Consider the following 72,089-nt stretch of genomic DNA (forward strand, 5'->3'; position numbering starts at 1 on the left):
ACTTGATTACCTATATAGCCAAAAATAAGAGTATGTTTTCAAATAAACATGGGTCGAGAGATGCTTCCTAAGGGATCTACGCTCCCTAAATGGGGGCCTCAAAAAATTAATTTTTTTAAATATTTTCGAAACGGGTTCAAGGAAAATTATAAATTTTGACATAATTGACGCTCATTAAAAGATCATCATAAAATTTTAATCGTCGGCTAAAATTTGCCTCTATTTTTTTACTTGTCGAAATTTTCAAGTTCAAGTTTTCATGCCAACATATGATAGATATTCATATCCTTTATAAAAGAGGTACTCTTTAGTTCTTTGGATAAAATGCTCCATTTCCAAGAAAAACGAATTTAAGCAATTTATTACGTTACCTTAATAAAATTCAAAAAATTTGTTTTGAGTGGCTAAAATGGGCACATGTACCATTATGAATTTTCATATGTCATCATATCAATATACATTGTAATAAACAACGTGAAAAGTGCTTTGAAAACTTTGTTATGGGCCGTCCCGAGCAAGAGGAGGGGGAGAATCGGTTCAAATTTTTGCATGCATTTGTTGCTATAAAATTTGATTGATCTGAGTTTTCTATGAAAAAATGGTGATGTTGTTTTGATCTGAATTTGAAAATTTGGGCAAACAAAAGAATAGTGGCAAATTTTAGCCGACGACCCCCCCCCAATTGAGATGATTAAAATTTTTGAAAAATTTTATGATAATCTATTTCGACTTTTAAGAGCATTCATGGTATCAACATTCATAACTTTCCTTCAACCCATTTCGAAAATATTAAAAAAAAATTTTTTTTTGAGGCCCTATTTAGGGGGTGTAGCTCCCTTAGGAAACATCTCTCTACACATGTTTATTTGAAAAAATATTCTTATTTTTCGCAATATAATCAAGTGGTAAATTATTGGACACTAATTTTGAGACACCCTGTATATAAGAAAACTACATTTGATTTAATATTTTATCAAAAATGTTAAATATAATGTTAAGCAAATTAGTATACAACGCACGCTTGTTAATCTGCCGCCAAAAAAGTACGAAATACTGATGCTATACAATCGTTATTAATTAGGCATATAATTAAGCAGTTATAGTAAAACCAAAAATAACTGTAAAAAAAATCTAACTGGTATAATCAAATTTACAAAATATTGTTAATTAGTAAGTCATCATTTCATTTGTTCACAGCGTATTTGCCTCCAGTTCCTCCTTGACCTACATTAATAATAAGTAGGTACCTATTCTGTCATAAAAACATGCCCTTTATTTAAACACATCTAAAAACACTTTATCAGAGGCATGCCGGCGAATTGTACTATACACCTGCACTTTCCGTATTCCACCGTACCACATATTGTTAGTAATATGTGACCGTACCTATTTCATCGTGACGATGCGAGAACGAATCATTTGCTTTAAAATGTGTTGTAAATTGTAAAGTATCTACATAAATCAATCACTTTTTAAACAGAGGCTAATTATAAACAATTCGTTTAAAAACTAATAAAACACGAACAGAAAAATTAAATTGTAAAAAATATTTTTAGGGGAACTCATTTGGCTTGCTTCTCAAGAAAAATGTAATAATAACTTGAAGTCACTCTTCAACAAACAACAGTAATTATTACATACAAAATTCTGTATTCAGAATTATGGTTTCTAAAATTATACTGGATCTAATAACTAGTAAAACATACAATAATCAATTTGTGAAAAATATCTTAAAGAAATCTTAGGGAGACACTGACTCCCCCGCTTCTAAAAAAAACTGCCACTGTGTAGTAAATTTTAATTATCTTATCACGCTCCATTTTAGTTTAGACAGTCTGACTGATACCGAATGGCATTTGCCTAATTCTTTCTTCTCTAGTAATTATATTATCGATTATATTATCTGGACTATTATCAAAATATGTGTATTAAGTACTATAATTTATTTGTGTTTATAGCTCTTTTACTATTAGACTAATTATTAATTGTCAGAATTAAAATTTTTTAACTTACTAGTATTTAACAGTATTTGTAAGAACTCGGAATAACAGTTTTATTATTATGATTATTTTACATGCAAAGCTTAATATTCCCATTCAAACAAGCACTGCCATCACATTCTTTTATATTATCTAAAATCAGCGCAAATACAACTCAAACATATTGAAGTTAGTCCGGCTCTGGTTCAGCAAAAAATACCTTAGAACGACAACTGTGACTATCGCCCTCTTTTCGATAGTGTCTAAACTATAGAAAAGTTGAAATACGAAGGATTTCTTCAATTGCTCGGCATGAAAAGATGACGGATAATATAAAATATCAGAACACGTACCTTTCCTGTTTTGTCCAATTGATTTATAAAACTACTCAATAATTCTTATTAATTCATGTATAAATAGTATCCTAAAAGCATTCTGCTGGGTGTGGGTATGTTTATAATACCGTACGCTTTTATCTGTATGTTCAACAGTCGTGTAAAGTTCAGGAAACGTAAGATAAAAAAATATGTTTTTTTTTTCTTACTTAAAATGTGTTGTCAGTTATCCCACACCCTGAAGAACACTTGCATGAGTAGTACAGTGAAGAGATATCGTTTCTAACTTGCTTAGATTTTTTAAACAATTGGACAAAAAATTCATTGAAATTTGCGCATAAAAACGCCCCCCTTAATGCAGTGTTATCCACGCGGCTGAGCGGTAGTCAGGAGAAGGGAGCGCTGTGACGTCATAATGCCCTTGCTGCACTCATCTTCGCAAAATTCTTATTTAACAAATGGATTGTGACATTTAGAAAGCAGCTACCGAGATTATTTTTTTTTTAGTTGAGCACCCCATCTTTTCCTGTAGTTTTATCCAATTTCAGTCAAATTGTTGTTCTTTTTATTTAATTCTGAAAATTTAATACATTTTTCTATTCACCGCTACTTTTGCAATATAAAAAAAATTTTGCGAACTTTTGCAAATGCCCAGCCTTGTAGCAAATTTCCTTAGGAACAAAATCAATAACCTCAACATAACAATCAACCTCATAACAATACCTCATGTCGATTAGAGGCGTATTTACGGAGATATAAGCGAAAAACTGAAAAACAAGCAATTATTTTATTTTCTTTTGTTATAAACAATATGACGCTCGACCTCTACAAATACACAAATTTAGGCTTTTATTCCGTGTATTTTTTACTTAATTTTAAACCCATAAAATTCGAGGTATGCCCGATTTTTGAAAAAAAAAACATAATTCGCCCGGACTACTAGACTTATTTTATTCATTATTCAATTCCTCAAGTCTTCAAAATTAAGAAATAAAAAATTGTCATTCTGGGAACAATTGTTTATACAAATTTTGACTTTTTTTATGAACAAGTATTTGTAGAATAAGCTTTACAAGTCGATTTTTCAGAGCACTATATTTCATTTTTGCAATCAGTCTTTCGTTGTTAAAAAGTTTTTTTTCTGTTCTTCATTAGTATTATTTTTGGTTTTCCTTTTAAAAATTAAAGTAAGTAGCAAAAAAAAGTGTATCTGGCAATTGAACCCAGATCCACTACAACTGCAGGCTAATTATATCGCATTATATTCGAAAGAAGCGCACTTGCTAGAGCTGTCAGCTTCGAGTCAGCCGATACTTGTAGCGTGCGCGTACTCCCCAAATGCTTTCCCCTCTCTTGCTTAGTAATTGTCCAAAACATGGCATAAATTTATTTAATTTTAATATAGTCCAGTTGGTAGAGGTTCGGCCTGTGTCAAACCTTGATAACCCGGAAATAACTACACAGGTCTACTTTAAATGATGAGTACAATAACATGCTAATTTGATGACAAAGTATTTTTTCATGAAAAAAAGTTATTAACAATTTAATCGTGAAAAATTTTTTTTTAGTAGTTTTCTTTAAATAACTCAGCGGGATGACTTTGTACGAAAAAATGCTTAGGACATGATTTTATTCGTAATAATAATAGCTACAAAATGGCGTGGTCCGATTACGAAATTTGCAATAACAAAGCCGTGAGATTGAAAAAAGGGTATAAAACGCCAATTTTTTTAAGTTGCTGTAAAAATGTCAATTATAAACAAAAAGTGATAAAACTTTCGAAAACTATAGTTCAATATATATACAATGATGACGCTAAAGCCGAAAATCAGGAGAGCAAAACTTTTTGTTCTATAAGGTGTTATACATTCATCGGCATCTGAAACTCGAAACTTTGCCAAATTTGTTCGAAGCTTTGCTGACACTTGAAATTTGGTACACACATAGTGTAAATATGCAGAAACCAAAAGCAATTTGCAAAATTCAAGTATCTTCATTTTTGCAGTTTTGGTAAGGTTTTATACGTCACCCTAGTTTTATACGTCACCGTTTTTTTAATTTTTGGACGTATATTTATGTATATTTATAAAATATTCCATTACGGTAGATTAGCCAGCATAATTACCTACAATTTAAAAATATATATATTTTCATCGTTTAGATCCTAAGCTACTTAACATTTTGCGCCTGTTAGCCATACTCGTACATTATTCAACATATCAACATAAAACAAAAACGTACGTGTGGGGTAAACCTTTAACTTTAAATAAACAATTGTTTAAATTTACTGTTGCATATTTCTAATAGTATACAAGCGCCAAAGAGCGGAGCTCGCGCTCGAAAATGAAAAGTTAAAGGTTTACCCCACATGTACGATTTTGTTTTATGTTGATATGTTGAATAATGTACGACTACGGCTAACAGGCGCAAAATGTTAAGTAGCTTAGAATCTAAAGGATGAAAATTATTATTTTTTTTTTAATTGTAGGTAATTGTTAATCTACCGTGATGGAATATTTTATAAATATACATATACAGGGTGGTCCGAATTTTATGCAGGAAACTTCGAGGGTAGATAGATCTCTTTAAAATAATAGGTGTTTGCCTTATACACATAGGTCTGGAACGGCCTCGTTTTAAAGATACAGGGTGTTAAAGTTGTTAAAAAAATTGATTTTTTGTTTATATCTCCGGAATCTATTAACCGATCTCAATAAAATTTGGTACAGATAATGTATGGCAGTAGGCCTTTCATTTCCTAAAATATGAGCTCTAAAGGTTCAACCAGTGGTGTACAACTGGACAGGGGTCGCCCTCTTTTTATAAAAAAACTACGCCACTGTATTTTTTACAAGTTATTGTGACGGATTTATATTCTAATGCAGTAAATACGTAAAAAAGGTAACTTGAATTTTTACCCTAAGATTCACCGTTCTCAAGTTATTCATACCAATACAATCCCCTTGTGGCAGACGCTTCAAACCATAATATTACAAGAATATTTATGTTTATGCTTAAAAGTAAGTGCAATTTGTAAGCAGATCAACAAAATTATTTCCACATCACCTGTGAGGTAGTATTCCTAGTGTCTTTTAGTTTCCCCTGGAGGCTTAATCCACTGTCTTTACAAATAAGAACAATTTAAATCAAAATAATAATAAAAATACATTTACCAAGAAATAACAACTAAACAAGAAATGAAATTAACATTACGTATTGGCAGCAATTGTTCAACATGCGAACCATCCACATCGATACATTTCTGACAACTTCTATTAATGGTTAATTAAACCACTAATATCATGTGGTGGTTTTCTTTTAATTCATTACACCCGTCTTCTATTGGCTGCAGTAGTTGTGGTCTTGTATCTATTAGAGTAGAGTAAACTTTACTTTTTAGATAGGTAACCCCAAACATAGAAGTCCACGGGGTTTAGATCTGGCGATCTGGCTGGCCAAGACACTGGATTCTCTGCACCATTATGGTTGACATTGGCATTTGGTCTTCAACCTATTCATCGCCCCATATAATTTTTAAGCCATTCTTGTATTATTCTCCTGAAATGCGTAGGAGCACCATCCATTTGTATCCAGCTATTTTGTGGTATATTTAATGGAACATCCTCTAATAATTCAAATAGATGGTTTTCTAGAAAGTTTAGAATTGCTGGGAATTTAGATGGGGTGACAAGAAAAAAGGTCCGATTTATTCCAAGCCACACTTTCACAGAAAATTCGTGTTGAAAAGATCTTGTTCGAATTTCATGAGGATTTTCTTGTGACCAAATATTTTGAAAATTCACCACTCCTCGCCTTGTGAACGTAGCCTCATCGGTCCAAAGTATTTCTAGTAAGAATTCTGGATTATGTGTGACTTTAATAGCCACTGACAAAAATTCAAGCGTCTCTCTGCATCTACCGGCAGTAAATTTTGCACAGGTTGTAAATGGTATGGATTTCTGCAATCCTTATGTAGAACTTTTCAAATTTTCGATTTACTCACTCCAATGTTCTTAAAATTTTATTTATGTGCCTTTCACTGCGCTGCGCTGTCGTGATTTTCCAAATATCTTTATAATCCAAAAAGATGAAAGCGACGAGTGTAAAGAATTTTGTAGATGTGCTTACAAATTTTTACTTACTTTTAAGCATAAACATAAATATTCTTGTAATATTATGGTTAGAAGTATCCGCCACAAGGAGATTGTATTCGTGTGAATAACTTGAGAACGGTGAACTTTAGGGAAAAAATTCACGTTACCTTTTTTTATCTATTTTGTACATTAATATATATATTATATTAATATAAATCCGTTACAATAGCTTGCAAAAAATACAGTGGCGTAGGTTTTTTTTATAAAAAAAGGGGTGACCCTGTCCAGTTGTACACCACTGGCCGTTCCTTTACAGCCCATATTCTAGGGAATGCAAGGACTACTGTCATACATTATCTGTACCAAATTTTATTCAGATCGGTTAATAGATTCCGGAAATATAAACAAAAAATAAATTTTNCCCTTATACGTTTTAATTCTCATTTTTTGCAAAAAAGGAAGGAAATAAGATGTTCAAGGATTTTCATCACATGACTTGTTCGAAGGGTCATTAAAAATGAAAAAACCGCGGGGTGCTATTAAATTAAAGGGTTGACATTGAAGATAGGGGGTGAAAATGCACTTTTGCAGTTTTTTATACAGGGTGTTAGTAAATAAGTGCGACAAATTTCAGGGGGTGTTTCTACATGAGAAAATAATGGCAGTTTGTTTATAAATGTATGTCCGCAAATGATTCGTTTTCCGAGATACGGGGTGTCAAAGTTTTTCTTAAAAACTGACAATTTAATTTATTGCTCTGATACCGGTCGAGATGTGCAAATGAAATTTGGTGGGTTTTAAGAGGTGTAGTTATTGCGCATTTGACACGCAATTAAGAATTTTATGTTCATCATTGGCGCGCGTACGGGTAATAATCTCAATTTTTTTAAAGAAAAAAATGGTACGGATTTTAGAAGGACGTTCAAGATATTTTATTACATGAATCGTTCAAATGGTCATTTTAGATGAAAAAAACGCGGAGTGATATTAAATTAGAGTATAGAAATTGGAGATAGAGGTGAAAATGCACCCCTTTCTGTTTTTTAATTGTAGCTCGAAAACGAAGCAAAATTTCGCTATACCTAGTTCATAGGAAAAATTATTTAGAGAATTGAATTTCCCATGGAAATAGCTTAAAAAAATTTAAAAGAAAATTTTTGCAGAAAAATCGTTAATAAACAATTTGAAAAAAAGAAAAAAATTCGATTTCTGTGGAAAAATCCACATGCCGTCGCATCAATGTTTGGTTTGGGATGGCATTATTATTGGCCCTGTTATTCTGCCCAGTAGACTGAATGGGGAAATTTATTTAGAATTTTTGCTAAACCCGAGTTATTGGAAGATGTGCCGTTATTACTCAGAGATCTAACATGTGGTTTATGCATGATAACGCTTAACCACATTTCACTGTAAATGTCTGGCAGTATCTGAACCAAAGACTCCCTCGACGATGGATCGGTAGAGGGGATAATGTTCCTGTTAACTGGCATGTCCGTTCACCAGACTAGTATTGCTACTATTATTTTTGAGGCACTCTGAATCTGAAAACAACAGTGCATGCTTCCACATCAAACACCGAAGAAGAGTTGTGGAAGCATATCCAAAATGCCATAAATATTTAAAAAAATAGCCCTTAAGAACTGCAAAGGGTGCTCTTTCTTGTCCGAATTAACCTTTATTATAGAAACAGCAGTTTGAATTATTTTTATAATAAACTGTATTAAATTTAATAACCTCAACTTTGTTAGTTTTATTTTCAGCATTTTTTATTGTATTTGATTGCTTTACGAATTATTTCAATAAAATTAGGCATGTTGTAAATAACTAATAATTCATCGTATGCGTGTATGCATATAGAAAAATGAAGTAACATGTGGTGTATCTTATAGTAGTAAACACTCATTAAGAATTGGAAGGTACAATGACTTGAAGATCAAACAGAAATTACAGTCAACCTACAAAATCGGAGCCTACTATCACTTTATTAAGTATTGTAATATGGGTGGCAAGATAATGTAGACATTTGAAAAATATTTTTTTGTACTCAAACCGCTCATTTAATCAAAATTCTACAAGACGCCCAAAAACTTCCAAATGGTATCACCTATCAAATAAAAAATAGCTGTTATTATTGCCCGAAAGAGGAAAAAGTTATGAACGGATATTATCACACATCAATTTTGTAGGAGTTGTAAGTTTTAAAAAACACTCTGTATAACGCCAAAATGTGTAGATTGAAAGCAAAAGTCCACACCCCAAAAATAATCGAATATGTTTTCGAGTTATTTACAAAATTCAAAAAATTTTCACGAACTTTGAAGCCATCTAGCGGCCAAACGAAGTGATTTCGGATATAGGTGAATTAGCAAAAATCGTTGTACACGTTATTCTGGGACACCCTGTATAAATTGTATAATTCTATTAGTTTGTCATTTAGGGGTTAGAAACTTCTTAAATATTTATAATGCCAGAATATCCCGATTTTTAAGGTAATGACAACGAAGCCATTTTTTTGGCACTTATGTCCAGAGTACATAAGGTCGAAAATCGAGCTAGTAAAAATATTGAGAAATTCTTCACGACAATGTGCACTATAGGGTTGCCTATTTTTTGACGTATGTGACGTCACGACTAAAAAGTTCTATTGTATCTAGAGGTTAGAATCCCTTAGAAGCAAAAAAACTTGTTTTTCTATATTCGTGTCTATTAACTACTGAGCATCGTATAGAGTGCCACAGGTGATACCTACCAATGGATACCGACCACTTTTTCAAGAGAATGGTGTTTTGAGAGGAAATTACTTGCCAAAACTGCCAACTACTTCCTAGTAAGAATTTGTTAATCTTTTGTTGTTTAAGTTCGTATAATTTTCATTATTTTTATTCAAGGTGTAATTAGTTTTTATTTATTGAAGATTAAATTATTATATCCCAGAGGAAAAATCCTTAAAGAGACTTAATTGTTTTGCTAGTAAATGGTTAATAATTTGCATTAATTAACCTAAAATAACTGATCTTGTGGTACAGAATAGTACACGTCCAAGAACTAATACTAATGTACTAGTTTTGAATTAATGTAATAAATTTTCACCGAAATGTATGTTGGTTTACTTTGTTGGTACAAATTCTTGGCACCACTTTAAGAATAATTCGGAACATAATTGTGTACAACTGGAGGAAAATATTACAATCGCAGTAACTTTTGTTACATTTTACAATTATCACACTTGCTTCTATTTTAAGTTTTTTAAAAGCGTGTTACTTACATGCTTGCTATATCAATTACTTTCGTCAAGCATAAATTATAAGTCTACCATTGTTTACTGTTACTATTATTGCTTTTTAGTCGATAAGTTGCTAGTTTTAAAAATATCCAATAAATTGACCAATTCATTATAACATGCACAAAGGTACAACACAAATACAGTCAACTGCGTCAATTTCTTGAATAACTTTTGGGCCAAAACAATACTCACTGTCTAAAAATTGCAAAATATTATGCTCCCAAATTTCAGAATTGTTCTGGTTTGTTCCCTGGAACCAAATTAAGGTACTTTCTTCATTGTTGGTCGGCATCGGTCTGAACCCTAGTCCTGGGTTCGTTCCTATGATGGACCTGTCCAGCTGCCATTTGGGTATGCGAGGATCTAAGGTTTGAAAGAACACCCACATGCATATCGCTACTAAGGCCGCTAGCATACCATAGAAAATTAGGTAGAACAGACCAATTTTAGCTGAAATAAAAATAAATTAGATAATTGCAAAATAAAGCTTCCAAATAAAATAATATAAAGTAGTATAAAGAAAAAAGAAGAAAGGTAAAAAAGACAACCCATGCAAGTTAAATAATAGGTACGAAAGAGATCACTAAATAACTTAATTATTGCAATAGCTTGACATAATAGATACATCTGTTTCTTCTGTAGGAATCATTTTTATCTTGATTTATTGATATAACTTTTGTGTAACCATTATTAATAATAATGTTATAAATAACTTGTGACCTATTTGTTAAAAAAAAGTTAATCTTTGATCTCGCCTCTGACTTTCTACAACAAGTTAATGTACCAAATATTGGTAATACATTAACAATGATAAGATTTGGGGTCCTGTAGAACTGGTCTTATTAATGTTGTGAATGATGAAATAGTTGATAGCTGATGGTTAAGCTTTTTTTCAATTCCGACATGGATGTATTTGTGTATGATCGAAATATATTTGTTCAATTATTTATTCATCAATCAAGTTAAATTTAATTACATGTAACAATTTGCCACTGCCAAATAGTTAAATCAACTTCTTACTATATTATTTTATCATTTTGTTTACAACTACATATATAATAAATATTTATACGAGAATCACAAAATATTTAAAATTTGGTCGGGGCTGATGTAAATATTAAGGAAATTCAAAACTAATACTAAAAGGAGAAACGTATTTAAAAATAAAACTGAAAAGTCAGTGATAGAAAAGACAACAATTAAAATAAAATTAAGAAAACCATTTACATATTATTTGAAAAATGTTTCTACTGTTTACTTTGTTCTTTGCACTTTCTCTTTTAGTTCAATACATACTGAGCCGTCTGTCGATCCAATTATACTTATCTACTCAATTGTCTACTGGGTGATTCACACAAAATTTCCAGGATAGATAACTAAATAATGGAAAGAGATTTTCTAATCCTGTAAAACGCTGTTGATAAAGCTCTATGATTACGTCAATGAAGACCACAAATAAACCAAAACAAGCTGTAGATGGTGTTAGTGTAAATAGAAATTTTGCCCAATAAGTAAATTTCGGAAAATTCAATAGTTTTTGAAATATCGCACAATAAAGCTAGAGATACCCGAAAGTCATAAGAGTTGAAATAAAACCAAAACTTAATTTTAAGAAGCTTGCAATGTTAAAAGACTTGACTCGATAATATGTTAAATTTATTCCAGAAAATACTGTTTACTTTAAACAGATCGATATTCAGACATTTAATATAGGAAATACTTGTTTGCCTTAGGGCCGGTTTTTCAATCATTGGTTAACTCCTAACCTAAGGTTAACTAGCACTTTATTTTCTTATGTTTTAGTGGAGAAGCAATAATTTTCTTTTAACATGCAAGCTTTTAACAAAGAATGAATTTATAAATTCGCTTTTAATTTTTTTTTCTTTACTAATGTGTGACATCTCTAATACAAAAAGTAACAATTAGTTAACCAGAGATTGAAAAACCGGCCCTTAGTTTGACACATATTATCAAAGTTTTAATCTGACAACACTTTAGACACTGTTCTCCAAAACTTATAAGCCAACGGTCCTTGGAACCTAAATTATGTAGGTACACGGCATTCTCTCCCTTAATAGTTGTAAAGTAAAAGCCCCTAAGGTACCTTGATCTTTGTTTTGAACATTTACATTTCTACAAAGAGTTAGATAATGATGGGTTTACATTGAAATATCCAGAGGTGTCCATCTATCAGGACCATAATTTCGATTGCTTATTTTAAAATAATAAGAAAATGCATAAGAAATACTTTACAATAGGTACTTTTAGAATGAAGTGATTTTTTTATTTATTTTGTACAGTAATATATAATATAAGGATAAGGAGGTTGTTCCTCAGAAGAAGTTAAATCCAGGAAATCGTTGACCTAGAAATTCTAAGTAGCGGAAAGGGATATAGTTTCTAAAAAAAAATGAAATTTTCTACTCCAATGACATTTTTGGGCGTCTGATGATCAGATATACAGGGTGTCTACGCCCAATGGTTAACAAACAAAAACAAGTTGTATGTGTTATTGATCGCCAAATTTGCATCATGCTGAAGTTAATAGTTTAGAGACTGTAAATAAAAATAATTTTTTAATTTTCTCCTTTGAGGGCCCGTAACTTATTAACGAGGCCTCGTATGAAAAATGTTTATATGAAAAATGGATATTATTTTTACCTCTTCTATGCGTACTCGTCTTTTTTGTATCAAGTACCGGGACACCCTGTATATTATTCGAGTGCGATGTAGAGAGAGTAGTACAATATTTGTGTAATCAGTATACAAGTATTGAATACTTTTCTTTTACAGTATGAATAAGTATATTACTCATTTTTAGATATTTATTCAGAATTCATTACTCGGAAATAGTATTCAAGAATAAAGTATTCTATGAATATTCAAGTAATAATGAATTATGTGTGTATATTTAGGTGAATGAACTGAAGGAAAATAAATATAAATGTTATACAGTATTTTAAAGGATTTATTTCAGTTTTCTGAAAAATTATGCAGTGTATAGTTTAATAAAAAAGTGCAGCATATGGGAAAATTTATGAGGATATAAAATAATAATTATGGAAATCATTTGTATGTCTAAAGATCATGTCTTTAAATTTGTGACATTTAGTATACGCCAAATTTGACTTTTTTAATTCTAAAATTCCCTATATTTTTTATTTCAGGTCGATTTCTTTTATGAATTAATCTACTCTTAACAGTCATTTTATTTTTAATTTGAAAAATTATTTGATTTAACAACTTTCGCATCACGTTAGGAACTTTTATCTATCACAATATTTGTCAGTATTTTATTATTATAACTTACTGAAAAGAAATAGTTGAAAATAGTATGATGAAGTCCCTAACTTTAACGATATGAAAAAACTATAAAACGGAAAAACTATTTAATAATTTCTCATGAAAGAAAAAATATATAGATACAGTAAAATTTTTAACAAAAAATTTGCATATACAATTTTTTCAAATAAATTAATATTTTGAAAAAAATGTCAAATTTAATTTGTACTGGTTATGGTGTCACAAATTTGGGGCATGTTTTTAGTCTTTGGATAAGTACAACCTATTGTTTTTTTTTCACAGGAAGAAATAGTGAACATTTTCCTCATATGATCCACACTTTTTGGATGCAAATTTGTATCATTAACCTCTAAAAATCGTACCTTCGATTCAACAAAAACTTCATTTTGTCTTCAACCTCTGTGGTATTTAATATTTTATTCGTATAATTTGAATGCTGTAAATTGTTGCCTTTGAATATTGTATTAAGAATTCGAATAAACCGGAATACTTTTATTAAGAATATTCAGTAATTCACGGATTAAATCGAAATAGTTTTTATTTACCAAATGTAGATTTAGGATTATTTCCTGTTCAGTCAACTAGCTCGTCAACTAGGTATTAAAATACACTGATGTTTATACATGTAACTTCTTACTATAACTTCAGGAGGTAGTTTTATTTTCTAAAAAATAGTAAACATACTTGTTAAAATATGAAATATTTATTATTATTACTTTTATTCCTCCATATTATTAAACATTCTTACATGTATAATATTCCTTGTTATCCCTGCATATTCCTTTCAAAATGTATAGCTTTTCCGTCAGTGGTAAATATATTTTTTTAATTTTTATTATATTTTATATATTAATTATATAACCAGATACCTTCGATCTCTAAAACTAGTGGCAATAGACCCTTGATTCGCTAGATTTTTGGGCCTAAACTGATCTTTCTGTAGTTGAATATAGTAATGTATTGAAATTTCAATTATCAACAGTCATTTAAATTTTAAAATGCCACGCCCCTTCCAAAAATGTGTTAAATTAAGGTAATCATAATGCAACTACGTGTCAAGGAAACACACATATTAATTTAAATAATAGTAAAATATGTTGCTCTTGACTATCTGTATATATTTTTTAAAAGAAATATCAACAGTTTTATCTTAACTAATCCATGCGCTGCTCTCACGCGCATCACTTCCTTAACTGTAAACAAACCACATACCCCAACTAAGAGGTGTTCTCCCTAATAGAGTCCCTTCTTCCTTGTTAAAAATACGTTTTCGGTGCCTGTCCCTAGGCGAGTAAGACTTAGATACAGTCATTTTCACTTATAGTTTGTTACAATTACACACAAACACGAACAGACATCCACTTTCCACGAACACCAGCCACTATAACCTCACGTTGACGCTCTTGTTCTTAGTCATCATCCAGGTAGGCGAGGTTCTAGCGTCTTGCCGTGTTGCCGCGTAGATAAATAAAACGACAACCACTGGGGTCGTTGGTGTACACTGGACATACGGTTATTTGTTTGTATTGTCCGTTGTCAGCTTGTATTGGTGTCTGCCTATCAACGAACTCCACATCGCGACACCATTCTATGCGATGGTCATATATTTATAAGCTTTTGGACTTATTTTTACAAAATTAAGTAACATCACTTCAATATCCTTGTACAGAAAAATATTGGACACTCATTTTTGTTTTCTGTTTTGGATAGGCAACCTTCAACACTACTAGTGTGAAGGAAATTGCTGAGTACTGTCCTTAATTAACTAAATAATTAATAATGTAGTTATCTAAAAATAGTGATTCTCATCACGATTTACAGAGGTTTATATTTGATACCATTAATGGATGGGGTGGTTAAGCACCCTCTATATTTTTACCTACTGGGTAGGGCTATGACTTCCAGTATTGATTAAATGTTTTATACCTGTGTGGTTTTATTCCTTTACCTTTTTATTGTAGAGTGAATCATGATTTATAATACTACCTATGTAAAGTGTATTACGGTTCTAGTTTTGCTTTAAAAATTTATTGGTTCTCTATTTGATTCAAGTATTTCGCATTTGATCAATTAAAATAATTCATTCTATAATATTTTGATCACAATTATATAAAAACAGTTTTGGTTCAACAAACAAACATTATAGGCTATTTACTTGGTGCCAATTTACTTGTAAACATGCGAATCAAATCTCAAACAAATGAAACTACTTATTTTTACCAGGGTAAATGTAGAAGATTTTATTTAATTTGGAAATTGTTAAGACTACTTTGGATTTTTAAAGTTACTCGTATCTACAGTTTGCTGACTACTGATTACTATTAATTTCAATTTGACAACACTTGAGTTTTTTTTTTGTTAAATAAATGTTATATTAATTGTCAATACAAAGTTGTAGAATTGTAGGTACGTTTTATAAATGTTACTATTTTATTTTACCAATAGGCTTTGTAACACAAATTCCGAGATCATGAGAAAAAAATTCTAGCATTTGTCTCAAAAGCCTGAAACGCAAACTGGTTTCGATTTTATTGGCAATAGTAAACTGACGTTAAAAAAATCCTTTATCTTTATATGCATGTGTGAACCCAGCTTGACAGTATAGTATTAGTCCAGTTAATGACCATTTTCCCGTATAATTTTGCCAAACAGCACCGATTTTCATAAAAATTTAGATTTACGTTCTACTTACCCTCTACTTCAAAGTTGACCTTCTACCAGGGGCTGTTTTTACCCTGGGGGTGGATGCCTTCTCGGAGATGAAAAATGTTTAATTGAAAATGGAAATTGATATATTGACTAATTCTAAGCAACTTTTGTTCTATAAAGTTTTTTCCGAAAGTCAATACTTTTCGACTTATTCGCGAGTGAAAGTGTAAATTTTTAACCAAAAAAAAATAGACTTTTTCAGATAGTTTTTCGCGAATAACTCTAAAAGTAAGTATTTTATTAAAAAAATCATTTTTATAAAAAATGTAGCTTATAAAAAACAAAAAGAATGGTGTGTTTATGGTGTCTGTAGACCCAATACAAGCGGAGTAATAGCTTGTTGAAGGTTGGTTCTTATTCGTCAAGCGCCAAAATTGAACGTTTGAACGTGAAATACTCATATAACCATTTTTAAAGTGCTTGAAAAAAACCTTTTTAATTTTTATAAAAGTTCCTAGCGTCAAACCTAAGCGAGTTATGACGAAAATAAAGTTGGTCTATATTTTTTTCGGCGACAAAAACGTGAAAATCACCCCCTAATTACCACCCCAATTGAAAATAATCGTTACTACTTTACAATTTACTTTATTTATGTACTAGTAATATGCTCTAGAAGTTTGACCGGTTTAAAGGGCTTAGTTTTGAAAAAAAATTGGGCTTGAAGTGAAAAGATAGTTTTTATATAATAACTCAAAAACTATTAATGATACGTATAATTTTATAGAGTACAAAATTGTAGGTTTTGCTTTTTTGAAAATTTTGTGTTTTTTTTCTGTAGGAGAAAAATTAAGATATAGCCGTTTAAAGTTTGCATATGTTCGTAAATAGCAACTTGTTCAAGCCCTTACAAAATACATTACTTTGTAAATAATAAAAAGATTGTATTATATTTTGAACTAAAAAATTTTTTTGCAAGGGGTGGTTTTTATAAGGGTTGAAATTTATAAATAAAAAATAAAAAATTAAAACAGTAAAGAAATCTTAATTTAATATCACTATATGATTAAATTATTCCAAGTTGTTGAATAATATTTTTCAACATTATTTTTTAATGATTACTGTCATAGGGGGTGGTTTTTAGGGATTGACAATTTTCAATTCATCATAATTACTTATTTAAAGATAATTTCAACCTATTACAAGCTCGAATCTACAATTATTCTATAATTATTTTCGAACAGGGGTAGTTTTCACCCCTAAAAAATAAAAAGAAACTCCCGGTACAGGATCAACTTAGTAGAGGGTAAGTAGAACCTAAATCCAAATTTTGGTGCAAATCGGTGCTGTTTGGGAAAATTTTACAGTAACGCCGTATTTTACCTTCAATGACTGGACTATATCGCTGGTTTGCATCCTGCTGATAACATATACAATTGTTATCTATGCAATACGATTAAGCTAGAGGTTGTTGTCTCTTTTTACAGAGCAAACTTGCTTGTTTTAAGTCATTATCTAATTATACACGCTTTTAGAAAATTTGTTGTTCAATCTAGAACGACTGTATTAATTCTAGACGTGTTTGTCTCAAAATATTACAGTTACACTACACAGAGCAAACTATGTTAGGATGTATGCAGGAGGACTATAAATTTTATTTGTTCATAAGCAAGTTTTCAAATGCTGGAGAATTTATATTTCCAAGTTTTCGTATTTACTGCAAGAAAACAACATGCTGTAGGGATATCGATAAATTGTTCAGCCAATATTTTGTGATTCAACGAATAATAAATACCTAGTCAAGCGGAAAAATAAGTAAAGCTTAATTTAATCCTATTCTTAAAAGTGGTTTGATATTGCCTATGGCATTTCAGGTAAAAGTATATTATATTCCATTTCTATATTTGCATATTTTATTATATTCAGATCATTTTGTGGAATGGTTAATATTTCCTTATACATTTTATAGCTAATACCTAAATATACAGAACGTATTTAAATGAGGAGGCACAAATGCTCTAGACAGTCTTGAGACCAAAATATGATATTTAAGCAAAATATATTATTCGTAAATTTATCTGCGAATTACAGGGTGGTTCCGTTAAAAGTATAGAATATCCTTTTGTTGAACTTGGATTCTTGTTGGCTACAAATACTAAAAGAAGAAGTAAGTAATAATATAACAAACATTCTATGATATCTATGAAGCAGATAAAAAGAAACGAATTAAAATTGTCATTATAAAAAAAAATTAAACTGTTCAGCTCTGAAAATGAAAACAGATAGATTTTTGAAACGTCAATACTTATTGAAGAGCGCGGTATATAGGGTGTAAATAAATAAGAGCGAAAAAATTGGAAAGTAAGGTGGATTTCTCATATAAAAAAATCTTATTTGAACATTCTGAAATATCAAAAAATTGACAGAAATGAAATTAATTAATAAATTTTTATGCTATCGGGGAGGCACTCAGTAAACAATTTGTTGATTTTCCCCTACGGTTGTAAGGGGTAGAAAAAGTCACCGATAAGACTTGTTTCATATGTATAACTTTTTTCTTATAACTCTTATAACTTACCATTTCAAAATTCATTTCAGATAGCCTCATTCGTTCTAAACAAAAAAGGACGCTTGTAATTTTATCGTAAAATTAGTGATTTCTGAGCAAAAATTTGAAATCAATTACATGGCACGATTGGCATGGGGTAGGAATTTTATCGAATTGTAATTTATCTAGTAGGCGGCTGTCATGTCGCCATATTTTATGAGAAAAGTAAGAAATTCCATTATTATTAAATTTTATAATTAATAGTACACAAACACCGTAAAATAATTCCTATCATACAAAACGTTGTTACTAATAATTCATATTTAGTAATAATTCGAAAGATTGTTGAAAAACAGAATACACTTGTGCATTTGTAATTTTAAATACTGTTTTATCTTTAAAATTCATAACATTTTTCTATTTTCTTATTGTTACACCACACAAAACGTGAAATTTTTGTATCAATCAAGTAAACGTTATCCCTGTCATTCACGATGTAACATTACACACACCTCCTCAATAATGGATTTATAAATGTGAGATTTCCACTATTAGCAAATTAAGATTTGCCCATGTCTCCGGCGTGTCATAATGTAATAATAAAACACAAACCGCAGTAACTCAAAGAAACGACCACAGTATGCGTCACTCAATTAAGTATTTACTCAATCAAGAGCCACTTAATTCAAGATGTAACTGGAAGGTTAAACTCTGTTTCCGAGATCAAGCTCCAACTGCGGCTCCAGATTCGGTCCATTACCGCGTTAATTCATTTAGAAATGAATAAGAATTAAAATTCTGGCAGACACGTGCACACCATTAAGGATTGTGGTGGAATTCAAAACGACGGGATTCAAGGAGATATTTCAGCCAATATTTCGTGAGAATGCATGAAACTTCTTCTTAATGATTTCTTATGCCTACTGATTCATCGGTTACCAATTTGGTAAAGTTTTATTTGCATTTTTAATATTATTTTGTTTAGTGATAAGTAGTGATGACTATAGTTGTTTTGACTTTTTTAGTTAGCACAGAGTTTCTTCATTCTATTTCATTTTCTTCATTAAGGAGTTAGAAATGGGTTTCAATCAAGTTTAATATCTGCATAAAATGGCCGATATACATTTTTTGTCAAAAGCAATGATATCCATAAATAATAATAATAATAAAGCAATATACGGTTTGTTGCCGATCCACGATCATTTACAAATTTACATTGCCACCAACACAAAAATTGCAGATTTAAGAAATAAGTCAGAGGAATTAGATCGTCTTCAGGGAATACGAGAAACAGAAGAAGCTGTTTTAAACGAAGTTGCAGAGAATCCTGAAAGAAAAATGTTTTCTGTTTGCTGATGATTCAAACCTTTTAAAAAGTTTGAAACAACATTTTCAGAATAATCATTTATAGAATGAGGAGAATTCTCATTCCCTTATTGAAACACATTTTCCATTCAAGATTTCAGTAAATGTATGGGTGGGAATTGTAAGCGATCATCTCATATAACCATTGAATATTTCCGGTAGATCAGATGGACTTCCTATTGCAATTTTTAGAAACTAGATACACAAAGGATATTCCTCTATTATTAATAAATTTGATGTGGTAATGGTATAATAAATGGATAGGTAGCGGTGGGTCACAGCCATGGTCTCCTAGATCTCTCAATTTAAATTTTTCTTATGTGGGCACATCAAATCATTGGTGTACACAACACCGATTAAAATGAAAATGATCTTATAATTGTCTAATTGCCACTTGTAACACGGCAATGCCTGAAATTTTTCTCTATGAAAAGGACAGAGTCTTGCATATAGGTAAAATTCAACAATTTCTATTTATATTTTGTGTAATAAAACACTGAAAAAATATCCATACAAAAAATATTACAGTATTTTTGCCCTGATTACTAAAAACGTTCTATCTACAGATTTGCAGTTTTCAGATAATTGAGTTTTTCTGTTTTATACTATGCCATCCGCATTACTACAAGTTCAATGGTTACAGAATAAAAATTAAAATTTAAAAATATGCTAAAATATAGTTCTATTTAAAAATTGACTGTGAAACGTATTTCGTCTGATAGAACGATCTATCTAAGTGGAAATTATGTAAAATAAATGCACTGAAAATTTTTATATTGATAAATCATCTATATCCTCAGTTTGGTCAGAAATTAGTAAATCTTCCCAGAATTTTTATCTGTTCTTCGGAATAATCGGTCTAAGTTCTTGCTGCAGGTTTTGTTTTCTCTCCAAAGTTACACCAAGGTTAATTTTACGACACTCAACCTTTGGTACTCCAGTCTTAGTATCCTAAATGTAAAAATAATTATAGATAGGATCTTCACTTAGCAAAGGTCATTTAATCTGAGTATAATAACAGAAGAATTTTGCATTTAGCACAAACTGAATAAGCTTTTATTTCGGGCGCATGTTTAAAACTTTTCTTTCTACCTAAATAGAATCGCTAGAAAACATTGTATTTAATCAGAAAAAAAGTCTTGAATGAAATTAGTAAATTTTATAGATAGGACCTTTTAACTAAGCAGGGCAGATTTATTCCACAGGCCTCAGTTTCAACACGTCTGTGATGATTTTTGGTTAGTAACTCTGATTTTGCATAAGGCATAAAAAGTTTGGAACATGCGCAAAATTTCTTTTACATATCTTTAAACATTTCGGACATATCCTTAGAGTTCAATTTTGGACACACTGTACATTGAAAACTACGTATCGCCTACACAATTGCCTCTTAAAATATATACATGTTGTTTTAATATTGTGAAAAAAATTCCTTGTTTCTTCGACCAACAATAAGAAAGAAAGTTCCTATAAATGCGAAAATGCTTCGCTTCGGAGATCCTGGGTGTTGAAATTTAGAGAAAATACAAGGTTTTTATTAATATCTGGAAAACCCTAATTCCGATTTTTTTGAAATTTGGTATGTTTCTTTATAAAAACAGTAGACGTCTTCTGACGTAATTTGATTTATTTTATCTATTCCAGCGGCGTTCGGTGACTCACTCCGGTTGATATTAATAAGTAAACATATGAGACGTCACTGCTTTTTCTTAGGTGTCATATGTTTTTCTAATTATGCGATAAAAAATACAACTTTTTTATCTGTTTACTTTTTTGATATCTTGCTTCGTTTTCGAGCAAAAAATTGATAGCTTAAGTGTGTGAAGTACTTGAATTGTGTAGTTGTCGATTCCTGCTCGTCAAAATGAATTACACAAATAGTGAAATGTGCGATATGCATTTTCTTTATGGCCTTGCCAACGGTAATGCATTAGCCGCCAGGCGCCTCTATGAGCAGAAATACCCCTAATCGTATAATTCCTCATCATACTATCTTCACCCGTCTTCATCAACGTCTTAGTGAAACTGGAAGTTTTCGAAAACATACCGCAGGAAACGGGCGACCCCGCACAGCAATAACCCTACAATTGGAGGAAGATGTACTTCATGAAATTGAGTATACTCCAACAACAAGTACCAGACAAATTGCTAGATACTTAAATGCAAGTCGTTCTATAATTTTCAGGATTTAAAAAAAATAATCTTCTATACCCTTATCACATCCAACGGGTTCAGGCACTTTTACCGACTGATTTTCCGTTAAGATTAGATTTATGTCGATGGATACGACAAAAAATTGGGGAAAATCCTCAATTTTTAGCAGAAGTTCTATTCACGGATGAGGCGAATTTTTCTAAAAAAGTCATAATGAATTTCCATAATAATAATGTATGGGTGGACGAGAACCCAAATGCAATATTAGAAGCCCATCATCAACACCAGTTTTCACTTAATGTATGGGTCTGAATTGTGGGAGACCACTTAATAGGCCCATTTTTTTTACCACCGAGGCTTACTGGAGATGTTTATCGCCGTTTTCTTGAGGATGAATTGCCCGTACTTTTGGACGACATGCCAATGCCGTTAAGGTTGCAAATGTATATTATGCACGATGGTGCTCCTTCCCATTTCAGTTTAGCTGCACGTGAATATTTGAACAATATCTACCCAATTCGCTGGATAGGTCGAGGAGGCACTCAACCCTGGCCCCGATGTCTCCAGACTTAAATTCGTTGGATTTTTTCCTTCATCATTTGGTTTATACGACTCCAGTGTAAACCATAGACGAATTAAGAAACCGCATTGACACATCCTGTGAAACAATTAGACACAGCCGGAATATTTGAACGGGTTCGCCAATCAATGTGTCGTAGGATAGATGCCAGTATTAGAGTTGAAGGTGTACATTTTCAACACTGTTGTAACGCCTGTGTATGTAAAGTATTTTTCATATCATTGCTATTTGTTAAATATTTTTTCTTATGTTTCTGTTAATATTAATTATTTAAAAAAATATTATTTAGTGAGTTATTGTTTCTCAGCTTGTTACATTGTTTTTTCTTCAAATGTATTATTAAAGTTGATTAGTAAATAACTAAAACATTGAATTTTTATTTTTGTTTTCTACTTCCCTTAAGAATGTGCATATGAAAGGATATTAATTTTTTGCTCGAAAACGAAGCAATATATCAAAAAAAGTAAAAAAACAAAAAAGTTGTATTTTTTATCGCATAATTAGGAAAAAATATGACACCTAAGAAAAAGCAGTGACGTCTCCTATGTTTACTTATTAATATCAACATAAGTGAGTCCCCGGGCGTCGCTGGAATAGATAAAATAAATCAAATTACGGCAGAAAACGTCTACCGTTTTTATAAACAAACATACCAAATTTCAGAATAAGCGGAATTAGAGTTCTCCAGATATTAGTAAAAACCTTGTATTGTTTCTAAATTTCAACACCCTGTATCTCCGAAACGAAGCATTTTCGAACATAGGTTTATAGGAACTTTCTTTCTTATTTTTGGTCAAGCAAACTCTCCCTGAATTTTTTCGCAATATTTATGGGACACCCTGTATTTTACAAAGTTTTAATATGTTCACGCCTGTCGTCGTCAAATTGATTTGTGTAAAAATTAAATCGATTGATAATTATTTAATATGCCTTTAAGCAGTATGTAACATATTTTTTACATTCTTAGGGTAAAATGTAAAAAAGCGTTATTTTCGTATTTGTTGTAAATAACTTGTGATATTAAAGCAATTTGAAAAACAAGAGAGCAAATTTTGTATCGTTAATTGCAAGTTTTGTATAAAAGTGTGAAAATAAATAAAAACGAATATTAAGATGCATCAAATTTATAGCAAATTAAAGACTTACACCAACTAGCGCCTGTCCTTCCACAAAACTGCTTGTTGTCCGGGTTCCAAATAAACCTCTTAACCCTCTGACTAATCGACAACTTAGTTTCGTCTAATTTGAGAAAGTATTGGGTTTGTATTTGTAGCAGTTCGTCCTGTTTGCTGAGAGCTCTGGACTGGGATCTATTGACGTGCTGCTTTTTCGTCATTGTTTCAGTTTTATACTCTCACAATTACACTACGTTTCTTACGGTAAAGTGTTAAGAATGGTTAAGATCTGTTAAAGAGTGGAAAAGTTGGTTAGCTGGTCTAGGGCAGACGCGGTGGACAGTAGGAGGGCCCCGGATATTAGCGATTTTGTATGTGAATAAATACATCCTCGTCAGCGAACACCAAAATGTCTACACTTGCATCACGTTAAACTGTTATAATTCCAGCAAGAATTGTTGTTGAAGAGTTAATTCATATGTAAATACTCTGAAATACATATCCTCTTAATTTTTGCGTTTTGCTATTTAATAATTATACATTAAAAATCTTATAAAGGTCATGAATCAATATTATTATTTTAATTGAAATAAGTCTTGTAATTGATAAAAGTAATAAAGGGCGCCCGCGTAAACATGGGGACTCTTTCTTCCCGCAAAATCAGTTTATACCTAACAAAAACTACGTCATTCGTCGTTTTTTCCAGCATTGATACGGTCAAATGTTTAATCATCGTGAAAAAAGTTGTAGATTTTATTAAGGTTTTGCTAAAGACTTTTGTTGTTTGCTGTTTGTTTAATTTATTGTTATTCACTCATTATTATTTATTGCATTTATTACCTTTATGACTCTATAACGTTAGTTCTCTTTTTGTGAATCGTGTTCTTCAATCTGAAAGCGATGGCTATGCATGCTGTCCCTAGTCGCGGCCTAAACTTTAATGAGACCATAAGCGGTGTCAACAATTAGACCCAAGTCGACACGAAGAAGACTAAAATAAAAATATCAAAATGATTTTCTTAATTAAAAAATTAAACTAATTAAATTTGCATGAACTTACAAATTAATTAAATTTCAGTATAACACGTTTTGTACATGCAGTAGTACTTAAAAAACTAAAACAAAAGAGGTAATGTTTTGTTTATCGTATGTATGTATCTTCTACATGCAATTTTGGATCTGAAGACATCTGTTGCTATATGAAAACAACTAAAATAATAAATTTTACTGTTGAACAGAAAATATGTCATTTTTAATTCGAGATGTTTTATTCGTGAGCAATGTTTTACCTCACGAAAAATATCAAGTTAACATAGACATGGAGACAAAATCTAGAAGCTCATTTTTAAAGATGAAATGAAATAATTTCAACACCATCCATTGCGACTTAGCTTTCTAAATATAAGTAAGTCAAGTTTTTCATGTACCTTTGACATTTATTAACATTTTTTGTTCATATTTTGTACATATACAACAGTATCTATACGTTTATTTTGTGTTGGATTTTAAGAAAAAATTTAATTCTAACCGTTAAGGGTGTAGAGGTGTAGTCAAGTTTCTACCCCCAAAGGTTTTTGTATGTACGCTAATGGACTCATGATTTTTTAAATATCTCATGACATTGCCAAAATATAACAATTTTTTAGCAGTAGTATGGTAAATATGGTAGATGGTGTACTCCCTAGTTTTTACTTTATTTTGTATTATTGTTTATTAACTTATTTATGTTCATTTGGAATGTTTCATTTATCCCATTTTTTAAACTGCTATATATGATTTGAGTACACCATAGTTAACTAAAAATATTAATTAAATGCTCCTAAAGGTACTTAAAAGAGAAACCCCGTCCGTGAATATAACAAACCCACACAAATACGTCAAATTTTTTTCATAAAAGTTGAATACAGCATATCAATATTCATTTGCGAGGTAAGAACATATTCCAATTTTCATTTATTTTTTATCCTAGAACCCTTAATTTTCAAGAAAGAAGCAATTATTTTATATACGACATTTATCCATGTTAAGGTATTTTTTTTTTATTTAGTTCATTAGCGCGAGTAAAGTAAAATAAATGTTTGAGTATAACTGCATTTCATTAATTCTCTTACATTTGACATAATTATAGTTTGACGTTTATAATTGAATTGAATATGAAGTTGATTGTTGGTTATTTTCATACGTTTATGAATAGAAAAAATATCTTAACTTATGTGTAAAATAATTGATTTTTGATTGAAAACGAAGTGTCGTGAGCAAAAATTAAAGAGTATTAAAAATTTTACAATTCCATAAGGTTTCTGAAAAATCATGTTAGATGTAACGAGCGTTCAAATAAGTCAGTTTCAATAACGTTAATGACTATATAACTTTATTTTCAAGAATAATCGTGATAACAATAACAAACAATTAAAGGAGCTGCGGAAAGTGAAATTAAACCAGGCTTCATCAGAAAAAAAGGTGATATGAAGTTCACCGTAGTTGTTTAAAAACCATTCACAAAATACAGCCCGTCGCGGAAAATCAACTTCATGAAGTTTTTGCTGACAAGTTAAACGATAGGAGAACAAACGCAAATCTTTTTTTAACACTGTGTGGCAGGTACCGACTGATACTCCCACCATTTGTGATAAAACACGTACAGAAGTTCTTGGCGCATTTTCCATTATTTGTTGGACATTTTCTTTTAATTCTTCAGTCCGCTTTTTAGGTCGGCCGCTTCCTTCTTTTCTTGTTACACTGCCCGTTTCACGAAAAACATTAACACAACGCTGAACTGCACTTTGAAAAATTTTGTACTCAACAACGCCGGGAAATTGATTTTGAAATTCTATGAAACATTCCTCAATAGAATACTTCCATATTCCATCAATCTTGCGTCCATTTCTAAAGTAGGACTCTATGATAAACACTTTTTGTTCTTGAGAAAACACCATTTTAAACGCTTTTTAAAACGAAAATATTCAAATTGATAGCGGCGATATAGCGCTTTGACAGATAACGTTTAAGTTCATTTGCTATACGCTACGCCCTACGTCCAAATTTTCAGAACCAACTTGACCACGTTTAAAAACGTATAAAAAAAATCTATATTATTGCCAATAATAGGAACACTTTAACGTTTGATACAAATGTCTATAAATCTATTACGATACATTTTTTTAAAGAAAATTATATTACAAAATTATAATAGGTACTAATGCCTCTTGTTAGGTACATTCTGTAATGTTTGCCACCATATGTTATTCTTTAACATTGACTGCTGACATTTTGACATTTTCTGGAAAATATCTGCATCAATCTAGTAACGTGCGGTGCACACGTAACAAATTTACCTTGACTAAAAAAAGGATAAAAGTGGTCCAGACTGAACCGTTATAAGTGCAAATTATTGTACCGCTTTATTACATTTTGGATGTGTCATTTAATTTGGCTCCGTTAAATAAGTTGGAACAATGCCTTGTCATATATTGAGCTCCGACTGTACAGTGTGTGAAATAAGTATATATTTTATAAAATTTGGGAAATGAATCGATTTGACCACTTAACATAATGTGAAACAATATGTAGGTAATAAAACATCAATCATGTTCCTAAAGATAATTACAGAATGTTAATGGAACTAAATTTAGAAAGAACATGTTTTAAAACATATTTTCCGATGCTGATTGCAAGATTCTTCATTAAAAAGTAAAACAAAGAACTCTTATGACCATAGATCCGTTCTTACTTTGCTTCTGAGGTACGGGATGTTAGTTCTTTATTTATTTTTTTTTTCGAAACAGTTTTAGTATTTTATACAGAGTGTCCCAGAATTTGTGGACAATCTCTCGGGTTTATACAGGGACGTTAAAATAACAACAAGTTTATATTAACATTTTCCCTAGCCCCCCCCCCAATCGATTTTTCTAATAACTTTTAAAATACTTTGTGTAATTTAATTATTTTTTAATAATTTCAGAAATATTTTGAAAAAACCGAATAGGCAAACTTTGACGCTGTTACTTTAGATATAAACCAGCAGTTTTTTTTTACGAGGGACTTTCTCTTGCACGATGACATATGTTATTTGTAATGCCCTATACACAGAGTAATATGATTTAATTACCAATGTTTCTAAGAAAAAAGATGTGGATTTTTTTAGTAATTATTTTCTTAAATTTGAAGTAATCTTTTTACATAGATGAATAAATCTAAAATAACTCCAAAACTTTTCGTTTCACAAAAAAAAAATATAAGAATTTTTTGTTAGAAATTAAATATATACCTAATTATGAAAAATACAAAAATACCACGTCAATGATTTTTTCAGTTTCCAATGTGGTTACTACGTACATTTGTCAAACGAATAATTTTTGAGTTAATTTCCATTTATTTAATTGTGTAGAAGGTTTATTTTAAATTTAAAAAAAAATAATTACTCAAAAATAGCTTGTTTATTGAACAGAAAACCGACACAAATAAGTCTGCGTTTCTGACTCAGGCACAGTTGCGCATGTCTGGTGAAGCTGTCTCAGACGTAAACTTATTTGTGGCGGTCTGTAACTTTTTTCTTAGAAAACCAATAGAATTAAATGCACTTATCCGATTTACAAACTATTCAGTGGCGTGACTGTGGGGTTCTTAGGGCTGCATTAGCATCAACACTACTTTGGATGTAAGGTTTGAGGTTCTTAATGATATTGACCCCCCCCCCCCTTCCGCTACCACTGTTCATCGCATTTGTAAGTTAAGTATTTTTAAATTGAATAAGCCATAAGTTTTATCAATCCATGTTAAACATTCTCAAGGGTATTTCAGAAAATATGATATTTTTGCTAATTTCAATACCCAATATCTCGTAAACGAAATGTTCTTATTTTATACTGTTATTTTATTTATGTCTCTAGATACTGATTTTGAAACCATTCCCTTTTACTGCCAAGAAATGAAACAACCGATATATAGTGAACTTTATTTATAAAAAAACTTATCTAATTATACTAAATTCGAAGTCGAAACAAAATTATTCACTGCTCTGTTCAGGATTTTTGGCTGGTGACGAAGTTTCGCTGGTTTGTACGACAGATCCAGGTACGGAAGTTAAAATTTGAGCCGAATACGTCGTAAGAGCGGGCTGAGCTACAATTGAACTGAATCCAAATGGATGCAATGCGTTGATGGAGTACGCCGCAGGAGCTGGAACTAGAGGAGCTACCCCAACGGGCAAGGCTGGGGTCACGAGGGACCTGACGCCAATCGCTGGGGTTGACAGAACAGAGACTCCAGCTGGAGTTGCAGCCGGAGCTGATGCATCGGCGGATTTCGCTTCTGGTGCAGCAACGGATACATCTTCAACAGGTGCAGGCGTACTGGGTGCTTCAGTGGAAAGTTCTGCAGAAGGTTGGGCGGGTTCGACTACAACTGCCGATTTTACAGCTGCAAGTGGGGCGGCAGTTATTACTGGAGCAGCTACCAATTGGGCAGCTGGGACTATTGGAGATATGGACTTCACCACGGTTGATACAACTGGGGCGGAAGCGATGAGTTCGGCGGATTGGGTCTGTGGGACATTTTTGCGTTAGTACTACATAAAATGTTACGAAAAATGTGTTATAATCTTAAGAGCTTGTAGTTTGCAGCTTGAAGGTATGATATAGACCACAAATGAAAACTTAATCTTTTAAAAATATGATATTCTAGATGGAATTCTGTGACTCTATTTTTTTTTAATATGGAATTTTGCAGAAAGAGGTTGTTTACCAAACTATGTCATAACTTCAATTAGCTGTTCCTGGCTGTCATGTTTACGCAAATATAATTGAAAATGTTATATGATTGATTATTATTCGTGGGTCAATGATATAATTAGTTAAAGACAAAAATTCATTCAACTTATATACAAGTGGGAAGCACTGTAACTAAGATCTTCAGGATTTCTATATAACGGAATATTTTGGAAGTTGGATAAATGCTACCAATTATTAATGCTGTTTCTAAGAAAAGTTATATTTTCCACTTTATTTTAAAGAGTTTTCGGTATATATTCTTTAAATTAAAGGTAAGTTTATCACGCAGTGAAATAAATTTAAAGTATCTTTGTACGTTTCACAAAAAAAATGTATATAGGAATTTTGTATTCGAAATACAATGTTGGGTCTAGTTATTATTTACGTTAATCGAGCACTTAAATCGTGAGAGATGAGGGAATTCGCATTCACGAATTAGAAAGTTTAGCATTTTAGCAATTGATTGACGGTAATTAATTACATACTGAAATTAATAAAATTTTAATTAGTAATATCTTTGAGAAAAAAAAAGGTTGTATCCAAATCCAAAACAGAAATTAAAGAAAAAGTTCTTTAAAGTAGCATATACGTAATTGACTAAAAAAGTATCAGAAACATGTCAAAATAACTTTTTATACTTTACGTTTGAATGTCTCAAAATCCTGACTTAGGGAGCAATTTTACAATCAAATTTGGAATTAGCGCGAAAAATTACATCGCAAAACACTATCCCAAACTTTTCCAACCTCTCTATTATTGACGTAGAAACTTTAAATATTTTACACTATTATTTAAAATTAGATTTCCAATAGAAAACTTTTTTGTCAAGAATGAATAATTTTGAAGATATTAGCTGTGTGATAAGCTTATTTTAAAATAAAAAAAATGATGACAGGAAAATGGCTCGTAAAATAAATTGAACATGTTTTTCCATAGAAATGTGATTATCAAGTAAACGCATTTGTCGCATTTTCAAAATATTCAGTGGCGTCGAACCTCTGGGATGCTTATTCATCAATGCCCCAAGTTTAATATATCTACAATCAAACATATCCAGAAATATATGTGAGATATTTTTAAACTTCAACATGTATATTTTAAAAACCTACGGTTTTAGAGCTTTTTGGTTCTATAATAAACACTTTCTTGTAGTTATGATGCATATAGTATTAAATAAAATCCACATGGTGTGGATATGGTGTGGATATGATGAAGGATGATCGCATTTTTAAATAAATCTTTAACATGTGTATTGCAAAATAAAGTAGATGTAAAAGAACTATTTTACTGCAAATATTATTCATTTTCTCATACATAAATGAATTTAACGAAATATATGGTTCTTGTCTTTGCTACAGTGAATTTTTTCCACGTTTCGTTATTATATTGTTATAAAATTCTTCTAAATAAAAATTACACATAAATTTTTTTATAGAACTGTTGTTATCGGTGTTGTTAGATTTTTACAAAAGTTACAGCGTTCCGATTAATTTATAGTCATATTTTTAAAATTTCTTATTTGGAACTGAAGAATTACAACTAAAAACCACTATCATATTTTGTCGGCGTTTCATTATTATTGAGCATGTTGCATTTTAGGGGTAAAAAAATTGTCATTTTACGTACGACATATAAATATAAAATTTATAATACTAATTTTTCAATTTTAATGATGAATTTTCCTTTAAGGGAGAAGTTTTATCTTTAAATATACATATTGTGTAAAATTTCATATTTTTTACTTAAAAGCCACCATATAGAGTCTAGAAGATGTATTAAAAACGACGAATCAAGACGAAATGTAGTAGTGACTTTCACTTATCCATTCTGACCTAATGCAGATCCAAAGAAAAAAAACTAACAAATAGTAAAGTACCTACGATTTTTTAAGGAAATGAAGTGTTTTCCAATTTTTCAGATATTAACAGAAAATGAAATAAAATGATGAGATAAAAAAATCTGCGCTGCATTGTTTTATTTTTTGTGAAGTTTTCCAAGTAACAACATCCATAGTCTTGTATGCCACAATGACGGTTTGAATTAAAATTTTTAAAATAAAAAAGTAGCTAATTAGTTTTTAACCAAATTGTTTATATTTCAGGAAAGTTAAAGATAAAAATAATGGAATAAGAGATTCTGAGATTTTTTTTATAGAAAAGTGTAGGTTTTCGAGGTCAGAAAACATATGTCACACACGCAACCACTAGCAACATATAGCGTTTTGAGATATAGATGTAAATTATATGATTTTTCTCGTATTTTGACCAAAAACAATGCATTTTTTCGAAAAAAAAGTTTCAAATAAAAGTTGTTCGAAATTAAATTTTCTACAAAATTGCCCCCGTATATTTCTTAAAAGAATTACAGATTATGTGAAAAGTAATGTTTTGGTAGTAATGGTCAATTCATTTTTAAATAACAAAAGTGAATTAGAGAAAAGAAAATTGCGGAAAATTCTTGGAAAATCTTATATAGTTTTCCGAGGTTTGAATACTAGCATTAAGCATTTTATAGGTTTTCGAGAGTGTACATTACGAATTAATTATACGCTTTTTAATATTTTCCAGAAAAATCCGTATTCTTTTAAATTTTTTTGCGACAGCGATGAAGCAGTTTTACATAATAAACCAAGATATGAAAGTCCATAAAAAATTGTTAAAAATAATAAATAAAAAAGGTTTTTTAATTATAAATAAATAAAAAAAAATTATATTGATATAATTTTTTTTTTATTATACCTTGCAGCTCTAGAAAATTCCTTTCTTATTATCATCAAATTTAAATTCAAAGAAAACTGATTTTTCTGAAAAATATTAAACACATAATTAATTCGTAATGTATACCCTCGAAAACTTATAAAATGATACGCTTATAAATATTCAGTTCAGACCTCGGAAAACTATAGGTATAAGATTTTCCAAGAATTTTTAGTAATTTTCTTTTCTCCAATTCACTTTTTTAATTAAAAATGATATGACCATTATTTTGGCTCCAAAACATTAATTTTCACATAATCTGTGATTGTTAGTGACTGTAGTTAGTAATGACTAACAGTCACTAAAATTTTGATATAAAGTTCATTAGAGTTTCAAATATTACTGCGAATGTATGCGTTGTTTATCCATCAATAAGTTTTGACATAAGCCTACTTTCAGAAAAGTAACTTATTTTCTACATTCTATTGTAAAAGTTCAATTAAAAGTCTTTTTTTCTCGAAAATCGTCCACATTAGGAAGTTCTAACAAGAGTACACTATTTTTAGAAAATAAAATTGTACATTAGAAATTGGAGCCCGAATTGGAACCTAACCTCAAAAAAATTAGAACTTAAAATGTAATACGAATGTAGCATAACTAGAGCCCTCTATAAAACATACAAAAAATAATTACACCAGCGTATTTGGCATCCTTAAAAACCCCGGAATACCAAATTTCATAAAAATATTTCGCACCGTTTGGAAATTTTTGAAAAAATTCTATTTAAAAAATTTTAATTTGTCGCTCTGTATCTCGAAAACAAGAGGAGATAGACATATAGTTCATATGACAAAAAAATTCTTATTTTTTGTCGTACTATCAGCCCCTGAATTTACGGGAGGTCTTTGTAAAACACCCCGTATATACATTAGATATAATTATATCAAAACACTGTATGTAGCTGGTGGTTGAGTATGTCTGATCTCAAAACCTATACTATTCTATAAAAAAAATCTCTGAGTAAAAGAGTTCGCTCATTTTTTCCTTATTTTCCAGGACTATTATGCAGTTATAAATTTAAAGACTACTTAGACTAAATAATTGACTTTATATTTGAAAAATGACAAAGGATAGAATTGTTTACCTTAAAAGCCTCAACGGCCTCCAGATGCTTGGCCCTAGCTTCAACCACCTCGGGGGTGTCTTGAACGGGAACCGGCACCGGAAGTACGGGCGCTACTGGTACCGCTGGTGGTACCGGAAGATTAGATGCAGCGACTCGGAAACCGTTCGCGTCGGAAGAATACTCGACGCTTTGCAGCTTTCCTTCTGGATCCACGTAGGTGTATCCGCCAACCGTAAGCCCATTAGCGGCCCTCGCTTCAGCTTTAGCTGATTGGGCGTTTGAGTAACCGTAGGAGTACTGCCCTAGCTCATCCTGGGAGTGGTACTGCGTCGCCACAGGGGTTGAAATAGCTGCCACGGCTACTGGGGCTGAGTAAGTCAGCGGAGCCAGGATCCCTGAGGGTTTGGCGGTCGCCACGGCTACAAGAACGGAGACGATGAATAACTTCATGTCGGACTAGCGCTACTGTTGTGTACCAGCACTCGCAAACTGTGACGTTTGTTGTTTTGAATGGTATATATAGAGGCACCACGCCCAAAGGGCTATCTGTGTAGCGTAGTTTTTTATGACCGCCCGAACAGATATTCGGTAGAGTTGTTGACTTTGGAATATTAAATTTTATTGCGGTTCTTGTATTGACTGCGGCAAGGACGTCTGATGAAACGCTGAAGACACTGACCGCTCGATGTTTTCCGCATTTTGCTGAAAAAAATACGTTCGGTATCCTTTAAAATTCCGTTTTCAAATCAATTTGAATAAAGTTAATGAAATGATATACTGCAGAAAATGTATTTAACATCTATCTAGTTAATATTAATACGATTTTATTTATTTATTGCATAAGGTGTTACATATAAAACGTGGGAGACTAGCTATTATCCTTCAAAAAAAAATTGTAACTTATATTGTTTGACATGTTTGATATATGGTTGTTATTTTAAATTAAATAAATTAACTCCTATGAAAGTAAATTGACGATAGTTTTTTTTAAACCTCAGTAATATAGAAAACTGACATTTTTATTTGGAAATATTTATAAAAATAGTACCCTCCGCTGTCACTTCGTTATCTTGGAAGATATTAGGAAAGTAAAGGGTAAAATATTCATTAGTATATAAAGATTAATTCATCTTTTATAAAAATAACAAACCACATCGCATTTTAAAGACAGAATAATCTGTTTTTTTTTATAGAACACCCTGTATGTTTTACATATTTTGTTCTCGGGATTACAACGACACTACTCTTTGGTAGGTTTACGTCCGGCTCCAGGAGATGTGGTCATTCGCTAAATATTAGTCAAACATAAATGTGTCAAATATTGCAGATTATTTGGCCAACATGCACAGTGACCAGTTTCGTTATATGCACGATGTAATATGACAAATATCTCCTCAAATATTTCTAAATACATAATATAGTGTGTATACTTACCAATTGTCCGCATGGTTAACATGTTGAAGTGCTGGTAGTTCTTTTATATATTCTTACTTACCGCCCCTGAGCGAACAATCACACACCGAATAACACACTAGTTCAAATGGTATGTTTTGACAAATATTGGCCTAGTAAAGACATACGTTCAAACTAATAACCTCAAATACACGAATTTTTGTATAATAATTGTTAGAAAAATGTTATGTTGGTATCACTTGTCACTAGTATGATTATTGTTTTCTATGATCTATGATAGAATGGTATTACGAATTACGTTACCAGAGTACGTTGTATGTGTTTTTCTTGAAAATAAAAGTTAAAAGTGGTGTATGTTTATTAAACGAGGATATTATTATAACATAATTAAGTACATTTTGTCTGCCTGGCAGTAACGCTCCAGTTGAAAGAGTGTTTTCCCATATGAATAAAGTTTGGATTAGTGAAAAAACACAATTATAGTCTGTTTAGAAATGAAAGAGAGTAATAAAAGCTTATTATGTATGCAAATCGTAAATAAATGTAGTACTGGTGCTTATATTCAATATTTTTATATTATGTATTATCGGTATAGGGTGAGGTGTACTTTTAAAAAAACTTTGTGCGATGGGACTGTACTAAATTGTAGCAGGTAGCTAAAATTTAATCCCCGACAATCCGTCTTTGTCTATGCCGCTTCAATTTCTCGGTCCATTTCTCTTATAAGTAAACAATATAAAAACAGCATTTCAAAACATGAGGCTACTTTAAGCATCATAACCGGGTTAAGAGGGTTTTTAGTAATTCAAATAAAATTATTCAATATTATTATCAAAATATTTATTTAAATTTAATGAATAGACTTTTATTCCACACAAAAATATATGTATTTTGAAAATTCAAATTATGGTGAGTAAATGTAGTGTTGTATAAATGTACAATAAAGAAAATAAAAAAGTAGGTATATTAAAATTCATCCTCTGAATATTCTGATGAATTATCTTCGTCTCCTAGATTGATAACGATAGGTTCCACAGTAACGTCAATTAAATTATCGAGTTCCCACATTTTCTCCTCTTCTTTTTGTACATGATGTATACATCTTTGCCAGTTATCTGCAGTTACTCGTTCCAAGGAATTTTTTAACAAAATTTTCACGTCACTTAATTTAAACGTCGTATTATTTCGCGCTACATCTCCTTTTACCTGCGCCCAGACTAATTCGATTGGGTTAAGTTCACAGTGATAAGGTGGTAACCGTAGTACCGTTATTTGGCGATTTGTTGCCATTTCATCGATAACATATTTTTTCTGATCTTTATTAAGATTGACAAGTGTCAAAAGTTCCTTTTTCACCATATTTGTTTCAAAAGAAATGTTTTTTCCGGATAACCATTGAATTATATCGGCTTTCCTCCAAGCAGTCGTAGGCGTCCGCTCGGTCTGCCGTGAATGGTAACTGGCATTATCCATGACAATTACAGACCCCGGAGGAATAAGATCCAACATCTGTGTAAAATACTCTTCGAAAACATCTGCGTTCATGTCTTCGTGATAGTCACCTGTATTTTTAGATTCAAATAAAAGTAAACCGCCATCTACAAAACCACTGGCACTACCTATATGTGTCACTATTAATCTTCGCCCTTTACCTGAAGGTGCCTTGAACCCTGTTGAAAGTCCATCCAAAAATGCTTGTCGAAAACTTTTTACATTTTTATCTTGCCATACTTTTGTTACAGTATATCCCTCGTTGACCCAAGTTTCGTCTAGATAATAAATATTCCTCCCTTCGTCACGGAATTTTCTAATTGATCTTAAGTAGGATCTTCGCCAACAAATAATTTCATCTTTATCGATAAGAACTGACTTCCTGTTCTGCTTTTCCCAGCAAAAATTCAACTCTCGTAAGACGGCCCATAATTTGCTTCTACTGATTTTTGGCAAATCGTTGTCCTCTGAAAGTTCACTTAAAATTTTGTTTAGCGTTGGTATTTCTTTTTTAAAATAAAATGAGTGTACTTTTCTGCGAATGACATTTTTGAAGAAATCATCTATAACGACTTTTGACCTCCCTGTAGATGATTTTGGGGGATTTACAGTATCTTGTTCATTTTTTGTTTCCTTTAAAAGTCTGTAGATAGTCGATTTTCCAATCCCTGTCATTTTTGTTAGCATTAGTGTTACCCGATAATTACCTGAAACGAAATATTACCACGCCCATGGCCGGTTCTTATCTCGGGGTTTTATTACTCTCTTTCATTTCCAAACAGACTATAGGAGTCCCAGTGTGAAAAGCCATTTTGATAACAAAGGGTAACGTCAACAAGTTATACCAACAATTCCATTCATATTTAAAAAGTAAACCTGATATACTAAAGAAAATTTGCTCATCCGAAAAATATAAAATGCCAGCCCACCAAACAGCACAGGATTAGTTCTTATTTTCATTTTTAATCATTAAACATTTCATAAGTAATAATATTATAAAATATTCTTTATAAAATATAATATAATAATAAATTGAATACCTGTATATTAAATGTAATAAAGTATAATAAAATATTCGTAACTATAGTATAAAACATGTGTTTTATTTTTATAATAATAATAATTTAAGGACGTCTCGCTCTGAGGTAAAAAATAAATGGCCACGTTATGTAAAAGCCAACTTTTAATGACAGTTTTCTAAAACAAACATATTTTTACATTTTATTTTTATGTTTGTTCAATAATATTCACAAAATATAGCAGGAAAATAAAAATTGTGTTCAATTTTACATTATCTTATATAATTGCTTGAATTGTAGGTAGGAATGTGAAGTTCGTATCTCCAAGGTTTCATTAAAATATGTTCACGGCACTTAATCCAGAAACAACTTTTTCGTGAAAATAAAATAGGTAACATAAAATTTAATATTCACTAACTTAGCATTTTGACTAATTCTCAATGCATTTTGCAAAAAATCTAATCTTATTGTTATCTGTTTATACAGTACAAAATTATTATATATTTTATTTAACCTTATAGATTTAATAGAAGATTAAACAAAATATACTTAATAATTATTTAATTATGATTAAATAATTAATAAACTAATGCAAAAAATTAAAGGGTCAAAAGAAATTCCGAAATTTTTCCGTGATATTTGATAGATTGTATTTAGGTGAAAAATGGTCGTATCGGGAATTAAAAAAAAAGCATTTTTAAGCTCTAAGATTCTAGTTTTTTAGATCGACGAAAATTTTTTTTTTCTGACTCCACGGACTATGGCTAAGCCATTGCATGAGTCAGAAAGCTTTTTCCTTTTTTTTTTTAATTTCGATATCACCATTTTTCATCGAAATATCGAACTTTTAATGGAAGAGAATCCTTTTGTCTTCAATAATCGATATCTCGGCGACAAATGGTCGTACAGAGAATTGAAGGGCAGTTTCGAAAACTGGAATAAATTTCCTATAACATTTTACACGAATTTTAAAAAAACAGGAAAAAAGGGTAATTTATAGTTTTTTAGAAATGACTAATATAAAGCATTATTTTTACAGTTCGATATACCCAAAAGAACCCTGTGAAATTTCATCTCGATCTAGCGAATCGTTTCTTTGTTTGAAACAGTCAACTTTTGACAGTTTTGAAAGTTCGATGAAAAATGGTCGCATCGAAATTAAAAAAAAAAGAAATTGAAGCTGTATAAACAAGCTATCTGGTCCATGCAATGGCTTAGCTGAAAAAATATTTCTAAGTCCGTGGACTAGAAAAAAAATTTTGCAAAATTCTTTTGTCGCGCTATTTCTTAGAATTGCATGATAAACGTAACTCCTAAAAAAATTCGACCGAAAGACCTAAAAACTGGAATCTTAGAGCTTCAAAATTCTTTTTTTTTATTACGACCATTTTTCACCTAAATACAGTCTGTCAAAAATCACGGAAAAATTAAATTTTTTCTTCAAGCGTATAATAATACTTATATTATATAGTGCAACACCTCCTTTAGAAGCAGCCTATTGTTTAACTAGTACAAATATTTTTCATTTTTTAACTAGTAAAAAAATGTAACAATGTGTAGGTAAGTATTCTAGCAACGAATTAAAGATTCAAGAAGCTTTGACGTTTCATTAAGTGTCAGTTGAAATTTGATGTCGCGTCGGGTCGTTTTTAAAATGTCTGAAGAAATGCAGTGCACACCACCAGAATTACTGGAAATTGCAAATACATCAGTGGCAACACTTATACCAACAAAGTCGAGAAAAATTTATGAAAATGCTTATGATAAATTCATAAATTGGGCAAAAGAAAATAATGCACATATTTATTCAGAAAATGTGATGATAGCATATTTTACAAGATTATCCAGAACACTGAAAAGTTCAACTTTATGGGCGCAATATTCAATGGTAAAATCTAAATTAAACATAGAACACAATGTAAATATTGAGAAATATTCAAAATTAATTACATTTTTGAAACGACAAGGTGAAAATTATAAACCAAAAAAGTCGAAAGTTTTGTCTAAAAAAGAATTTGACGAATTCCTGAATAAAGCACCTGATGATAAATATTTAGCAACCAAGGTATGTACTTTTTAAATTATAGGTAGATATATATTTAACCTTTTTATATTTGTAATACAAAATTTTGTTATAATTTGTAAACTTCAAGTTATTTTATAGTATCCATTACGAGAATAATAAACAATTTTCGGAAATAAAGATAGCTCATTGGAAGAATGTTGTAAAAACTCATAAATATAGATGTCTTAAAATTACGTCATGTTTTAGAATTTCCTTGCATTTTCCAACTTTTTTTATTGTTACAAAATTAATAATTCTATATTTTTTAGGTTGCACTAATATTTGGAGTCACAGGAGCTTGTAGATGCGATGAACTCATTCAAGTAAAAGTTAATGATGTAAAAGATTTGGGAAATATAATATTAGTAAATATTCCCAATACAAAAACTAAAAAACATCGTTCATTTACCATAATTGGAGAGTTTTATTTAAATTTATACAGAAAATATGCTACTCTTCGGCCAAAAGACATAACTTTTGATAGATTTTTTATTAAATATCAAAATGGCCATTGTCATCGTGTTGTAATGGGCATACATAAAATTTCAAAAGTGCCAAAAGATGTTGCATCATTTTTAAGGTTGCCAAATCCACATGAATATACGGGGCATTGCCTTAGAAGAACCTCGGCAACTATCTTAGTTGATAATGGTGGAGACATTACAACCCTAAAGCGACATGGTGGATGGAAATCTACCAGCGTCGCTGAAGGATACATTGAAGATTCTGTAAACAATAAGAAACAGATAGCGATGAAAATATTAAACCCATTAGAGTATAATGAACCAAGTACATCAAGCGAAACTGTAAATATTGATCCTGAAAATAATTTAATCGAAGACTTTTCTGTTAATAATGGTACAATTGTTAACACTGAAACTGAGAACCTTATTACAAGTAACGTATTCAACGACAGAACTGTAAACTTTGAAAAAAAGACAGCCAGCAGCGCTTTAAATATCAACAACTGTACCATACAAAATTGCACATTTAATATTCATGTTAATAAATAAAGTTTGATGATAGACATGTAGGTAATTTAGATGTTTATTCGTTTAATTCAAATTAAAGAAAAATAATTGTTACATTTGTTTTTTTATTCATGAATAAAGTGGTTAAAACTGTCATGTTTAATTAATCAATAAAATGTATAAAATATATATTCACGCTTGAAGAAAAAATAGTATATGTCACTCGGAGTGGAAGGCTCATTATGTGTTTTGCCCAATTTGCTCAGCCTCGGCTAACGCCTCGGCGAGCAAACTTTTGGGCTCAACACATAATGATCGCCTTCTACTCCTAGTAACATAATATACTATTTTGCATTAGTTTATTTATAATGTTTTAACAAAATATTTTGATCTAACATGTGTAGTTTGTAACGTATACCTAATACTCTTCAATGAAGGATATTTACGATTTCAGAGTAACGACCTGTTGGGTTATGTAATATATCCTATAGTACTTAATGATAATGAATGGACTGTGATGTAAATCCTAGATAAATAATCCTTTTGTTCGCCAGCATCAATAAGGATATGATAAATGAAGTTACATGCCATTAAGCACGGATGATTAGTCGATTTTATTTGCTCTAAAATTTACATGTAGCTGCGTAGTTCTGAAAATTTAAATAAAATATTTCCATACAAAGAGTATTCTGATTTGTTTTAGAGGACCAATCCTGAATATATTCATTATTATTGTATTCTAAATGTCGATTTAAAAAACATGTAGCCGCTTATTCCAATCGCGAAAATATGTAGTTTGGTCATTCCCACAAGTTCCTAACACCCAAAGTGGAAGAAATTGTTGGCTACAGTACAACAAGGACTAACAATTCCCTGAAATGGCTGGTAACTTAGCAGTGCTATCGAAAAGGAAATAAAATCGTATTATTAACACATCTAAATATAAGCATGGTACAAGGAAGTCCTGATGCGAATGACGGATTCTTCAAGTTTCAAATTTAGAGAAGAATTGTTTCAACCAATGTTAATTTATAGATATAGCTTCAGTTTCAAATTTCAGTTATGTAATAAAATCTGTATCAGTTATTACCTATCCAAAGATGCATAAGGCAAAATTGAAATATAGATTTTGTGTAGTAGGTACATCTCTTTGCTGATGAAATTATGCAGGTATATTTAATATGATGAAAGATTACTTAGTGGGATCAAAATAAATAGCGAGAAATTTGGAACGATCAAAGAATAATTGGTTTACATTTTGCAAATATCAATTTTAATCAGTTTTAAGGTCCTTCAGAATCATTTAAGAGGATATATTAATGGCTTTCTTATACAAAATGATATAAATATTACTTTATATATTCTGTAATCACACAGGAGATAAAAAAAATGCATTTTTTTATGTTAAAAAGTAGTTATGTCCTAGGTATATGAAAAAAACAAATTTTTGTGCATCTGTTATTTATTGGTACAAAATCCCATATGTGCTATACATATTGCTATAATACTCCTTGCATGTCTCTAGTTTTCAAGTTATCTTTTATCTGTCTTTTTAACAAAGTTAATGGAACTAATCAGTTAATTTATCAGTTAATTTGTTTAATATGGGAATTATCAAATTAAAAAACATTCATTGTCTCTTTTATTTCATTTATTTCACGTATGTAATTAACAAACATCTAATTATAAGAATATTGAATATATTACACTTTTTCAAGGCGGATAAAAGGTAAAAAAAACAGCTGAAATAAATCCATCAGAGCCACTTTGGGCGTGGGCAAATACATACATTAAAGTCTTGTTGAGAAATTCTACAGAACTAAAGAACAAACAAAATATCTTGTTAGCAATGAAGTTGATTTTTGCACGGGTACAAGTTTTTAATTTCAATTCGTTTAATCTGAACTGTGGCCATGACATTAAACTTTGTACCAACTTTTTTACTTTTAAACTTCACTTAAAACATTTAGTTGTTTTAATAAAACGTAAAGTTTTTCGAAATTGGTATGTAAATAATGAATTTGAAAGAATATCTCTGATATTAAATTTAACATTAATTTTAAAATTAAATGTATTGAAATAATATCGTCAAAGAATTCCTTGTTGAAATCAGAAGTAATTGCCATAATATTAATCATGAATTTATTTCATCAAAAGCAACAGCTTTTGCCTAATATATTTTCTTTTAAAACATAATAGTTTTTAAGATATAATTTTTTTAAACTTTAAACTTTCTATACCGCTGCTGGGCATAAGTGGAAGCGTTTGGTTATTTTAATAATGAACAAAAAGAATCATAAGAATTAAACTAACTAATGTGTCGATATTAACTATTTACGCTAGTAAAAAATTTATGATAGTGAATACGCACATACCATTCTCTTTACAGTATCTCAAAATTCACGCAGGAAGTAATTTGGATAGACAACACAAGATGTTAATTAAAAAATGTACTTTTTTTATTGATTTATAAAGTATACAATACTCGTATATGGTTATGTATGGAATAACATATCAGGAAAATGGCCATGGCTTTGCTGGCACATACGCACTTTTCTGTCGATTTCCTTAACCGTTTTGAATAAATGTGGCCGAACTTCGTTGATACAGCCCCTTCAAGGCGTGGGTCAAAGAAAAAAGTCCAACGGCGTTAAATTCCATGATATGGGCGGCCAATTCTGATCACCAAAACGGGAAATTATACGACCAGGAAGTAACTCATGCAGTAATTTAATCGGGCTGTACGGCATGTGGCACCGTCTTGTTGAAACAAGATGTCGTCTACATCCATATCTTACAATTTAGGCACACAAAACAGGATTATCATGTTTACACCACATCAGAGAAATCCCCCTGAGTAACGTCGTCACGTTTTGCTCCTTAGGTTGGTTGACGGCTCAGGAGAGCTGATCTCTCGCTGGGAGGATGCCCAAGGGGCCCAATAGGGCCCAATAGGGCCTAAGTGCTGTAGCTCAGTATATTGAGTTACCCTCCAAATTATTCCAGAATCCAGATAGCGAACACCATTAACTGTTACTTCTTGACCAGCCACATATTCAAAGAAGAATGTTCCAATGATGCCTCCAGCCCAAAATCCGCACCAAACAGTGACATGTTTCTCAACAATCATTCGTAGATTTTATAAACCCTAAATGCGATAATTTTGTCGGTTAACGAGCCATCAAGATGAAAATAAGCCTCATCGCTGAAACTGATTTTGTTCGAAAAATCAGCATCCACTTGTTCAATAATTCATTCAACGAACTTTCTTCGCTCTGCGTGGTCACTAGGCTTCAGTTCTTGAGTCAATTGAACTTTGTAAGCATGAAGATGCAAATTTTTTCGTGAGAATACGCTATAGAGAGCTTCTCGAAATATCCAATTCTTGATTACGATGCTGAATAGATGTTCTTGTACTCTCAGCAGTACTCTCACGAACTGATAATATGAATAACCCTGACCTCTTTTTTTCGTTGACAATACTTTGGGACATACGATATATTTCTTTCATCCATAGGTAGCTCATTAAGGTTATTCCAATGGGTACAAAATGCCGAACTAAAATGTAAGCTTTAGGAAAAATTTATTAGATAAAACTTGTTGCTTTTGTTTTGAATTGTTCTTTGCATCATTGTGCATTGGCTTAAATTAGCTAACAACTAAATATTGCATTTTAATATTAATTTTTTATGACTGATTAATTACTTAAGGTAGGAAGGGACTTCATGAAAACCTGACGAAATAGAAACTTTAATTTAATAACATTGTTACCTTATGATAATACTGTCTGTAAATACATAACGTTTTAATTTTTTGAACATTTTATTTAAAAAATTCATTTATTTTTTTCCAAAGTTCAGAAAGTTCTATTTACCATCTCTCAATTTAAAGAAGTTGTAGAAATTACTTCCTAATATGGTATAAAGTATATATGATTTTTTTATCATTAGCATAGTTACATAAAACAATTATTCTAAAAATCTATATTTACATAAATTGCATCATCGTAGTTGACATTCCTCGAGTTATTTAAAGAACAGGAACAATGTTACCAATATGTTAATAGTTAATAGTCAATACCTAGTAACTACCCATAATGATCTAGATTACAGTCGAGTCGAGATTATAGATAAACAAGAAGTAGGTAACAACAAATCTGATATGCTTTAAAGGTAAAATTATTTGTCGTCGTTTCAAAACGTTGATAGTTTAAATTTACAACTGGACCTTAGGAAACTTGAATCAGTTTTAATATGCAAAGATTATTTTGACAAAACAAAGCTACTTTGATGATTGAAAATTGTAAATTTTAACACGTTTGGGAGTAAATTTTTCGAAGGCTGTACAAATAAAATGTGGAATTTATAGACTATTTTCGATAAATATTTGATTGCTCTTCCAGAGAAATTTTTTCCTTTCAAAAGTTTACAGAAATGGAAAGGGAATCTTTCACAAAATGAAAGATATTTTGAATTGTATAACTGGTTGCATATCACTTGTAGCAGTGGTGTCTAATGAGTACATACAATGCTCAGATATTTGATTCTTTACGATATTTGAGGAAATATTTATACAAATTTCATACATTCCTACCAGATCGTCGCGGTAAAAATAAGTGCAATTAGCAAGTTATTTTGGGGGAATATGTCGTAATTATTGAAAAACCTGTTAAAGGCAGTTAACGTGTAATGTTTTATTAAAACAAACATGAAAAATGTATTTTAAATACAATTAAATATATGATAATATTACAAATTATAAAGAGATAAATGATAATCTTAAATTTTAATGAAGCTTAGATTAAACTATCATAATTGGTAAAATACACAATATGATAATTATTTCATGATATAAATGAAATATTAGATTATAAATCTGGAGAAATGAAAGCAGGCAACATCATATACATTTTACAGAACTAACATAAATACGTACAAGACATTGACCAGTGCTACATTAGCTAATACTTCATATTTATCAGTTTATAATATTTTATTAAATAATTGTATAATTGATCAATATGTATTGGATGCTATTTTAACCAGTACCTAGTAATTCCAAGTTATCGCCATACCAAAAATTTAGTTAAATAAATGCAACTTATTTAAGTGCTTTATGCCTGTTTGCACCGCAGTGTTTAATCCAGGATTAAGTCTGAACTTGGATTAAAATATAACATTTTGTTTGCACCGTTTCAAATCTATGTATTAATCAAGGATTAATTTAAACCCTCAAATTTGACCGCTTAAACTTGGATTAATGAGAAAACATAAATTGATACTATCGACAGTACTTAGCTACTATTTATAATCCTCCCCTCGTCTCCTCCAGTTATTACAACTATCAACACATATTAGAATGACGTCACTGGCCTTACACCTGCATATACGTCCGTCATCTAATAAACCTCTCAGTGTCTATACAGACACAAGTTATGATGTAATGTTTTATATGTATGTCGTTGACAAGTTAGTTTTAGATTTCCAAAGAGATCCTAAATAGCACAAACCTGTCCTAAGGACATCCTCAGGGTATCTGGTGGGATATATCTGTTCCAGGGATGTGTGGTTCTGAATATGTCTTGCCATAGGACATTCGAGTGATATGTTATAAATAGAAAGTCCTCCGGATATTCCAGGGACATACACTTTGGACTATTTGCGATCCTCAAATTAGTCTGAGGACGTCTGACAGTGGCGGCCTGTGGGTTTGAATACAGGGGGGGGGAGCATTTTGAAAAGAGGACGTACATCATAAGAGCTGGGGGGGGGTGGGGGGCGGCAGCCCCCCGCATAGCGCAGCAGGCGAAAAATTTTAAGGAATTTGAAGGTAATTGTGTTTTGCAAGTACCCCAAAATGAATACTGTCAGTGTGTACAGTAGCTACTTATATACAATGCGAGAAATAAAATTCCAACGTGTGGGGGCTGAAGTGGATAATCGATCAACCAACCCAGTTAGGATATAATTATGTAGATTACTGTAATAGTTCATTCTGTATAGTTTTTGAAGTTCCTTTAAAAACATGGGCATCACTAAGATGTTTATCTAAAACGGGATCAATTTTTGCACTATAGTCTATCAGTTCTAAAAATACCCCTTTGTTTACCGAGTCACTTTTTTTATTATGTCCACGAAGAGAAAGGTTACATGTACCACATAGTTTTAAGATATTTAAAATTTTTGAAAGAAGCAATCGATTTTTCTTAACTGTTTCGTTATGACTATTTACTATTTATTTGTTCTGCATAAGCACTATTTAAACAAGAAGCAATATTTACTCTTCCTAAAAGTAAAAAACTCACCAACTTATTTTTGTGTTTAGGAGAATTTTCATGTTTCTTAATTTTAATTTCTAAATGTTTCAAGTCAGAAACTCCAGTTTTCGTCCAGTTTTCTTCGCCTCCTCCAAACAATAAACATACAAAACAAAAAAATCTATTTGTTTGGTCACAACCACACAACCACAGGGTCTTATCATAAATGTTTTTATCAAATTTGCGAAAGCCGGCCCACTTTTTGCACTCTTTCTGCACCTCAACTAAATTCAACACTGGCGTTGGACGTCCGTTATTTTTCAATTCGACTTTTTCCTCTAAACTTAAATTACTAATAACAAGTTTTTTTATTTCACAAACCCTCATTTTAAACTTAAACTTATAAAATATAATGTCTTAAAAAGCGCCAAAGCAAAAACAAAACACATATAACCACACTTCAGTGATACGGGTTACTGCCTCATGGAGTCCCAAAACAAAGCGCGCGAGCGCGCGAGCCTATCGTCGCCTATCCCCTCCACGTGCCAATTTGTCCAATCATATGTAAAAATATGCTTGCACGATGGACTCAGATTTCACGGTCCGCGATGGAGTGGGGATTGCGCGCGCGGTTAAACATAACTCTTTGGTACGATCATAGATGGCAGATGGCATTAATCTGAGCTACGTTCACGGAGTACATGCGCTTAACATCCAAGAGATATTGACTGCATCCTATTTAGATTTCTTATTGAGTTAAATAAATACATTATTTTAAGTTTATAGTTTGAAAATATCTGGGGGGGCGGAGTCACAGAGTCCTCCTTCACGAGCCGCCACTGCGTCTGAATATTATGAGGGATATCCTCTGGATATATTTTCATTTTCGCCAATACAATAATCATATTTAAGTATAATTAAGTTGAAAAATAAAATTATTTCCGAAAGTTCCTGTAAAGAATTAAGTATTGATGTTAGTTTATTTATAAAGACATACTTTATTGGTTTACTTTAAATAATCGGAATATGAAAATATTAGCCAGTTATAACGTGGGAATTATCTTACGTGGATACTTGATACTTTCTTATAAATCATAAAAAAATTATTAACTTTAAAAACTCGCATTCACTAAAATCATTGTTACTGGAAACAAATGTGGCGCACAAAACATCATAAAACCAAAAACAACGCTGTGGATGGACCAATACAATGACATTATTGTGTTTGATCACCATTATTACCACACAGGTTGACGCATGCGCAGTATATACAGATGAAAGATTGAAGGACAAATTGTAGGTACCATGTCGAGAATGTCCTAGGAATATCCCAGAGGGTATATACGCTACCAATATACGAATCTATATGTGTATATATGAATTGACATGTCCCGAAGAAACACGATCAGTGTCCTGGGATATACCATGAATAGGACAATAACGGGATATCCTGGGGATAACTTGTGCTATTTGTATTTTATGTATCATAAATGTCTACGACTTGTATATCCATGACAATGCATGTTTGTGGACGAAACTGTTGCGAAATTTTGCTAAATCGAGCTATTTTTAGTCATTTCTTTTACATTGGGTAGGTCAGGTTTATTGTCAAGTAATCATCTATAAAAATGTCAGCATATCGCGAATGTTTATTAAATGATTGATAAAGCACTTAAGTATTATCACACGGTTTGAGGATGTAATAAATTAGTTTAAATAAACATCGTTTAATTTTGCAATCAATCACAAGTTTGTTTTGCATAAGAAGATTTTTTCTATATTTCTCGAGAGAAACAGTTTTCTAGATGGACAAATCGCAATATTTTTTACAATTAAAAATTCCAAATAATTCAGTTTATTTATTTCATACAATTAAACCTTCATTAAAATAATTTTTCGAAAAATGCGTACTAGATCTTGTTTAACTTAATTGTTTTGGAAGATGAAAAAACTTGTTTCCACAAAAGGTTACTGACATATACACATAAGTGTCTACACAAATAGGATGTAAGTCATAGTTGAGTACTCAGAAAAGTGTGTTTTACTTATTACTCAAATATGTGGAAGTATTTAGCGAAAAGCTTTCGTTGCAATACTGTGAAATGCGAATTGCTCACACGGCTAATAATATAATGATTATAATGACCCAGGACCGTGCGGAGCGAGGGTCGAAAGGGGTTCAGGCCACGGGCCCGATATTAGCAGACGTCAAAAGACACTCAAGCTCAAAAATGAGCTCAAAAATATATCGAGTTTACGGGAAGTGAAGTAACCCCTGCCAAGTGAGTAATTCCTATCACTTCAATTCTCACCGAGAAATGAAATGCAACGGTATTTACACCATTTAGTCTTAGCGAACGATTTGGTATTTTTTTTATTACATCAATATTTGTAAAAAAAACATTGTCTATGACAATTTCTCGAGTTATTATAGATTTATTGAAATACATAGTAGCGGTAATATAAATTACAATCATAAACTGTTGTAACTTGAAAATAGTTCCTCAAAATACCACTAGCAGTGACAAACAGTAGTAGTATTTTCATAATATCAAATGGAGTATAATTTCCTGGATCCTTAGTGAAGAAATCTCCGAGATTTCAGCCATTGATGTCTAAATTCGACGGATTGTTACTTTTAATTAAGGATATATTTAAGAAATAGTAAAATAAATTATTTTTTAAGGTCTCCTTATTAAAAATAATCGTTATAGCCCAGTCGAGTTGTCATTTAACCGGGAAAAAATTAGGGACCACAATTTTATTGTTCTAACCTTTAGGGGGCGTCAATAGTAGTGTAAATTCAGAATCGCGACTGAATTCAACTCCTGCGTCAGCCGCCATCTTGAATTTAAGGAAAAATCGTTTTTGCTCAATATCTCGGACATTTTGAACTTTACAACAAAAATGGTAAGGACTTAAGTTATTGCAAATGCGATTTCCTACAGCTTCTTTTATTACAAATTTTATCGTGCGATCGATAATTTTCAGGTTAAGGGGGAAAATAGTGACAAAGTATAATTGTTGAATTATCTCGTTTGTTACTGACTTTACGACATAAATATACAAACAAAGTTGTAAAGAATTATATTTTCTACAATTTTATTCCCTTTGATTTTTTCGCTACTACCAAAATTTATAGTTCTACGCCTATGGCAAGCCTAACTAAACTCAAGGGATCAACATTCCATAGGCCTGAGGTCTCCGCAAGCGTAGGACCTTAAATGTTGGAAGTAGCGAAAAAATCATAGAGATCAAAATTGTAGAAAATATAATTCTTTCCAACTTTGTTTATGTACATTTATGTCGTACAGTCAATGACAAACGAGATAATTCAATAATTATACTTTGTCACTATTTTCCCCATTAACTTGAAAAATATCGATCGCACGATAAAATTTGTAAAAAAAAGTTGTGGAAAATCGCATTTGCAACAACTTAAGTCCTTACCATTTTTGTTGTAAAGTTGAAGATGGCCGAGATATTGAGCAAAAACAATTCCTTTGAAACCAACTCCCGTAAGGTCCTACGCTCGCGTCTTTCCCGCAAGCGTAGGACCTTAAATATTGGTTATAGCGAAAAAATCAAATAGATCAAAATTGTAGAAAACATAATTCTTTCCAACTTTGTTTATGTACATTTATGTCGTAAAGTCAATAACAAACGAGATAATTCAATAATTATACTTTGTCACTATTTTCCCCCTTAACTTGAAAAATGTCGATCGCACGATAAAATTTGTAATATAAAGAAGTTGTAGGAAATCGCATTTTCAACAATTTAAGTCTTTACCATTTTTGTTGTAAAGTTGAAAATGGCCGAGATATTGAGCAAAAACGATTTTTCCTTAAATTCAAGATAGCGGCTGACGCAGGGGTGGAATTCAGTCGCGATTCTGAATTTACACTACTATTGACCCCACCCTAAAGGTTAGAACAATAAAATTGTGGTCCCTAATTTTTTCCCGGTTAAGCCCTTTTTTTGTCTAACCCGACTGGAGTATTATCACGAATTAAAAATCAGATAAAATCTTGAAACTGCAATTACCCACAGAATATTGGAATGCTAATCAATTTCATAATGCTACATCTATCTGGATTTCTTGTTTGCAGCTTATATTCTTAAATTGTCTGCAATAATAAAGTAAAGTTTACATATTTGACTTTATTTTTTCAATGTAATAAACAGGTCTTCAATCTAGCACCTTGCTGCTACATGATGGTGTTATCAATCTGGTTGCCAAAGCACTATATTTCGCCATAGTACTCAGAATGACTCAAAAAAGACGAAATGATTAGCATCTTAGAGACCACTTGCTAACATCTACCCCAATAGGTCCCAGAAGAAGAAAGAGTTGAGGCAACAACCATATTACGAACTATCAAACCTTTGAAAACGAACTACCAATAGGGAACTGCGACAAAATGAAGAAATCATTATACTCCCAGTCGAAAAAAGAAATGTAACTGTCCATCATCAATAGTTATTAATTATGTAAAATTAGAAGTTGCGACAGAGTTGGCGACTGCGATTAGAGGATCTAGATTCTCAAGAAACTACATAGTGATTCAATGATACCCCATTTTTATTGACTATAGTTTTTGTATGTACCACTCCGACTAATAGTGAGTGTAGGTGGGTGACCACTTATTCACTTGTTTAATACGTGTCACACAAAGTCAAAGATCTAGTTGGAAATGCGGAACACCATATAAATTTTATCGCGAATATCAAAATCGAATCTAATTAGATCCAGATCCAACTAGATTTATTAATATAAATGAATTTTGGAAGAATCGAAGGTTAATCGCAGAACACAAAACAGAAAATTTAAAGACTTGGCAAAGGTGTGCACTGATCTTTAGAGATCAGTTTTATGTACAAACCGAAAGACCTATGGGTTTAGTTTTGTCCCCAGATTTGACAAATGTCTACATACATAGAAACTTTCACAAGAAGAAACCCTGAAGTCAGCTACTCTAAAAATGGTTGTGTTGGTTCATATGTCTTGACAATTTCTGAGGCACATTAATGGCTTTACCATGAAGTTGGAAGGAAACATATACAACACATTAGTAGGACATCGAGCACGCACGCACAGTTTGAGAGCCACAGCACTTGGATGAGGAATTGCATCATCTACAATAGATTCACTCAGGAAATGGTTATATCATCAGAGGTATTCAACAAGTCATCAGTAGGATACCTAACAACAAAAAAAGGGAAGAATATCAGGCAGCAATCTGTCTTCGCTATATACAAGGAATGTACAAGTAAAATGGAGTATCTTTAAGGAAATATAATTCAGTTTACTATGTCTCAATGAAAATAGCATCAGTCTTTCCCTAGGCGAGTTGCAAGGGCAATGTAATCGAAGATCCTCATGTAACACCGTGTGTACAGCGAGGCACAGGGCAGACACAGGACATACAGTAGTCGAAGCACTACGAAAATACGACTGAGAGAGGAAGATGATTTTAATTCAGTCTACAGGGAATCAATAGAATCTTTTCATGAACTGCTAATGAAACTTTCTAGCAAATGCTTTTCAGAATGCTGGAAATCTAGATAAAAATATTCAAGTGCACGTATTTGGATCCCCTGAAAGATCTGGTGGTGTCAGTTTTTCTTTCCGTTTTATAGATTGGCGGGAAATCACAAATAAATTAAAAATTATGCCACAAAGAATTTCATCAATGGTTTAAATTATTTAGGCACCATAATGTTTACACTCTTTTTTGTTGTAGAATTCTTTCATTGCATATTAGAGTAGTAGACACCCTGTATGTACTAACTATTGTACATATATTACGATAATAACTCTTGTTTTCTTTTACCGAATCCACAGAAGTTAATTAGACCACAAAGACGTTGAAATCAGGAACGCAGCTAACAAAAATAACATAAAAAAGGTTGAGAAGTGAAAGAAAGCTGTCGTGTCGCATGCAATCCAGTATTGAGACGTGAATAAACAAAGGCTTGTTATTATAATGCCATTTTGTAATTTTTTTTAGAATTGGTTTGTTTCGCTATTCTTATTACCTTTTTTGACTAAGTTTTGATTAAAATCGAAACAATAATTTGCTAAAATTTTAAAACTTAAATTAATCTACTACTAATTCAGACTCAAAGTGAGTATCAGTGACATTTAAGATATGTACACCAGGAAAATTAGCGAAAATGAAAGAGAGACACAAAAAAATTCCTATCCGCGATATTAGGAACATAATATAAGAAAAAAAAAATAACATAATATAAGTCAATAAATTTTATTAGCTAACTTTTCTATTTAAACAAATGAGGAAAACAGTTTTTTCACTTTGCAGGGAAAACCATCAATTATAGCGAAAAGTGACTCGCAGACAGCTTGTAGGGAATAAAATTATCTACAAAATGAGACTTGTTAAATTAAAATCGGTTAATAAACAAAAAAGTTATTGCAAACAAACAAGAAAAGTGCTAATTTTTTAATGTGTTTATAACTATCGTATTTATTATTAAAATTTTATAAAACCTATGACAAGTTGAGGGTTTTGCCGTACTTTAAAAGTGTGCCAAAAGTGGGCGCTGTAAGTGCAATAGTTTTCGCACAATTCAATTTGTTTATAACGGAGGCTCCAAAAGTTATGAACTTTAAGCCTCTGTACAGGCGTTAATTTTCAACCAATCATGATTCTGAAAGCGTCATTGTAATCTTAAAGACGTAAATAAGCGACCTATTAAAAAATATCACCGTTTTTTTGACATTAACATTCTCAAATTGTGCATTAAAAAACCGTGCGTTTTTCGATTATAATGCTATTTATGCTACCTATCCAAAAATAGATTCAATGGATAGCTGGCAAAAAATACAAATTTTTTAAAAAAAAACACCCTCTACGACCAACAGGAGCCAAGATAAGAATATTTTTTTTTAAATCGTAGCGCAATTGTTTAATAATATGATAGTAAAATAATTCCGAAATAGAAATTTTAATTAATATTTCTTTCAACAATAATTTTTGTGACATTTTTGTAAATTTAAAAAAATTCAGTATAAAAGATGCATTTTTTCTGGGGTTTCTACGATGAATAGAAGCCGAGATATTGCAAAATTTTACAGCACGAATTAATTTGAACTTTGGATTTCACTTTTCTCGCGCGCACTCACTTGGACGAGCTTCCTCCATCACCACGCCGACGGCGACGCCGGAGAGTTTACTTAGCGAATACCTTCTTTTTAAAGGGCTCGTGAGTCGTTAATTTTCTACATCTTTTAATGCAATTCACGGGAAATCGTAGTTTACGTCCTAAACATTATTTTGCGAAAAATTCAAGTCACTTATTTGTTTAAATAGAAAAGTTAGCTAATAAAATTTTTTGACTCACGAGATGAGAGATGTCTTGTATTATGTTCCTTTAGACAATTTTACAATAATCTCGCGGATAGGACTTCTTCCGAGTAAAAATTTTATTTGCTTGGCCATGATATACTTTGCAGATTATATCTCGGCCACACTTCATTGCTCTGTAAAATTAAGACAAAACTTCAAAGTTGAAAAATAAGTTAAAAGAAAATATTGTACATTAAACGTATGCATATTAGCCATTTCTGTTTTCAAAATACGTTAATGTTTAAATAATTGTTGCTTTATTCACTGTTATTCATATCTGCAAGAAGTAATATATTCTGTTGAGACCACAATGCTGAATAGCGGAATCAGTTCAATAAGTTCATACTCCTCGAACTGTAACAAATTTTTAATTATTTTGCAGTGTTGTTGACCTTTAAGCCTAGACGAATACTCGTAGTGATGTGAGATTATATTTTGCAATTTCCAATTCCTACGTTTTTGTTAGGAAAGTAAATCAAATCACATTACTTTTTAGTTTAACATGTGCAAGGAAAAGAGGTTGTTAATTTTTTTGCATACTTTTAAATCAGATTTACTTATCAACTGCAGATACAGTGTATCAGAATATCGTAATTAAGAATGAAGAGCTTTTGAGGTATTTTATATGAGAAAAAGTATTTCTAATTTATCTCATTCGTTTCAGTGATGTAATTTTTTGCATTATTGAAAGTTCTATCATCGAATTTTTTAGCTCTTGGCTTTTTGCTTTCAGCAAAGTTCTTTGTTTTGTATATTTTAGTTGTATAATCTATAATGCTGCAACATTTTGATAAATTACTCAAAGAGAAGATTCATAAGATACACCAAATTTCTGTAACATTCTTAATATTTTTTTCTGTTAAGTATCGATTTAACTTTTAAGTTCAAAAAGTTAACCTTTCACTTTCTCAAGTTAAGACCTGAAAGATGGGATGAACTCTAAACTGATTGTAGCTAAGAAGCTAAATTTGTTGCTCAAATATTTGTCGATAGAATTTTAACTTTATTACTATTTGTCGAAATAAAATATGATAAGAAAATATGTTGATTAATATTTCGTACTGCATAAGAAACAAAATCACATCACAAATTTAAATTTGTAATTATGTAGGCGGCTAAGAGTAGCGTTAAAATTAAGCATCTAAAAATAAATTTCTCATAGGTTAAGGAATTTGACGTATCTTTGAGAATACGGCGCTCGTAAAATGAATTACTTAAGTAATGAATTTGTCTTGTAATAAAAGTATTTATAGGCTGGAGGAAATCGACGTCCGCTGTAGGAGTCCTAGGTTGAAAAGATCGATAATGCATCAAATTAATCAACTTACTGATATGCTTGAAAGTATAGGTTGGTTAGCAGGAAATAATACAATGCGTTCATGATGAAAGGAACAAATTCGTTTAAAATTCAGGTAGGTAATTATTTTGTGAAAAAACGCTCGGACACGTCGATTAGTATTTTTAGTTTCGAATTTTTTGACATAAGAAAATTATATACAGGATGTCTCGAGAAGAACATATGTAATCTAATCATCATTGATTTCTTTAATGGAACACCCTCTATATTATGCCATTTTTGAATTGTATGGTAATTTCTGAATACTTTTTGCATAACATAATAATTTAAAATCTTCTCTCTTGCACAAGAATTCTGGTAGGTATTAGTTAGGTTTGCCCCGTATCCAGTATCAGTTATGTTCTTCGCAAATTTTGTGTTATTGTTCAAAAAATGAATAGATGGTTCACCTGTCTTCCTTAAGGTGGAGTAGATAGTTAGACGGTAGATATTGTGTTTCCCTAAGATGCAATCTATCTTGTCAATACCATTGTATATGAAACACGTCGTAGCCGGATATTCCTCCTTTTCCTTGTCTTTAGGTATTATTTTGAAGATTTCCTTGTAGTGATTTCTTACAGGTTCTCTGTAAGCTGTTATACACGGAACTAGTTCATTAGAAGGATGCGAAGTTACCATAATAGGATTTTGTTGGAAATTCGAATACCATTTTACCGACCATGAACTTTTCAATGAAAATATTTTCGAAACTGTTGCACTTCCGCTTATACCGGAAGTTGCAACCAATTTTGGTAGTTTAAATGGAACACCCTGTGCATTTTTGGATTCTACGTTAAATTTTAAGGTCACTTTGTATAAACTTTTCCATATTTAAAATTAATGTTTTAAGAGATAAGTTTTCAAGATAATGCAATTAAAAAAAAATTGTATGCAGCACTGTTGGCTTCAACCTCAGAAACAGTTCAAGCGAAAACCTTTATTTTTAGGTCAATGAAAGTAGAAGTCATGGGGTTCCTTACGATGTTTTCCAAATTAGCCAGTTTTATACATGACCCTAAAAACTAATTGACAAACGCGAGGAAATTCAAACGTGTGTTGTCATTTTTTTTTAATGGAACACACTGTATATTTTCGCATTTCTGGATTCACTAGAAAAATCTACGTCAGTACATACAAGGGTTGCTATAGTTATTCTTAATGGTTTCTGATTTATCACCACTTTTCTGTTTAAAATGCGAAAAATCATGTTTCGTGTAAGAAACTCATAGTTACCTATGAAAACAAAAGGCTATGCCCTGTCAAAGCACCAAAAAAAGATTCACTGACGTTTCTATGTTCCTAAAAATGGATGAAGTGAATAATTATTCGAAAAGTGATATTTTAAACTTATTCTTTATTCATGGCGAATGGAACAAGGTTCTGAAGACGACATGTCGCACATTTAATGAAAGATTGAATTAAACTTTTTGCGTTTTGGGAAAATTAACAGCAAAAACGTTGACAACAAATTATTAAATAAGACAGTATTATTTAATAACCTATTTATCTTTAGCTCTGAATTTTTGATGACTTAGTGTCTACACTTCATCTTTAGCCCTCCATTTGATTTATTTTCTATTGAATTATGTTATATTTTTCCTTTATTTTATCTTCCGTTCCATTTACATGTAAATATCTAACTTTACTATATTTTCTTTGACGCCTTGATCATCTTTGCACAGTCTATTGTCGTTGTTTCATTTCGAATGATTTGACTGAATTCAAACATATTCTATAATATTTTTAAGTTAATAATTTAGTAATTGTGTAAATGTTACTCCTATGTTAGCTTGGAATACTTACGTACACAAATTTAATTTAGGTACTATCTCTATAAATTTCTATAGTGATACATATATTTTTTATGTTTACTATCTCATTACCATAAGTAAATAATGTATTCTATTTTAGTTTCAAAACATAAATCATTACTTTTATATTTATTTTATAAAAATCACTTTAAATTACTTGATTTACTAAAATTAAAATATTTGCTTTTAATCTATTTATCTCCCCGAAAAATTCCATAAATTAATCTTGCACATAATTGTACAATATTAAATATATATAATATTTTTATACGGTGTTGTAAACCAATCCAAAAAATTCGATCGAATGCAGCGAGATTTGGACAATAAACTGACTTTTCTAGGTGGAGAAATCATATGTACAAAATAGTAAAATGATTATAACATTTCTTAATTAAATTTTATTTCAAGCTGTCACAGTTTCAGTGGTTAAGTGGTAATATAATTATTTCATTCACCTGCTTATTAATTGAATTTTTTAATAATTAAATGTCTATGTTTTAATTTTTCAAAATTATGAAAAATTATTATTTCAAAGGATGAGAAAAAAAACATGCAATTAATTCTATTAACATAATGTATTTACAAAAATTTACATGCTAAGAACCTTACATGAATATTTCTGCAATTTCACCATTAGTATCCAGACCAGAAAATTAGTCGATCTATAATAAGTCAAATATCCAAATAGTTTGAAGAAAGGCGAAGAACGGGAAGCGGTTTTTGTACTTAAACTAGATTTTTTGAAGTTGTTTTGAATATACTAAATATTTGTTTATAATTGAATTATTCAAATAATAATGTGGAGATGGAACATAGAAGTTAATTTAGTTTACTAATTTCTACCTGTCCTGATAAAGAATTTCTTAAATTTATATTTACCATCTTGTTATAATACGTAAACACTATACTTTATATTAGTTTAAAAATTTAAACTGTAAACACTTATGGAATACTACTACTACTACTATTTTTTTTTTATGAATTTTATGTTTATCAAAGTCCTTTTAACTCTTATACTTGAGATTACTTGATTTAAAGAAATTAAAACTGAAGATCTAATCTATATATTGTAAATTTCCGACAAGTTCCATTAAAATATTTAAAGAATATATTACAATGCATTTAAAACAAGAAGTTTTCTATTAAAATTTTAAGCAATTCTTCAATTTGTGTAGTAATGAAATGAAATTGTCCTTTACAAATAATTTTTTTCCGTCACTGCACACATTTGAAATAAGTAAATACAAATTACAAGTGTTTTCAACTTCTTTTATTTTTCAAATAGATAAGTCTGAGAAAAATATAAAGATAGTGTCACTTTAGAATTTTCAAAATGAAAAAATTCCAACAATATATATACCACCTCAATTAGCTGCATAGGTGTAGTAGCTAGGTGTAGTAGACATTATTAGGTACAAAATCTGTAAAAATGAAGGCAATTTTAGCAGTTCTTGCATTATTGTCCTTCAACTGTGTTCTTTCGATGAGTCAGTTTTCTCTGTTCTTAACACACCGTCCTCCACTTCCAACTGGTCCTAGAAGAGCAAACAGTCAGGCCTATTTGAAAAATGTTACTCAAAAGCTAGATCATTTCGATTCAGAAGACACAACCACTTTCACCCAGGTAAAAATTGTAATATAATAATAAATAACACAGCCACACACAAAAAAAAAGTTGGGTATACTTTTTATGCGACATATATTTTTCGTAGTAATTTGGCCTGCTGAACACGAATCTGGGGTCAGAATTGGCCCATCACGTCACAATTTTTTCTTAACCTCAAAAAACTTGTGAAAAATAGTAAAAATTGATGAAAATTTACTGGGAAAATTTGGAAAAAAATTATTTCCACATCAAATAGTACATTTTTATTTAAAAGACAGTGCTGAATTCAAATCCACTGTCAGAATTGAGCTAGAACGTGTGGTTTTTTTTCTAACCTCAAAAAACCGAGCAGGAATCGCTATTTTCAAATTCTGAGCGGATTTTGACCAGATTTTGTATAAAGGGATTTTTTGGGTCGCTGATTACGAATATGAATTCACATTGTAAAAATTCAAGATGCAAATTTTACCTTGATTTATGAAAATCTGGCTCCAGATGTGTGCTTAATGCCAAATTTTACTGCAATCGGTGGATTTCAAAAAAGTACACCCGCCATATTGGATCAGCCATCTTGAATTTTTACAATGTGAATTCATATTCGTAATCAGCGACCCAAAAAACCCCTTTATTATTATTATTATTTATACAAAATCTGGTCAAAATCCGCTCAGAATTTGAAAATAGCGATTCCTGCTCAGTTTTTTGAGGTTAGAAAAAAAAACCACACGTTCTAGCTCAATTCTGACAGTGGATTTGAATTCAGCAGAGTCTTTTACATAAAAATGTACTATTTGATGTGGAAATAATTTTTTTTCCAAATTTTCTCAATAATTTTCATTAGTTTTCACCATTTTTCACAAGTTTTTTGAGGTTAGGAAAAAATTGTGACGTGATGGGCCAATTCTGACCCCAGATTCGTGTTCAGGAGGCCAAATTACTACGAAAAATATATGTTGCATAAAAAGTATACCCAACTTTTTTTTTGTGTGTGGCTGTGAATTAATAATTAGCACCTTTTAACTTGATATTGATATATGAAAGATAATTCGCATACCATTTAATGAATATTTGTAAATTTTTCTTATTCGAGTCATTTCCTACAACTTTGCATTTGGAAGTACTAGTCTATCACTTTAAATAAGGTTTTAAAAAATAACACTGTATAAAAGTTACTGATGCCCTGACCAGCATTGATTTATACCCACAAACAGTGAAGATCATTTCTCGATATAAATCGGGTTTGAACCTATTAGTTCTTATTAGTAAATCATTGGTGAGACGGCCGATGAATGATCTAGCTGTTTTGATGTCTATGGAGTGTAAGAACGGTATAACCTATATAAGTGTATAAGTAGACGCAATATTTAGTATATAGTTAAGATAATTCGACTGTTGAATTACCAGACATATAGACACGGCATAAGATGCTGGTCGGGGATTTAGTCCGCGGAGTAGTTATTGCTCAGATTCGTTTAAAGCGATACTAGTCATGTTTCCATAACACTTACAGATTAATAGATCGCTCTTCACCAGTTTGGCTGTATTAAAAGAATATGAATTGAGTAGCAGTTACGCTTTGTAAGTTATATCTCTCCTGATTCACAGACTAGACAAATAGGAATAATAAATAGATAATGACCTATAGTTTTCGACTTGCGATTCACCATTTTAAAATCTGAAACAAACTATGACATTTTTCCAGCAACTTGAAAAGGTTTAACACATTTTCAGTTTTACTATGAAAATACTGAATTTTTCAATAAAACCAAGAAGAATGTCGTCTTCTTACAAATGGGAGGAGAGAATGCCATTAATGAAAATTATGTTCTGTATGGGAGCTGGACGAAGAGTGCAAAAAAATATGGCGCCTTACTAATCCAGTTGGAACACAGGTTTTACGGGAACAGCCAACCATTTTCGTAAGTTCTCGATGATAAAATAACCAGCTATTGGTAGAAAATGTTTTAAAAAACCATATATTTCAGTGATTTGTCCACGGAACATCTCCGTTATCTTACAAGCGACCAAGCGTTGGCCGATGCAGCAAACTTTATCAAATTAATAAACAAAGAGTATGAATTAGCCGATGACGTTAAATGGATCGTCTACGGTGGCTCCTATTCCGGCTCTCTAGCTGCTTGGATGAGACTAAAACATCCCGATTTGGTTCAGGGAGCTGTATCTTCAAGTGCCCCACTTTTTGCAAAGGTAGATTTCACCGGTAAGTATTGAAAGTTTATTGAAATTATTAACACGACTGAATATCAATAGTTATTTACACCATAAACGGGGTAAGTATTATTTACCAGTCGGCGACGATTTTGCGCCCGAGCGGAGCGAGGGCTGGCAATAGAGTCCGAGATTGGTAAATTATACTTAACTGCTGCGTGGTGTATAACATTTTATCTGCTCCCATAGTTTTTTAGGTTCATAAAATAAAGATTAGGTTTTATTTTTTGACATTTCTTAATCAAGTCATTTTTTCATTATTCGAAATCTTACAAAGTCGCCTTGGTTGTTTGGATTTTGTCGTTTCTAAGGTGTTTATAAACAAAGATACATAAAAGTTGCAATTTTGCTGGTTTTGATTTATTATTTCTAAATGAGTGATTTTCAAATAGAAAGTGCAGCAATTGCTACCTGCGAATTTTTATTCGAGAAATCGAAAGTGAGCTACGGACGAGCGTATAGAAATTTCAAAGAATTGTGCCAGAACAAAAATACTGGTGTTTCTGAAATGTCACTGCTAGCATATTTCATGGAGAAGACAAGAACTTTAAAGTTATCGGCGAGTTTATGGAGTGAATAGTCAATGATTAAGTCAACTATTTTCATAGAGGAGAACCTGGATATATCAAAATACCCCAAACTGAGAGCATTTTTGAAATGAATGAAGAATGATGGCTATACCTACATCTAAAAAATCAAACGTTTTTACAAGAGATGAAGGTAGTGACGGCATTGCAGGAGCATGCCGTTCTGATGAGTTATGCAAAATTACTTTGGATAACGTCAATTTCAAAAATTTCGATGACATTATTGTAGTTACAATTCCAGATTCTGAAATTTCACGTTTTTTTATGCGCTATCAAGCAGGTAGATGTTACAACTAACCAGTCGCAGTCGGCAAGAATACCCTTTCTATGATTCCTAATAAGATAGTTTTAGCATAGTTTTTGAAATTAGAACATCCTGAAACATATACAGTCCATTCATTTCGAAGAACATCGGTAACGTTACTGGCTAATACAGGAGTTGATGTATTAGCAATCAAGAGACATGGTGGGTGGAAATCAGCCACAATTGCGGAAAGTTATGTTGCTGACAGTTTAAGTAACAAAATTGAAATAGCCAAAAGGATTATTTACAATGACGCTTCAACTCCAGGTTTTAGGAGGACGTCGCATTATGCTGTTTTAATGGAACAGTCAGAGAATATTGAGCCTCCGGTGACTGAAATGGAGCGGTCAAATCATTTTGAGTAAAATGAGATAATTAGTAAACGCGATTTTATAAATGTTATTAAATGTAATAACTGTACAATTACTATAAATATTCATTCATAATAATTAATAGGATGTAATATTCATCTAATATTTCTATTTAGTTGTTCATAAAGTGTGCATTTATAACTCGTAATTGCTTCTTTCCCTAGGAAGGTAAATTATCTCACTTACCTCCCGTTGTCCATAGCAACGTCCACTTCTACGGTAAAATCCACTTACCTCCTTAAAAACAAAACAAAACAACATTCTATTTACTATGTACAGTGGGAGCAGATAAAATATTTTATAGCTAGGGTATTAAAATAATTAAAACCGATATAGTTAAATATTTATTCAAGAAATAAAGAAACAAAGCCTTGAATAAATTAACTTGCGGTTAAGTCGTTAGTCTCCTATAGACGTCACAGACGTAATATGTTGATTACGTCACGACGTCATATCAGTATATTTGGTATTAAACTACAGGTTTGTTTCTACAGTGACTGTCAGGAGCATGTGTAATTTGAATTTAACGTACAAGTAGAGTTAATCTCAAACTTTGATCGATACTTAGATGCTGTTGCAGAATTTCAAACCAATTTCATACGGTTCGTTGACTATCAAAACAATTAGCTTACTATCATCAAATCACCAGTTTGATATATGCGCCCAGGTAATTTAAATGGAAAAGAAAAAACGGAAGACAATGTTAAATATTATAAACACAAGATAAAGGTTATATACCTGTACTATATTGAAAAAAGGACGCATGTAGATTTATTTTAACCAATTATGCATGATACTTATACAGGGTCGGAAAGTCCCCATGGTTCATGGCCGTTACGTGAGAGCGATAAAGAAAGTCATAGAAATCCGTGTGATAGAGAAAGATGGCTATAATAAAGGCGTCTAATAGTCACCGCCCATTTCGCCCTTCCAGAAATAAGATCCACTTCTTATTCTATGACTNAAACAAAACAAAACAACATTCTATTTACTATGTACAGTGGGAGCAGATAAAATATTTTATAGCGAGGGTATTAAAATAATTAAAACCGATATAGTTAAATATTTATTCAAGAAATAAAGAAACAAAGCCTTGAATAAATTAACTTGCGGTTAAGTCGTTAGTCTCCTATAGACGTCACAGACGTAATATGTTGATTACGTCACGACGTCATATCAGTATATTTGGTATTAAACTACAGGTTTGTTTCTACAGTGACTGTCAGGAGCATGTGTAATTTGAATTTAACGTACAAGTAGAGTTAATCTCAAACTTTGATCGATACTTAGATGCTGTTGCAGAATTTCAAACCAATTTCATACGGTTCGTTGACTATCAAAACAATTAGCTTACTATCATCAAATCACCAGTTTGATATATGCGCCCAGGTAATTTAAATGGAAAAGAAAAAACGGAAGACAATGTTAAATATTATAAACACAAGATAAAGGTTATATACCTGTACTATATTGAAAAAAGGACGCATGTAGATTTATTTTAACCAATTATGCATGATACTTATACAGGGTCGGAAAGTCCCCATGGTTCATGGCCGTTACGTGAGAGCGATAAAGAAAGTCATAGAAATCCGTGTGATAGAGAAAGATGGCTATAATAAAGGCGTCTAATAGTCACCGCCCATTTCGCCCTTCCAGAAATAAGATCCACTTCTTATTCTATGACTTACTTTATCGCTCTCACGTAACGGCCGATGAACCATGGGAACTTTCCGACCTTGTATTTGGTTCTACATTACACTAACTCTAGGAGTTATCTTATGCAGGGTGGGCCACCAATAACACCTCGGTCGCTAGGGTCCAAATGGCAAATGTTATATAAACCTGTTTATATAACATATGTTATATAAACTGTGGATATGGGTAGGTTCATTAAAGTTACATTTTAAAAAGCACCTTAAAAAAATAGGTGAACTTTATTAAAGGTTCTGCATACCTAGGACATACAGTTTGTGAGATGTTTCAATTTCAGTGAAAATGCAGGCATAGCGTAAAAATTTAATATTAGCAATAAAAAAATAGTTTTAAGGAAGTAAGTAGCTTTGGAGAGTGTATTTTAGATCCTTGAAGTTATAAATTATTATATTTATCGTCACTTAGTATTGTACAGGGTATTCAAATAACTGTTGAATACTTCCCAACATTAAACAGCATAACTTGGTTATTTTAAATGGGACACCTAGTATATTTTTACTTTGGGAGTTAGGAAATTTAAAACTCTTTCAAACTGTTATAGGTTCCCTAAACATATCTCTAATAGTATTGGAGATATTTGTGCCGTTTCGTTTTTATCGATTTTTTTTTTGTAAGATGTATCCACGTGTCTTCATCGAGGTCTTTATTGAATTGGTTTTTGTTCTTCTTGACGACGTCTCTTTAAATATATTGAGAAAAATGAGGATGCAATTAGATGGCGCACCTGCAAATTTTTCATATTCCGTGAGAAATGATTTAATTCGAAAAGTTAGTAATAAATGGATAAGTAGGAATGGTGCATGTCAGTGACCACGTAGGTGTCCAGATCTCATAGTAATGGACTTCTTTGTTGCGAGCTATATAAAAAATCTTGTACACAATGTTCCACCTATTACTTGCGATGATATTGAAGGGATAGATTAGAGATGTATTTGTGTGAATATATCATTTGAAGATAAAATAAGGTGCTGTATTTAAGAGAATGGTTATCAATTCGAACATCAATTAAAATTTTTGTTTGTTTCTTCTAAAAGTAATATTTCCTTTTAACATTCAAAAAAGTTTTCTAATAAAAAATATTATTTTATAAGTAGAATAATTAAAAAGTTATTAATTTTGTATAAATATGTTTTTAGTAAGTTACTGAATTATTTATGAACATGAAAAATATTTATTAAAGAAAATTTTACTTTTAGAAGAAACAAAGAAAAATTTTAATAGATGTTCGAATTGATAACCTTTCTCTTGAATACAGCATCTTATTCTATCTTCAAATGATATTCTCACATTCCTTAGAATATTTATTTGGGGTGATATATCTAATCCTTTTCTTCATATCATCGCAAGTAGTAGGTGGAACACTGTGTACAAGATATATATTTATACAGCCCGAAACAAAGAAGTCTATTACGAGAGGTTTGGACACCTGTGGTAGCCACTGACATGGACCATTCTTACCTACTCATTTATTACTTAATTATCGATTTATATAATTTCTCACTGAATATGAAAAATGTNGATACATCTTACAAAAAAATTCGATAAAAAACGAAACGGCATACATATCTCCAATACCGTTAAAGATAGGTATCACAGTTTGAAAGAGTTTTAAATTTCCTAACTCCCAAAGTAAAACTTTACTGGGTATCCCATTTAAAATAAAAAAGTTTTTGCTGTTTAAAGTTGAGAGAAGTATTCAGGAGTTTTTTGAACACCCTGTATAATACTAAGTGACGACAAATATAATAATATAACTTCAAGGATCTAAAATACACTCTCCAAAGCTGCTTCCTTAAAATTATTTTTTTATTGCAAATATTAAATTTTTACGCTAAGCCTGCATTTTCACTAAAATTGAAATTTCTAGGAATGCAGAACCTTTAATAAAGATCACCTAGTTTTTTATGGTGCTTTAAAAAATGCAGTAAAATACAGGCTGTTCCATTTAAGAATACATAACTTTGATATGCAGACCCTGTATATTTCAAAATATTTTTAAAATGTAGCCGCAATCAACCTACACATACCCACCTAAACAGGTTTCTGTAACATTTGCCGTTTGGTCCCTAGCGACCGAGGCGTTACTGGTGACCCACCCTGTATATTTGTTTAATTGTAAGTTTGTTCCATATTCCAGTTAAGCTATTATTAGTGGTATGGTTTTTCATTCAAATATGTAATGATTAGTTTAGAAAATCGCTAAGAGAAGTATTCGAGCAGAAACAATTTTCGAACAGTGTTAAGTAGTTTTCGAACTACGAGGGATTCTCTGGATTCTCTGCAATAACAAACCATTTATATAAACGCAGTCTTTAGTGTGTCTCAGCATCTGTGCGCTAAACTTCCCCATCTATACATTTTCCATACAATTTGATATTAAACATACCGATGCCACACCGTACTCAGCTTACATCGTCTATAGGAGCTCAACGACTAAGCAGTTAAAAATATATATTAACTTAGGCCAATAAATAAACAACTCTCGTTAAAAATTTCAAACTTATACGATATTCGTCAATTTTTTGTGCTGAATTCATTTATGGAAAGAAAACTATAGCATTGTATTTAAAATTTTTGGGGAAAATCCTTAAAACTGCATCGTTTGAAATGACGTCATTTATAGGTTTCCATATTGAGGTAAATTACATTACGTATTCACCATGAAATAAAGCATGAAGACCTTTCCAACGAGGTATAACACTATGGGCTTTTGATAAGCCTATCTTAAAAGAATGCATTTTTCTAATCAGACATTAGGGGTTTCCCCCACCCTTTCTGTAGAGAGATNGGGATATACTAAAGATTAAAACAAATAAAGAGGAGGAGGTGAAGGAGGAGAAAGATGGACCTCCAAACGTAATCCCGTTTCGAGAAATATTAAAAGGTATGTTTACGGTTCAAAATTTTAAAAAATTATATCTAAAAATTGCTCTCGCATTGTTACATACAAGGAGCTGTACCGTAGGCTATTAGAAGCCCACGGATGCCTGGAGACCAGCAACACAGCGGGGCAAAAATAATATATTTCATATATTTTTAAAATTAATTATTATTTATTATTATATTATTATTATGTACTACTTATATTATTATTACTCTTGCGATCATAATACTCTTTTTACTTTTTAGAATACTATCAAGTAGTTGTTGACGACTTGAACTACGTTAGTGAGCAGTGCGTCGACAGTCTTAAGTCGGCCATGAGCCAAGTTGAGGAGATATTAAACAATTCTACCTCAAACCTAACCGTTACCAGTTTATTCAACGTATGTGAACCTATTGAGGGACTTGAAAGCGACGATGTCAACGTTGAAAGCTTTTATAATAACATAGCTCGTGCCTTCTCTTCGATAGCGCAGGTCAATGGGATGGCGGCTACTTCTCTTAATGATCTATGCAAAATCATGACCAATGAAAGTAGAGGAAGCGAGATAATGCGTCTCTCTGAGGTGCTTTCATTAACTAATGGTGATGTAAATTGTATACAAAATAATTACTGGAGCAATGTGCAATACTGGCAATACATTTATGCATTTACAGGTGGTAAGTATAATGGGGTAATTTTAATTTAATATCAGAATGCCCTCTATTGGACACCACCCAACCACATTCTTTCTTGATCAAAATAAGACGATTTAGACCAACTTATAAAAATCATCACCTACTGAGATATGGTCTACCGAATTTTGCACCAAGAAGCAACATTTTGTAATATCAAAAAATTGTTTTAGTTAAAAACGTCGTAGTAGTTTATTTGAATATAAACGATGTCTCAAAAATTATGCAAGTAGTAATTTTTATAGAAACCACAGGTTTTCAACTAAAAATATATCGGACACAGGTTTGTTGGCACATATACACTCTTTTGTTAAAATTTTCTATTACCGTTTTGTATACATGCGGCTGAATTTTGTTGAAACAGCGCCCAATTTCCTCCTTCAAAGCGTGGATGGTCGTGGGCTTGTTGGCATAAACCTTATACTTCAAAAATCTCAAAGAAAAAAGTCCAACGGCGTTAAATTGCGTGATCTGGGCGACCAATTTTGATCACCAAAACGGTAAATTACACGGACAAGAAAGAAGTCTTTCTCGGTATGGCATATAGCATGGTTTTGTTGAAACCACATGTCGTCTACATCTTGTAATTTAGGTACAAAAAACTGGATTATGATGTCGCGGTAGAGAGCACCATTAACCGAAAAAGAATGGTCCAATGATGTCTTTAGCCCAAAATCCGCACCAAACAGTGACAAGTTGTGGATACATTTATTTTGTTTCTCAACAATCATTCGTGAATTTTCTGAACCCCAAATGCGACAATTTCGTCGATTAACGAAGCCATCAAGATGAAAATGACCCTCATCGCTGAAGATAATTTTGTTCGAAAAATTAGCATCCACTTGTTGTTCCATAATTCATTCGACGAACTCTCTTCACCCTGTGTGGCCAGTAGGCTCAGTTCTTAAGTAAATTGAACCTTATAAGCATGAAGATGCAAATCTTTCGTAATAATACACTGTAGACAGCTTATCAATATATCGAATTCTTGACCACCTTGATCACGGTGCTGAATTGACGTTCCTGGACTCTCAGCAACACTCTCACGAACTGCTTTGATGTTTTATGTTGAGCGACTTGTTAAAGGACGGCCATGTGTTGAATATCAGTAATTGGTGCAGCCTCCCTGAATTTTCCAATTAATCTCTTCACATTTGAAGAAGTTAAATCACTGTTCCGACCACAGTTTATAAAATACAAAGTGGTTAAGAATTCTCTTTTTATATTTGAAGAAGCAATTATACACATACTAGTATGGAAAAGTTTATAAGAACATGGTCCCTAAAATGCTCCTTATGAATATTATGCCTGCTCTAATCATATAAGAAAACATCTTTAGGAATTATTGAAGTCATAGTATCCACCTATAAAACCGCAATTCTCGAACAACCTGTTATTTGCTGTTGAAGATGTACTCATTTATTTTACTCAAAATCCGTAGGAGAAATCAAAATTTTACAGGAGATAAAGATTCTTCAGAATTGGCGTGCATATTAGTATAAATGATCACGGAATCAAGGAAGATCACGGGGTGGGGATATTTTTTATACATATTAAACAAATATATTACATTGAAATAAACAAAGACATGTGCCAAATAAAAAGTTTCTCGCTAAAACATATTTAAAATGGTGATAAAAAATATTGCTTCGTTGTTCCACAATCACTACGCTATATCCAGTAGTCGTTGACTTTTATATGTAGATCTAGTTTATCTTAAACTAAAAAGAACTATAACCGATAATACATATTATTACTAGTCACATTCAATTAAAAATAGACAACAAACAATTTAAATTAAATATACAGCCACCTGAACATTTCGTTTAACATGAAGTTTTGAAAAAATTTCAAAAACACGTCGACTTTTAATTTGAGGAGGACATCGACTTACATCATTACTTATTTTGCAGTTGCCAACCCTTCGTAGATCGAAATTTCAAATGGTACTACAGAGCGTGTGATACATGGTTTAAAAGCTGATTTGATACTGACTTTGAATCCTTAAAAAAAATAATAAAAGAAATCATTATGCGTTTTCAAGAAAAAATCATTGAAATTAAATTTTTGGAATTTTGTATTTTTACATTTAAAAATGTTTATAATAATTGTGCACCCAGTTGTTTTTGGCAAATATGGAGCCTGTCTATGAAATATCTCCTTACATTTGCAAAAACCTCTGGAGTTAAATTCCTACATTCGTTTACAATACGTTGTCTTAAATCTTCAAGATTTTCGGGTTGTCTTACAAAAACTACTGATTTGAGATGTTCCCAGAGAAAAAAGTCATTTGGACTCAAATCGGAAGACTAAGCTGGCCATTCTATAGTCCCACGCCTACATATCCATAGTTCTGGAAAATTCTGACCCAAATAAGCCCGAACTCGTCGCTGAAAATGGCGTGGAGCTCCGTCTTGTTGGAACGTCACAAGATTTTCATCCAGCTGATCATCATTCACCAGAATTTCTGTGATCATGGGATCAATATGATCTTCCAACAAACGTAAATAGCTGGCTTCAGTCAAAGTGCTATCTAAGAAAATGAACTAACTAATGTGATTACCCAATATTCCTGCCCAGACGTTCAGCTTTTCTGGATACTGAGTGTGCGATTCCTTAACACAATGAGGGTTTTTACCCGACCAATAACGAATATTATGCCTATTCATTGTACCATTGAGAAAAAACGTAGGTACACTCAGCACTGAAACAGATATTGTAAAGTATATTTCGATTTTCTGTAATTTTATTAGACATGATATCACAAAATTCTATTCTGCGATCCGGATCATCCTCGTTCAAATAATGCACAAGATGTATTTTGTACGGATGCCATTTATGTTTTTGCAAAATCCGATGAACGTTCGATTTAGGGATCCCTGTAGTACGCTCTAACGATCGCACGGATTGGTGTGGATTCATTGTCAGTTCACCCAAAATTCCTACTTTCATTAATTCGTTAGGAGGATTGGTTTTAAGATTTGCTACGGACCCAGTTTCTCGAAATTTCTTAACAATCTGGCTAACGTACGTATGACTTGTTTGGTGATCAGGATGCAACTTATTGAAAATTCGACCAGTTTCTCTAGTACATTCATTCTGTTTCCCGTAAAAAAAATTATTTCAACTCTTTTAGCTAACGAATAAACCATAATGAAAAATTGATAAATGTAAAAGTTACACTTTGATTGTAAGCCGAATGTGAGATTTGATGCAATTGAAAATGGTTTCAACAATTTCCGATAAAATGATATTAAACAAAGAGGTAAAATAGAATGGAATGCAATGGAATTCATAAAAAAATATGATGAGAACTTCTTTACATTGCGTTTATTATTGTTTTTATCATCAGAAATAGAAACCTTTTTGCAGTTTAATAATTAATGTTTTGATGTATGAAAATCTTTTCAGTGGTTAACACATGGTATAAATTAAAATAAACAACAATTTTAAATGTAAAAATACAAAATTCCAAAAATTTAATTTCAACGTTTTTTTCTTGAAAACGAGTAACGATTATTATATATTTTTTACGGATTCAAAGTCAGTATCAAAAGAGCTTTCAAGCGATGTATCACACGCCCTGTAGTGCCATTTGATTTCAAATTGATACCTCGATCTACGAAGGGGTGGCAACTACAAAATAAGTAATGATGTATGTCGATGTCCCCCTCAAATTAAAAATCGACGTGTTTTTGGAATTGAACGAAATGTTCAGGTGGAAAGTTTTATATAGGGCACCCTGTATAACATAAGATGTCTCCCTCCTCTACCATGTTTCTTTTTCTCGAAAAGAAATTTTTGCAATTCGTATTTCATATTTACAAGGGTAAATAAAATACTAATATTCTCCAATTCGAATTTCAGAAGTCAATATTTCGTTATCTTAAATCGATCTAAAAAGAAATATATTTGAACCATAGGTGCGCAAAAAAACTCAATAAGTACTCTAATTTATCTTTCTTCTATGCTTGTGCAAAATTTAAAATCATGTTAAAAAAAACGCATCTTGTACCATAGTAGTTGATGTACTAGTTGACAGTAACAACTCATCCAAAGCAATTTTGCCACCAAGAAAATTGATAATACCGAACCGGAACTATTTATTTTTTAACTATATGGAAAACATGAAATGTACATTAGTTTTGAGGGATTTTTTTGTAAATTCAAGTCTTTATTATGCACATTATTATATTTCAAAGTATTGTCAGTCTCTAGGCACTACTTCTTCCCATCTTTCTGGCGGTAGATTCAGCTTCGAAAGAACCATCTTTTGATGCTATATCGAAAGAGAATCTGTGATGAATAGCTTGACTTGCAGTTTTATGTAATTACAAATTGATATTATATTAACAATGATATATCTCTAGTGAAGGCATATTTATCATTTGTTAATTTCAGATCGTCAGTGGATGTTCCAACAATGCAATGAATTCGGCTGGTTCCAGCCATCGGCGAGAGAAGACAAAGTTTTTGGAAAAGGGTCGTCCATAGATTTTCTAGTACGTATGTGTCCCGACGTATTCGGCGCAGAATTCAATAGGACTTATGTCGAAGATAATGTCGATCAAACAAATGCTAAATACGGCGGAACTGACATCGACGTAACAAATGTGGTTTTCGTTCATGGATCTTTCGATCCCTTTTACCCTCTTGGTATAACAGAATCCCAAAATCCAGACATTTCGGCCATATTTGTGGAAGGTTAGAATTCCATGAAGTATATTTCAGTTGCTAACCTTACTCTTTCGATTTATTTCTAGGAACTTCTCACTGTGCCGATACGCTTGATACAGGTTATCAACCGCCACAACTTATAGCGGCTAAACAAGAAATAGACAGATTGGTTGGAGTATGGCTAGGGGTTGCTTAAATAACTTAGGTGTTATTTCATATTTGAGGATTAATAAATATTATGATAAAGCATTTTAATGGAAAATAAAAAAAATAAATAGAATATTAAAAAACATCTTATTAATTATTATACATGAGCT

The 72,089-nt window shown here is 31.5% G+C and overlaps 3 protein-coding genes across 3 annotated transcripts; 1 reads left to right on the forward strand and 2 right to left on the reverse strand.

The window, feature by feature from the left end:
• Nucleotides 1-9,800: 9,800 nt before the first annotated feature.
• On the reverse strand, nucleotides 9,801-23,721 carry LOC108911078 (sodium/potassium-transporting ATPase subunit beta-2-like). The gene is made up of 2 exons (XM_018715913.1): nucleotides 23,434-23,721; nucleotides 9,801-10,141 (listed from the first exon to the last, which is right to left on the reverse strand). The coding sequence occupies exons 1-2, from the start codon at nucleotides 23,621-23,623 to the stop codon at nucleotides 9,801-9,803; spliced, it is 531 nt and encodes a 176-aa protein (XP_018571429.1). The 5' UTR covers nucleotides 23,624-23,721.
• Nucleotides 23,722-28,344: 4,623 nt separating this feature from the next.
• On the reverse strand, nucleotides 28,345-33,468 carry LOC108911083 (calphotin-like). Its single transcript, XM_018715917.1, has 2 exons — nucleotides 33,011-33,468; nucleotides 28,345-28,944 (listed from the first exon to the last, which is right to left on the reverse strand). Exons 1-2 carry the CDS (start codon nucleotides 33,440-33,442, stop codon nucleotides 28,408-28,410), a joined length of 969 nt encoding a protein of 322 aa, XP_018571433.1. The 5' UTR covers nucleotides 33,443-33,468; the 3' UTR covers nucleotides 28,345-28,407.
• Nucleotides 33,469-58,156: 24,688 nt separating this feature from the next.
• Nucleotides 58,157-72,027, forward strand: LOC108911079 (putative serine protease K12H4.7). Its single transcript, XM_018715914.1, has 6 exons — nucleotides 58,157-58,351; nucleotides 60,065-60,252; nucleotides 60,319-60,554; nucleotides 66,667-67,080; nucleotides 71,497-71,799; nucleotides 71,859-72,027. Exons 1-6 carry the CDS (start codon nucleotides 58,157-58,159, stop codon nucleotides 71,966-71,968), a joined length of 1,446 nt encoding a protein of 481 aa, XP_018571430.1. The 3' UTR covers nucleotides 71,969-72,027.
• The last annotated feature ends 62 nt before the right edge of the window (nucleotides 72,028-72,089 follow it).

Source organism: Anoplophora glabripennis, unplaced genomic scaffold (assembly GCF_000390285.2).
Source record: "Anoplophora glabripennis isolate ALB-LARVAE unplaced genomic scaffold, Agla_2.0 scaffold614, whole genome shotgun sequence".
NCBI lineage: Eukaryota > Metazoa > Arthropoda > Insecta > Coleoptera > Cerambycidae > Anoplophora > Anoplophora glabripennis.

Bases quoted from the DNA above. Each gene is read 5' to 3' on its own strand.
- LOC108911078 (XM_018715913.1), bottom strand. From the start codon at position 23,623: ATGACGAAAAAGCAGCACGTCAATAGATCCCAGTCCAGAGCTCTCAGC. The intron at 10,142-23,433 runs GTAAGTCTTTAA...TTTTTATTTCAG, and splicing joins AAGGACAGGCGCTAGTTGGT to CTAAAATTGGTCTGTTCTAC.
- LOC108911083 (XM_018715917.1), bottom strand. From the start codon at position 33,442: ATGAAGTTATTCATCGTCTCCGTTCTTGTAGCCGTGGCGACCGCCAAA. The intron at 28,945-33,010 runs GTAAACAATTCT...AATGTCCCACAG, and splicing joins AGGCCGTTGAGGCTTTTAAG to ACCCAATCCGCCGAACTCAT.
- LOC108911079 (XM_018715914.1), top strand. From the start codon at position 58,157: ATGAAGGCAATTTTAGCAGTTCTTGCATTATTGTCCTTCAACTGTGTT. The intron at 58,352-60,064 runs GTAAAAATTGTA...ACACATTTTCAG, and splicing joins ACACAACCACTTTCACCCAG to TTTTACTATGAAAATACTGA. The intron at 67,081-71,496 runs GTAAGTATAATG...TGTTAATTTCAG, and splicing joins CATTTATGCATTTACAGGTG to ATCGTCAGTGGATGTTCCAA.